The sequence below is a fragment of the Eptesicus fuscus genome, chromosome 19 (genome assembly GCF_027574615.1).
Source record: "Eptesicus fuscus isolate TK198812 chromosome 19, DD_ASM_mEF_20220401, whole genome shotgun sequence".
NCBI classification, from domain to species: domain Eukaryota; kingdom Metazoa; phylum Chordata; class Mammalia; order Chiroptera; family Vespertilionidae; genus Eptesicus; species Eptesicus fuscus.
Genome location: NC_072491.1, coordinates 8422266 through 8494354, shown reverse-complemented (window position 1 = coordinate 8494354; position 72089 = coordinate 8422266).

Sequence of the window (72089 nt, the reverse complement as noted above, 5' to 3'; positions counted from 1 at the left end):
GGAATCTCCTTTGTGCTGTGGCCTTGGCACTGTCCCTCTGTTCCGTTTGCGTCCCTTACATGCTTTTCTGCCCTCGTGGGAGTCTGTGGGGGCCTGGAGGGCAATGCAACAGATTGCTTAGTGGTGGCCTCTGATACCTGGAATAGAGTCTTCAAGAGCTACAGCCCTTCAACACCTTTTTAAAGGTAAAACGTTGACATACTGGTTGTTAACAGGATGAATCTGTTTTATAGAAATAGTGTGGAATATGGGACGGAAACCTCGGTGGAATGATCAAATCAGGGCCATAGCGCCAAGACAGCCAAAGGCTAGATCTTCTTATGTCCTCATTCGCCCATCAGCCAGTGGCTCAGGCTCCCTGCCCAGCTGATGGTATTATAAAAACCTCTGAGTCACTTGGAGGAACGATGAGGTTTTTATGCTTTAGGAAACAGGGTGCATCGACAGCTCTTTAAAAACAACTGTGTGGCCCTCGCTGGTTTGGCTCAGTGGATAGAGCCTCGGCCTGCGGACCAAAGGGTCCCGGGTTAGATTCCGGTCAAGGGCATGTACCTCCTCCCCCGCCTGGGCCCTGGTCGGGGCTCGTGCAGGAGGCAACCCATCCATGTGTTTCTCCCATATCAATGTTTCTCTCTGTCTTTCCCTCTCTCTTTCACTGTCCCTAAAAATCAATGGGAAAATATCCTCCAGTGAGGATTAACAACAAAAAAAATAATAAAATGAATAAAAACCAGGTAATGGTTTTGTGGAGGAAATGTGCACAGGTAATGTGGAGGAGACCAAGACTTTGTTTCTGGGGCTGATCATCGTTTGGATCCACACAGATAAATGGGCACACGCATGAGGTCATCTTGTCCTTGGTTTGCTCCACTCTGCAGCAATGCCCGGCTCGTGAGAGCAAGCAGTGACCATCATCAGCACGTCCCCTCCTGGGCCGTCTCCCTTCTGCAGGGTCTTGACATTTAAAAAAAAATATATATTTTATTGATTTTTTACAGAGAGGAAGGGAGAGGGACAGAGAGCCAGAAACATTGATGAGAGAGAAACATCGATCAGCTGCCTCCTGCACAACTCCTACTGGGGATGTGCCCGCAACCAAGGTACATGCCCTTAGACCGGAATCAAACCTGGGACCTTTCAGTCCGCAGGCCGACTCTCTATCCACTGAGCCAAACCGGTTTTAGCAGGGTCTTGGCATTTTATGTGCTCGCTTTTGCCTCGTGTCCCTGAGCTCACCGGCGTGGCTTCTTCTCTGGTCCCGTCATCCCTGCGGCTGGCCCTGTGTCGAGGGGTGACTCTCTGTGCTTGGCCTGGCTCTTTGAACCTCTCTCTTCTTGCTCCTTGTGAGTCAGCATCCCTGGTTGCCTCACGGAACACTGGTTTCCCGGCCTTCACCACAGGCTCTGGCCGGATCACATCAACATTGTAAACATGTGTTTTCGTTTTCATGTGCCTCAGGGTAGTTTTTTATTTTCTCTGTCATTTCCTCTTTGATCCCTTGGTTGTTTAGTAGCACGTTGTTTAACCTCCACATGTTTTGTCCCGTGTTCGTCCTGCATTGGATTTCTAGTTTCACGTGATCATGGTCAGAAAATAGGCTGGACATAATGTCAACCTTTTTTAAACGGATCGAGGCTTGTATTGTGGCCCAGGGTGTGATCTATCCGGGAAAATGTCCCATATGCATTTGAGAAAAATGGGTCTCTACTGTTTTTGGATGAAATGTTCGAAAATATCTATGAAGTCAAACTGGTCTAATGTGGCACTCACGGCCATTATTTTCTTTCAATAGTTAGTTTGGTCATTAGAAAAATGAACCTAAGCATAACCGCTTCGTGGCCACATTGTCGGGTCAGAGACAATGTGTATAAGGTGCCCAACACTTAGTAGGCAGTCAGTGAGCAGTAGTTATTAAGATCAGTCTGGAAACACTCCCCAAGCCCCTTTAGTGCGGAAGTTTATAAGCACAGCACATTCTCACCCTTTCTCAGTCTGTCTCAAATAGTCAACGTGGCCTCCAACGCATTTACTGCTTCGAGAAGAAAAATTATATTCAAGTTGGGGCTATTTTCTTCATCCCACATGTGGTTTCCCAAAGTTCTACATGTGTGGCTTGGTTCTTGGATTCCACCCGGTTATTATGCAACATCCTGATGTTCCAAAGATGCTGTGTTGAAGAGAGAGAGAGAGACATGAAAACAGACATAAGTAACACAGAGTCAAACCTGCGGTGGTGGCGGGAGATGAACGCCACCAGATGTTCCCCCGCCGCCCACCGGCTGCGACTCACAGGTGGCCCGGGTGCCGTGCGCAGCGGCTGGGGGATAACCTGTTCTCCCAGCCGAGTGCTCCATCACGGTTGGGCCAGAACCCGGGTTTAGGAGCCGCCGGCGAGGTGGAATGCTCATGGGGAACCGGAGCTTTGATGAGAGGATCAGGGGGTACTTTTAGGAATTGTCCACTTGTTAGGGAGTTGATGCTTTTGCACCCTTTCTCCTGGGAAGCTCCCTCTGCTGCTGACTGTTTCCCATGCTGCCTCGCCACAATCTCTAATCATGCCCCTGGATCGAACCCCGCTTCTTGACATCCTTGGCTCTTGATCCTTGTCAGAAGCTTCTTCTTTTATCTCCCTTTCTGGATGGGTAGGAGATTCCACGTGGCCGAGCGTATTCCCGATTGATGGCAGAAGTATGAAAGCGCATGACTCAGAGAGCTTGCCAGTGGAAGTTGTCTAAGCTTTCTCTCCCTCGGGGGCCGTGACCATGGCCTTGTGCTAAGTGGATTGCACTTCTGGGTGTGCCTTTGAATGCTGAGGGAGTGTGCTGGTATTTCTGTCTTGCATACATTTCTGTTTTCTTTTTTTGTGTGACATGCATTGGGTCTGGAGGAGAAAGCGGGGGGGGGGGGAGGTATTTGTTTTAAAATGGGGAAAAAAGTATTCTAAATAATTTATAGGATGAAAAAGGGCTCAAACTGGGAAGTAGGACTCACTTTCCACAAAATTCTGACATAGCCTCTAGAAATGCTAGCTTCCTCAGCGCCTGACTCCCCAGCCTCTGTTCCAGCAGCTGGCGATTTTGCGACGAACCTCCCTTTAATTAATCCATTGGCGTCCACATGGAGGCGGTCCGTAGTTACTATGTCAAAATTGGACAGAAGCATGCGTGCAAAGGAATCAAGCATGTACAGAAAATCCAATTTATTTTTTACTGTTATCCAGATAACAATCAGAATACTGTATGTAAGACACATTCAATTGCCTTTGTATAGACAATGAATGTGTCACTTTTTTAAAGGGAGGCATGCTTTGGTTATTAGAATAAACACAGCAGCACTATAAGGTCAAGAATAGAATAATATGTTCAGGGAAGAAGAATAAAGTTCATAAATTCAAGGGGATGGGAATAACAGAGTTGTTAGAGACTAAGAATAAGCAGAAAGTAGGTCTTGTTCCGGAAGTGCTATTTACATGGGATGGCTTTGCTGACTGAGAGTGAAAGACGGGGCATGTGGAATGGAGGAGAATGAGCACACTCATCTAACAAGGCAACAGGGGATGGGATGGTCTCCAGTGAGAGCCAGATTTCAGTGAAGAGGGGTGTTCAGTGAGGAGGCTCAGGATAGAAGGGTGTTTGCTAACGTGGATAGGGCTCCCAGAGGAGACAGCTACACCATGGAATGCATTTTCCTTTATTATTTGCCACATGCCATATGCCAATATATATTGCAATATATGTGTGACTGTGTATGTTGCCAATCTGGGTATGTAAAAATACACACACACACACACACCAGATCCTTACTACTTTGTCAGTTTATTAAAATATAGTTTCCACAACCTCAAAACATTTGCAAAGGCCAGAAAATCTCTTTTACCAAGATACATTTGTGACCATAAAATAGTTAAATTAAAATGAACAAACTGAAAAAGAAAAATATAACTGAATATGGTACAAGATACTCTCTGGATAAATTATATACATACACACACACACATATATAATTATGTATAAATTATATTTATGCTATCACTAGAGGCCCGATGCACGAAGATTCGTGTAAGAATGGGCTTTCCTTCCCCTGGTTGCCAGCACCACCTTCACTCTGGCTGGAGCTGCCTTTTCACTCTGGCCCGGAGCCACTTGTCTGCCTTCCCACACTGCCCAGAGGCCTGGAGCGGCTGGGACGGTTCGGAATGCCTGCATTGTCCTGCCCCGCCCCCTGGCTGCTTGGTGCCTGCATATGCAAATTAACCTTCCATCTTTGTTGGGTTAATTTGCATACCCCATCCTGATTGGCTGGTGGGCATCGCGAAGGTATGGTCAATTTGCATCTTACTCTTTTATTAGTGTAGATTTATGTCTATAAATTTTCATATGTGTATGATAATTCTGGACCAAATTTTAAGAAGACAGTCAGAAAGTAGATGGAGTTGTGTAGCATCTATCTAGATTTTCTAGGTCGGACAATCACATGGTTTCTACTTTTTCTCATCCTTGGCCTCCAGGGTCCAGCGGTGCTGATATCAGGGCCTCTCTGGGACTCTTGCTGCTAGAGGGAGTCAGGAGGGAGGAAGGGTGCGGATGGCTGCCAGGATGTTTAGGGGATAGCCCAACTGGGTGTGTTTTTTGTCTTTTTCTTCTGCTTCGTATATTGTTTCCCCCTCGTTAGAAACGACACTGCTGACATTGTTCTTTCTCGGCTGTTTACATGCTACACAACATGCTGAAGTTGTCTGGAGGCGTCCATGATGAGGGTAATCATCCTCCCAGACAAAAGACTCCTGCACCCGCACTCGCTCCAAGGCGACAGCAGCACAAGCCGCGCTGACTCTGCACTCACACCACCCAGCAGCGTGCGAGTGTGCAAGCGAGGGGCTTGGGAAGAGGGTCTGCAGACGGAGTCTTTCCTTACCAATGTGATGTTGTCGCCTAATCTCCTGGCACCTGGCAGTCCATGAAGGCTTCTCAGATGAAGAGTAATGGGGCTATCTTACCGAGCAGGAGAAACAGCCACTTAGCTCTCTAGTGAGGCAGGAACAGAAACGAGTCAAAGCGACACGGGAGGGCACACCTGTTGTGTGCAGCACTAACTTCTGTTTCCTGTGGAAGGTCCTCCAAATGTTATTCCCAATAGGGAATAAGGCTGCTGCTCAGCATAGACGCAGGCCGTTAAACATCGCGGGTAGTTATTGAGTCTGTTGAGTGCTATCTCGTCTCAGACATACATGCCAGGGTAAAGACTAGCTCCTGCTTCAAGAAACTATCCTATATAATAAAGCTGTAATATGCAAATGGTCATTATGCCGTGAAGCGTAACGACCGACTGCGTAACGACCAGATCACAGATCAGCAGGAGGGTGAGGTAGCGAGCTACAAGCAGGCTGTGGAGAGCTATAGGAGGGGGCAAGGCAGCAAATTATGAAGGGGGTCTGGAGGGAAGGGAGGGTAAGGGGAGCTACAGGAGGGTGGGGCAGTGGGCAGAGAGCTACTGGAGGGCAGCAGCGAGCTACTAGCGCATGGATTTGTGCACAGGGCTACTAGTCCAAAATAAGAGACAAGCACTTATTTTCTACTGTTACAGAAAATATGTTCTCTAAGAATGAAGAGGAGGGTTCATTAGCTGATTGGATGCCAGATCTGGAAGGAAAATCAGGATGTACACAGGTTCAGAGAAGGAAGGATCATGGAACAGGCACAGATTTAACAATTGCCCAGCCCCTGCCGGATGTTGTTGCCGTTAGGAACCAATGCTGAGTCATGAGTGTCTTTCCTCAAAATAGAATGGGCAGGGGCTGGAGCGAGGAACACAGCAGAGGCTTAGGGAAGTGTTGCTGTATAATACATCTCCTCTCATGTGAAGACAACTCAAATGGTCGGAACAAATATGAAATGAGAAAGGAAGAGGGGAGATAATGAGCTAGATGAGAGGGGGGGGCGGGGTAAGGAGAGGGGGCTAATTACGGTGAAAAGGAGAAATTCAGTCTTGTGATTTTGTGTTGTTTTTAGAAGGCTTGAGTAAATGTTACACCACGGTTGAACAGGTGTAATTTCACCTGCTTGAGCTGGAAAGGTTCCTGGAAAAGGAGTGCCTGTACTGGAAAGAAGGAAAGAAAAGAGAAAATGAGGAAATTGCTTTACTGTAAATGGCCTCCCTCTTCGGTTCTAAGGCTTTCTAAAAACTACTTGGATATTGCTTTGTATTGGCATTTTTAAAAGTTAATTGAGCATGGCGTTGTTTTGTTGTAGCCAAGAACACCTTTCCCTAGTTAAAAAAAGCTAGTGAGCAGGCTGTACGGTCTAAAGCCACTATTGTTCCGTTAAGGAAACTTAACATTTCCCGTCTCTGTGAAGGGAGTAGCAGGTACCTGAAATCACCTGCGGCCGATGGAAAAGCTTCCTCCCAGCGCCCCGTTGCCATGTTTTGCTTTTCCCTCGCATTGTCCTGCACCCAGCAGGTACCCTTTCTGTTGCCTCTCACACCTTTCTGCTTCTCTCCATGCCCTTGGCAGTGATGCAACCTGAAGTCCCCCTGCCTTTCACCGGGACATTGCATATTCGTTCCAAACACCGTCATTTGAGCATAAAAGTAGGAGCTGGGATTACAGCTATGCACGACACACTCCCTGCTTCCAGGTTTTCCCCAGTTTGGTTATAAAGCAGGACAAGTTGACAATGTAAGTGGTACTTTAGAGCAAAGAAGCGCAGACACTTCCAGCAGACAGGGATGCTGCCCCACCCAGGCAGAGGTTCAGGGGTGATTTTCTGGAGAAGGAAGGGATGCCAAACTAGTCAGAGAAAGCAGCGTGGGGAGGGAGTGACCCAGGAGATGGCGTGGAGCCCTGCGTGAGCATGACACATTTAGGCAAGTGGAAGGAGAATAACATATCCCCAGGAGAGGGGGGTCATGGCCAGGCAGTAGAGAGCAAGTAGACAAGATCAGGCTGTGAGGGGGTCTGTGTTTCATTCATTTGTCATGCAGTCATTCATCTGTTCGTGGTTTTGAGTGTTCTTCATGCACAAAGTGAGAGGCTACACACTGTCTGTGTAAGGAAGCTAAAATACTTTTGTCAGTTTGTTGATGAAAGAGATCCCAGGTGAGGTGGAGCTGGAGCTGGATGCAGAGAGGAGAAAGGGTTGATACCCGACGGATGTCCGCACCAGTGCTGTCCTTATGTCTCTGCTGTTCCCCAGGCCCCAGCTGCAGAACGCTGCTTCTGGATCTATATGTCTTGTTAACTTGGCTCTTCCCTTGACTAAAAACGTAAGTGTCGGAAGGATGATGGGGCATTTCGCCGTCAGAATGTGAGTCAGGGACTAAGTAGAAGCAAGCTAGTTTGGTTGAGCAATTTTCTTAAACGGTATATGAAAGGAGAATCCTGAATAGAGATAGGGTTTGACTTGACTTTATATTAAGAACTCAAAAGTGCCAGGCAGCGTGCACTCAGCAGAGCGTTCGTGCATCAGGAGTCAGAATCTGGTTGAGTTTCTGCAAAGTCACTCCAACCAAGAGATGGAACATGAGGGTGTTCAATTCCTGCTGCATCAACTTTTGGAAAAAAAAAAAGTAGTGAATAATGGGTGCAATAAAATGGACCAACTGAATACTAGAATGGGAAGGAATTAGGAGCCCAAAAAGGAAAAGGGAGTGCTCAAACATAATCTGATCCATGGCCAAGGGTTATAAACTACCATTTTCAGCAATAAAGGTACTTTTGGGCAAGGGAAAAGAATAAAAAAAAAAAAGTAACTTAATACGAAAAAGGGGAGAGTGTGAAATATTAAACACTTGGCCTGTGCAATATTGAAAACACAGAGCAAAATTAAAATAATATATAAATTTTGACAGTTTCTACTTTCGAAAAAGCCATGCTGCCACAGCCTGGCCCTCACACTTCCTGGTGGTCCTTGCTCAAAGCCTTTAGGCCACCCAACTTACCCTTTCTCTCTTCACCCGCCACGCCAGCCACTCCGTTGGCTACGTTCCTGTGACATTGCAGGTACTGCTCTGCTTTGGGGCATTCTGGGGTAAAAGAGAGTGCCTGCTCTTAAGAGAGGGAGGCCAGGGTTCTAGAGAGGAAGCGATGAAGTGCATTCGTGGAAAATGAACTCTAGAAAGAGATGTGACCCTCTTCGTCTGAGATGTGACCCTCTTCGTCTGGAACATACGTTCTGGTGTCAAAAATATCTCCCTGACTCCTTTGCATCTTTTCTCTCAGAGGCTTCCTCCACCTCAGAGGTCCTGTACTTCCCAGAGCAGCAGCAGCAGCAGCATTACCTGGGAACTTACTAGAAACGCACATTTTTCAAGCCCCATTCCAGACCTGCTGAATAGGAAACGGATTCTGAGTGAGGCCAGACATCTGTGTTTGGAGGATTAGATGTATATTCAAGTGTGAGGACTCCTGCTCTGTCTTTTGGTCCGGGTTATCCTGGTCACCCCTCCCCCCCACCCCCCACACACACCGTAGCCCAGGTCAGAGCTAGGCCTGTCATCCACATGCTCTTTCTTAATCCTCAAAACAACCTTCTAGAGTATTCCTTTGTTACTTGCCATTTCCACAAAAGAAACACCGAGGCTCAACTCGCTAAAGGTGCTGGGCCAAGGTCTCAGTGATAAGAAGTGGAAGAGCTGGGATTTGAATCCAGGTCTAGTCAATTCTAAAGTCCATGCTTTCTTCCCCACGGGTTGTTTTCTCGGAACATCACAACCTTTCCTATCCAGCTTTTCATACTTTGGATCAGTAGCTTTTCTCTCTTTTAGATCTACTGTGTCTTATCTCAAAATCTGTCTGTGCTTGTCTACTCTTCGTTGCCTCCTGCTTATAGGAAAGAGAAGGAGGCGTTTCTAAGGGTGACTCTTCCAATCCATGCTCTTCCTCTTCCCCCTCCTCCTCCTCCTTCTCCTCCTCCCTCCTCCTCCTCCTCTTTATGTTTTTTATCTTTTCCTCTCCTTGATTTTCTTCTCCTTAGCTCTTCTGATCCTGTTTATTTCTCCCCAGAATTGTTTAGTCGGCCCTTTTCTTCTTTCCCTTTTAACCAGCAGACTCCCTTGTCTTCCCTTCTTGTTTCATGTTCTCACACCGAGTATTTCATCCCCCGGATTTCCCTTTGGATGGAATTCAAATCTGAATCTCCATTCTTGGCCTCCTTCCCATGCTCTGAACCCGTGGACCAAGCTTCTTGTTGGATATCTTATTCAACCTCAGCTCAGTGTGCCTAAAACAGCGGACTTCTCTCCAAATCATTCTCCATCTAATCTGCCAGGAGAGAAAACCTTGCACTCTCCCCTCTCTTTCACTCTCTGAGTCAAATCAGTCCCTACGACTTAAAAATTCTTCCTTAAACTGGCGCTCAGGGCTGATCCTCTTAGATATATTCCCCACCTCGATGATGAACTCTTTGAGGATGGACAGGATCTTATTCCCTACCTCTTGTTCATTGCTTTGCATGTTATACATGCTCAGAAATACTAAGTGAATACGTAGAGAAACTATGCGGAATAAAAAAGTAATAACTGTTATTCTCTTAGGAAGAGGAGAGAAATAGAAAATACCCTAAAGGTAAATTAAAATAATTTATTGACAGCCAGGGTGACCGTTAAAATGCTTGCTGAATTATTAGTCCCAGAGGAGCAAGAGGATAGAGACCTGAAAAACTTATCAAATAATGAATCAAAAGATGGTCCCTGTAGCCTCCTGTTAAGAGGCAGAGATATTTCAACATCTCAAGAATCAAGTACTATGATCTTTTATGAGACCAGCAAATCATTGTAGGTCTCATAAATTTTCCTCTTCTCATTGTTCCAGAGGCTTAATTTAGGATGAGCCACTCCATAAATCTAGGCAAAGATAACTAATGATTATAATAACAATATCATAAATTATATAGTGCTTTTTCTCCAAAGGAAAACTGTGTGTAATTTATTCTCACCGTAATCCTCCTTGGTTACTAGGACCAGGGATCGTTATCTCTGTTTTCAGCTGCCCGGGCCTGGAAGTGTGCCTGCCCATTCATCCTCGCGGCCATACACCCTGTGGCTGCATCTCATGTTGACCCAGGCTTTCCTCCGAGTGGATTCCTACGCCCACCTCACCTTTCCCTCCCCTTCTATTGTCATAGCACACTGCCTACCTTTTATAAGTAAAAAAAAAATTAACTTATTTTCTAACTTATTGCCCCAGAAATTTAGAGAACCTAACCAAAAGGGAATAGAAAAGGTTAAAAAAAACTATGCAAAATTAACTTGAGGCCAGTTTTCTGGTAATAATTGCAATGCTACCTAACTCCTCTCCCATAAGAGATATTTAAAGTTACTGCAATTGCAGATTTCCTTTTTGGTATATTCATTGCATTTGGTCTATTCATAGACTAGCCTATTCTTTCTATTGGTTGTTAACTCCAATAAAACAGGAAATGGGCATGTTTTTAATATATCCTCCATCACTCTTTATCAGATTATACAAGGTAGAAGCTAAACACATAGTAGTTATTTACTAAGTGACTTGTTTAAGTTACAGGTTCAATAATGCTGTAATCATAGTGTTTGAGTCATCAGAATATGAATTCACATATTTTGATAGTAAGTTTATATAAGCAGAACTTTAGAATATTTTCCCCTGTAAAACCCTACTGATGAGTTAATCTATGAACAATTTCCTTGTGAATATAATGGCAAAAAATAATGCCCTGGATTAAAAAAAAATATTTCTTCAGGAATGCATATTGTTTTGTGTTTAAGTGACTTCATAAAATGGTAAGGAAAAGAGCTCTGGTATTCCTGTCTTCCCCTTCGTAGATGGAGTTGATCATACTTTTCACCCACCCATTCACTTATTCCACAAATATTGGTTGATTGCCCACTGTATGCCGGGAACTCTGCTGGATGCTGGGTACAGTATATCGTGATGAGCAAATCAAACTGTCCTATTCCTTGAGGAATGTAGTGACTAAAACAAGAAACAGACATAAACAAGGAGACACGTAAAGGGACGCATATTTTCAGATGATGACGTGTTACAGTGAGGAATCCAAGAAGCTTCTTTAAGGAGACACTGCTGTGGGATTGTGAGTTACAGGCTGGGGGGCATGCAGATGAATGAGCACCCGGGAATGACCAGAATGCAGCTGAGAACCTGCCAAGAAGAGGGCGTGGCCTGATGGTAGTAAGAGGGGAGAGTGTTACAAAGTGAGGGAGGGGAAGGAGGCAGGGAGAGCCCCTGCCGGATGGTGCATCGCATCGTGTTCTTGTCCACGTGAAGGATTTGAGATGTTATTTTACGTTCAAAGGGAAAGTATTGAAAGGCTTTACGCAGAGGAATAAATAGAGGCACATTTTTATTTTCGAAGAACCACTCTAGCTTTTTTGTGGAAGCATAGGCTGGAGAGGTGAGTAAAGTGCCAATTAGAAGTTCTTGAGTTGGTCCAGGTGAGCGCATATCAACGTGATCAACATAGAGGTGACAGATTTAACATGTATTTTAGAGGCAAATCAGTAGGACTGATGGATGAGTTGGATGGAGCCAGGGTAAAGGATTTAGGAGAATGAAATGCTCAAAGTCATTGAGTTTCTGTTAGAGACAGAAGGCATCTTAGATGCTACCTGATTCAACTACCTATTTGAGAGAAAACAGAATTGAGGTTCCAAGAGGTAAGGTGCTTTACCCACACAAATAGTTATTTTAGTACAGATAAAGAAAGGAATGTTGTGCCCTAGCCGGTTTGGCTCAGTGGATAGAGCGTTGGCCTGCGGACTGAAGGGTCCCAGGTTCGATTCCGGCCAAGGGCACATGCCTGGGTTGCGGGCTCGATCCCCAGTGGAGGGTGTGTAGGAGGCAGCCGATCAATGATTCTCCCTCATCATTGATGTTTCTATCTCTCTCTCCCTCTCCCTTCCTCTCTAAAATCAATAAAAGTATATTAAAAAAAAGAACGGAATATTGTTCAAGACCAAAAGGATGAGGCAATAGGCTTAGATAGAGTCTATTTATATTTAATTCTCACCCCTGAGAAAAAATACCTCGAATAACTATCCTGAGAAACTTGCCATTTATTTTATGAATATTCGCAATGATTCTGAGCAGGTAGGGAAAAGTTTCTAGCTCCCTTTCCTGTAGGTTTTAGTGACTCATCAGTTGGGAGAGTCACCTCATCTTCTGGTCAGTGTCAGAGTCTAATGACCCTGTCAACTGATTCCTTAATATTCAGCCCAAGTTTTCACTCATCTAATGTGAGACACTATATTTTATTTGAAAATGTAACAAAAACCAATATTTTTTTACCTGCCCCTAAAAAGAAGATAGGGAGCTTTCTTCTTTAAGTGACATATGTCCATGCATGCAATTTTTAATGTTTTTGTTTATTTTTTACTGATGCAGAAAGAATTGGCTGCTAAGAAATGAGTCACAGTCCTTACCCCTGTTTTTGTTGGTGCGAAATATTCTTTAAAAGTCTGATTATTTGTTCAAATAAATGATAATTTAATCATTCTCTTGAAAGAATGAGGCTGACATTTAATGATAATGATAATTATGTTTTACTAGTAATAATGACAGCTAATACCTACGAAGCCATTTCCTATAGGCTGGGCGCTGTCCCAGGACACATGCACTATTTTCCTAGAGTCAGACGGCTAATGGTGACAAAGCTGAGATTCAAACCCAGTTTATCTGATTACAGAGCCCATGTTCAGAGCCATCCTCCTGTATACCCATTCTTCCATTCCATAAATGCCAAGCATTTGTGTGCCAGCACTGTTCCAAGAACTGGAAATATAGCAGTGAACAGAATGGACAGAATTCCTGCTTCCACGAACTTATTATATTTTGGGGTAGGAAAGGGTGAGCGAATGAAGCTTAGTCAATAGCTACAGTATACAGTGTGCTAGAAAAGGGTAAGTACAGCCCTGACTGGTTTGGCTCAGTGGACAGAGCGTCGGCCTGCAGACTCAAGGGTCCCAGGTTCGATTCCGGTCAAGGGTATGTACCTTGGTTGCGGGCACGTCCCCAGTAGGAGGTGTGCAGGAGGCAGCTGATCGATGTTTCTCTCTCATCGATGTTTCTCTCTCTCCCTCTCCCTTCCTATCTGTAAAAAAATCAATAAAGTATATTTTAAAAAAAGAAAAGGATAAGTACCATGGAGAAAAATACATGTGAGTAAAAGGAGGCGTTGCCATTGGAAATAGGAAGGCATCCTCCACAAGGTGACATTTGAGTGGAGACCGGGGACTAAGCTCGGTGGCGATTGAGGGGAAGAGCATTGGAAGCAGAGGGAATAGCAATGCAAAGCCTCCTTTCCAGAAGCTGCCTGGCATATCTGAGGACCAGCAGGGAGGCCAGTGAGGCAGTTGCGGAAGGTGGGGGCGGGCAGTAGATGCCGTCAGTGTTGGCAGGCCAGATCGTCTGGTAGGATTTCTCAAGCCTGCGCATCTTTGTTTTTGTTTTCAAATATGTTTTTATTGATTTCAGAGAGGAGAAGGGAGAGGAAGAGAGAGATAGAAACAGCAATGATGAGAGAGAATCATCCATCAGCTGCCTCCTGCACGTCCCCTACTGGGGATGGAGCCCACAACCCAGGCATGTGCCCTGACCGGGAATGGAACCGGGACCTCCCGGTTCATGGGTCGAAGCTCAACCACTGAGCCTTGCCGGGGAGGGGGGGGGAGGGGTGGTTGTTGCTGTTTTTAACGTATAAGTCACACAGTCACAAATCTTGCATCAGAATTCTGTTTGTCATAGTATTAGGAGGTAAGCCTTATTCATACTGTGTTGGGTGTCCCCAAGAATTGACACAGGGTTGCTGATCCCTGGGAATGTCAGCTTCCCCGAGGAAGCAGGGCTGGGCGGGAAGTCAGCTGTGTGACTGGAAGTTTGGTAGCCAGGAGTCAGATGGGTTTTATTCAACCTTGCAACGAGTCCGTAAGTCCCTTTCTATAGAGCTTTGGAGCTGTGTTTCTCCAACTCGAATGCGCCTCTTACTGACCTGGGGGCCGGTGTTAACATGCGGGTTCTGATCCAGCGGGTTCTGATCCAGCGGGTTCAAGGTGGGGCCGGGAAAGGGGCACCTGTAGCGAGTGCGCAGGTCCAGTCGGTGCTGCTGCTCTGTGGTCCGCGCCTCGAAAAGCAGGGCTTTGGGGTTTGAGGAACGCGTCCCTCTGGTCCTCTCATGGCAAGTTGGCTCTACATCAGAACCCCGAGCTAATTGGTTTAGATGGTATCATCTCCGTTTACAAATGACGGAACCGAAGCTCCGAGGGGTACGACGACTTGGCAGAGGTCCTGTGGCCAAATGACAGCGCCGCGCCGTGAATTTAGTTTACTGGCTTCTAGACAACAGCTGCCCTGTTGGCTTTTAAGCTCTAATACCTAAAAGCATGCTAATTACTGTTTTTGGCTGGTGCATGCATGGACACACACATACAGACACACACACACATGCACGCACACAAGCACACACACACACACACACACACACACACACACACACAGGAGGCTGCAGGGCTGGGCGGGAGGGAGGGGGCGGTCATAAACCTGCAGCTGCCCAGAGGCCCGCCTTGGCACGGGTCTCTGGAACCGATCCAGCCCTCACCACAGGCCCTGGCAATGCCTCCCTCCGTGCGGTTCACCAGCGCCACGCCGGCCCCACCGCGGGTGGGAGCCTTTTCTGCCCAGGCGCTGGCACATGAGCTCAGCGGCGTCTCCTCTCCCCCCACCGGGTCATCTGGTCCCGCGCTTTTGCCCGAGTCAGAAAGTTATTTACTGTCACCGCGCTCCTCGCCCAAGGAGAACGCTGCTCTGCGAGATGAAACACATCACTTCCTACTGAGCTCCAGCTTGCTGGGGCAAGCAGAAACCTTTGAAGCATTTCCAACCAAATCCTCGGAGAGGGAAACATATTTTTTAGCTGCAGGATTCCAGGTTAAAGAAGTGTGTCCCCGACTTGTTTACAAAGCAGCCCAGCAGCTGTTCAGACCCCCCCTCCCCCCCGCCCGCCCCTCCGGACAGACAGGCGTGTGGAAGATAACCGCGCCTCCCAGACAGTCTGCTCCGGGTCCCCGCGGGGAGACCTCGCCACCCTCGGTCACCAGCAGCTGCGGCTCGGTGCAGGGATGGCGCTGAAGACAAGCCTGGCTTTTCTTTTATTGATTTTTTACAGAGAGGAAGGGAGAGGGATAGAGAGCTAGAAACATCGATGAGAGAGAAACATCAACCAGCTGCCTCCTGCACACTCCCCACTGGGGATGTGCCCGCAACCAAGGTACATGCCCTTGACCGGAATCGAACCTGGGACCCTTGAGTCCGCAGGCTGACGCTCTATCCACTGAGCCAAACCGGTCAGGGCAAGCCTGGCTTTTCTGATTCGGCTTGTGGTGCTCTTTATATTAACGCTAACGTATGGATTGCACGCCTCCTACTTTCCAGACACTGTGCTGGCCACTGAGACTCGGAGGTGGAAAAAAAGAGTCTACAGCCACCTTTAAGGAGCTTTGAGGTCTACACATGTTGCCTGGTGACTGAGCCCCGGGGATGTCATGTGCCCGGGTTTCAGGACGTTGGTCGCCTCCCAGAAATCCTTTTCTCTTCAGGGCAGCACCTGAGGAAGCCCACAGGCGTGGAAAAAACGGGTTGAGTTGAGAGAACTTTCTTTGATTAGATGCTGAAGCTTCTTTTTATTTTTTTTTTATTCTCACGCGAAAGGAACTTTTCTGTGTTCACTTAAAATAACTTAATGGCGGGTTGCATGTGTCATGGCATAATTTCATCCCTTAGGGGAACGAGGAGCCTTGTAAGGTCATATTGTCACATATTTGGGTCCCACAAACGGTCAGCTCATTTTATCCAGACTTTTCTGTTGAGCTTGCTTCAAAATAGAAAGCATTTCGGCCTCTAAAGATGGGAAATCACCTTCACCGGCATCGTCATCGATGATCGGAACAGCCGGAGTATCCATTTAAAGTGTCCATGACACAAATACGGTTGCAGTGCCCATGTTGTGCCAGGCCCTGGAAGGATTTTGGAAGCATAGGGTCTGCTCAGTTCTCCAGGAAGAGACTCAGCTGCTTGAGAGCAGTGCTGTTTAGTGAATTTACATGATTGCAAAAAAAAAAAAAAAAAAAATCCTTTAATGGGACTCTGTTCCTCATTTCCAAAAAATGCTGCGTCGAGATTGCAGTAAAACACCAAGGAATTGAAGGGCTTACAAATCCAGGCTTCCGTGTCTCCGGATCTGTTCTGACTTAATTCCATCATAGATGACCGGAATATGCAACGGCAATAAGTCAACAGGAGCAAACACACAGACTTCTCCATTCACCTTAGTTCCTTTCACTTCCGTAGACATTTATTGAGTCCCACGTCCCATGCAGTACCGTGAGCGATAGTGTACATTTACACGAATTATTTTATGTCCTTCTCACAACGTTGCTCTCTATGGGTAGGTACTCTATTTATTGCCATTTTGCGGGTGAGGTTTTAGGAGTCAAAGAGTTAAAATGACCAGCCCCAGAGGAGGCTGTAAGAAGACGATGGAGCTGAACTGCATGTGGGTGTGTTTGACCCCAAAGCCCACTCTTTAAACCACTCTACCCGAGGGCACGATGACACTTTGAACCACTTTATAGTCCCTTCAGTGTTTTGTCCACGGTTCTCAATAAGCACTGGTCAATGTTATGTTTGAGGCTCAATGGCAGAATGGGGTGTGGAATGGGAGAGGTGAGCTTTAATTCAAATTAAAAAATATATACCCTAGATGCCTAATGCATGAAATTTGTGCAAGGGGCTTGACCCTCGCAGCCCCGGCTTCGTCTGGAAGGTCGTCAGGAAGGTTGTTTGGCTGTCAGGTCTAATTAGCATATTACACTATATATACTAGAGGCCCAGTGCACGAAATTCGTGTACGAGGGTGTGTGTATCCCTCAGCCCAACCTGCACCCTCTCCAATCTGGGACCCCTCAAGGGATGTCTGACTGCTGGTAGGATTGGGCCTAAATGGGCAGTCGGACATCCCTCTCACAATCCAGGACTGCTAGCTTCCAACTGCTCGCCTGCCTGCCTTCCTGATTGCCCCTAACCGCTTCTGCCTGCCAGCCTGATCACCCCATAACCACTCCCATGCCAGCCTGATTGATGCCTAACTGCTCCCCTGCCAGCCTGTTTGCCCCTAACTGCCCTCCCTTGCAGCTTGGTCACCCCTAATTGTCCTCCCCTGCAGGCCTGGTCACCCCTAACTGCCCTCCCCTGCAGGCCTGGTCCCCCCCAACTGCTCTCCCCTGCAGGCCCGGTTGCCCCCAACTTCCCTCCTCTGCCAGCCTGGTCACCCCTAACTGCCCTCCCCTGCAGGCCTGGTTCCTCCCAACTGCCCTCCCCTGCTGGCCATTTTGTGGTGGCCATCTTGTGTCCACATGGGGGCAGCCAACTTTGACCACATGGGGGCAGCCATCTTTTGTGTTGGAGTGATGGCCAATTTGCATATTACTCTTTTATTAGATAGTATAGAGGCCTGGTGCACGGGTGGGGGCCAGCTGGTTTGCCCTGAAGGGTGTCCTAGATCAGGGTGGGGGTTCCCTTGGGGCATGGGGCAGCCTGGGCGAGGGGCCTGTGGTGGTTTGCAGGCCGGCCACACCCCCTAGCGACCCAAGCGGAGGCCCTGGTATCTGGGATTTATTTATCTTCTATAATTGAAACTTTGTAGCCTTGAGTGGAGGCCAAGGCAGGCCAGGGCTGCGGGAGCTTGGCTTCCTCCATCGCTGGGGGCAACTCAAGCCTCCTGTTCTCTCCAGCTCCGTGGCTGCTGCCATTTTTGTTGGGATTTATTTATCATTTATTATTGAAACACTGTAGCCTTGAGTGGAGGCCTGGACCTGCCAGGGTGTGCAGAAAGCTTGGCTTCCTCCATTGACTGGGGAAACCCAAGCCTCCTCCTTGCTCCGTAGCCACAGCCATCTTGGTTGGGTTAATTTGCATATTCCTTCCTGATTGGCTGGTGGGTGTGGCTTGTGGGTGTAGTGGAGTGATGGTTAATTTGCTTATTACTCTTTTATTAGATAGGATATATATATATATAGTACCTACCTGATCCCACTGTGACCTGCCATTTCTCTATACCTTCGAAATTCAGATAAACCAGGTTGGAGTCACCAGCTTTGTGTTAACATCTCTTCTGATTCCAAGCTTTTTCTTTCTGCCTTCGCACGGGTTCTGTTTCTGAGGTGACTTGGATTTACTCCTTGAAAGTTTCTTTCTTTTTTTTAAATGGTTAAAATTATTTTCCTTTTTTAAAAAATTGTTGACCTGCAGGTGTCCATAAGACATGTGACCTCACAAGATCATGTTTTTCAGTACTTTTCCAGAAGGTTTGGGGCCACATTGGCAGTTAACAATGTTTTGCTAGTATCCTGCTGGCAGTGGGCCCTCAAGCTCACTGTCTCCTTCCACGGCTCCCTAGCCTCAGACACCACAATTGCACACACACTTCCTGCGTCTTCTACAAGGCCAAGTTTGAGTCCCAATGGGATATCCTCTTCTTGCCGCTTCCCCAGGAAGCAGTGTCCATTCTCCTTCTCTGTCTTTCTTTCTTTGGAAATCTGGTGAACAAAATCCTCTCCATTTCTACACTCAGAGGTACTCAACAATTTTATAGACATTGCCATTTAATCCTTAGCCATCACTTGTCATTTAACCCTTAGCCATCACTCTATGAATTAGATGATTTGTTGTCATTTTATGATGAAAAAAAAAAAAAAAGCCTGGGAAACACTGTGATTTGTCTAAGTCCAGTTGCCACTGAAGGAGCTGTGTAGGAAAGCAGAGAGGAGGAAGGGCTTCTGAGTGGAGTGCTGTTGACATTTTGGGTGGGAGGATTTGCTGCAGGGAACTGTCCTGGGTATCGCTGGGTGTCTGGCATCCCTGGTCCTCCTTATGAAATGCTGTTCGTATGTGCTCTGGTCATTGTTGCAAACAATGAAATACCCCCATGCATACCCGAAGGTCACCATTGGGGAGGAGAGTCCATGGAGATGAGCAGATAAGATCAGTGAACTGATAAATCCTCTTTTTTTTCCTAATCAATTAGTTTGAAGGCTGGTATGAATAGAGCAGCCCCTACTAATGCTAAGATGGCATTCTGAAGCAAATAGGTCAGGGAAGAAGAGAAGACAGCAGGAAAACAGCAACCCCCCCACCCCGCCATGGAGCACATAAATCCCATGGAAGGCCCAGCTTACAAGGTCATTCTGGAATTAGGCTCTGAGTAGAAACCCAGACAACATGGAAAACAAGGCTAGAAAGTGGTGCTTTGGAAAGCAGCGGAAAGGGAAGAAGCAGCGTTTAGTGGTAGAGAAATCATTGGGCCAGGGGAGAGGTCATCTGGATCTAGTCTTTGCTGGGCCACAGGTAACTGTAATCTTAGCACTGTCTCCTGACCTGCAGAATGAAAGGACTGGATCGGAGATGGCTGTTTTCTTAGCCACATTTCTCAGCTTGAGCACCTTGGAGGTGGAGTGTGTGTGTGAGTGTGTGTGTGTGTGTGTGTGTGTGTGTGTGTGTGTGTGTGTGTGTGTGTGAAATGCTGGTCACTTTGTTTACGAGAGTTCTTAATACTTTGGTTGTTGTGTACAGCTGAGCTTGCTAATGATTTCCATGTTTCTCAGCTGCTTCATCCTGAATCATCGTTATCCCTTGGGAGGAAGAAAAGTCCAAGTCCATGATTTGATTCTGTACATAAACCATAACCCTCAGGGCCAGACTCAGGGACTGCGCCGGCCTATTGGCTCCTGCTGGCGAGTCAAAGGTTCTACGTTAGGGAGTGCCTGCTCTTAAATGTTAGCAGTCAGATGTGCTCAGTGGAAACAGTCTGGCTAACTCGCAACAGATTCTCAGCCCTCTTGGCTGTCCTCCAGAAATCACGTCTGCTAGGATTTCTGCAACAGATCTGATAGTTGCTGACTTGGAGAACTTGTAAGCTGTTTGTGAATTCGTGGTGAATGGTCTTAATTTCAGACACAAACTCTCATTGACAGTAATAGACTAGAATTTTACCAAAAATGCATTGAAGGTGTGGACAAAAAAATAAGGGGTTCTATTGAAGGTAACCTCTCAGGGTGATCTGATCAGAAATTCCTAACTGGGCAGGTCATGGTGGGAAGCCAACTCCCAGACATACTACTTTTTTATCTTTGCCTTAAACAAATCCTGTCCGTTGGTTAGTAGTGAACACGTTTATGTAGACTAAGTTAATAACACCTAAATGAAAATTTAATGGCCTGAAGGAGTTAAAATCACTCCTTCTATTGTTCAATCAATGGACCTGTTACACACAGTCTGGCTACTCTTGAGTCAGTAGAAAAAATAATCTAGTAAATAAAAACAAGAATAACAAATCAGGAGTGTTTTAATGCTTGTTCTGGTTACCTAATGTCATGTGCTAACCATCCCTAAATGTAGTGGGTTAGGATAATCTATTATTCTTTTTCAAGTTCTGTGGGTTGACTGGGGTCAGCTGGAAGATTTGCTCTTGAGTTTCTCCCATCTGGAGACTTGAGCAGGATGACTCACCAATGTTGATGATGGCCCTGGACGGGGAGTGCAGCTTGGATTGCTGACTGGAGCACCTCCAGTTGTTGTAGCAGCCTCTCCATGTGTGGTGAGTTGCTCACAGCCATGGGAGTTGAGCTCCCAAAAGCCAGCATTTCAAGACACAACAGCTGCAAGTCCCTTCTGGTCTTTCCTCTTTAGGCTCAGGATGTCACTTTAGCTGCTTCATATCGGCCAAAGGCAAGCCAGGAAGGCCAGCCTGAGTGTAAGGCGAGGAAAATCCAGACCTCCTTTCCCCTGGCCCAATGATTTCTCCACCACTAAACGCTGTTTCTTCCCTTTCCAAAGCACCACTTTCTAGCCTTGTTTTCCATGTTGTCGTGGTTTCTACTCAGAACCTAGTTCCAGGGATGAGAATCCAGCTTGCATCATCTATAAGGTACCCCTGGTCATGGGGCCCAACCCCTCTGAGCCTCAAATTGAAAATAATAGTATCTGCCATATAGTATGTTTATTAAAAAAAATAACTGGAAACTATGTTATGTGACAGGGCTTGTTAAACCCATCAATATGCTTACCAAGCTTATTAAGGTCACGTGAGGTACTTAATAAATAACAGTATTAAAAGGTAATAGTAGTAAGTTGAATTAATACATAAATGTGACCGAAACCGGTTTGGCTCAGTGGATAGAGCGTCGGTCTGTGGACTGAAGGGTCCCAGGTTCGATTCCGGTCAAGGGCATGTACATTGGTTGCGGGCACATCCCCAGTAGGGGGTGTGCAGGAGGCAGCTGGTCGATGTTTCTCTCTCATCGATGTTTCTAGCTCTCTATCCCTCTCCCTTCCTCTCTGTAAAAAAATCAATAAAATATATTTAAAAAAATACAAATTAATACATAAATGTGAATTTATTTAAGGGACTTACATCAAGATTTTTTGTTGTTGTTGGGGGGAACTATTTTAACTATCTTACTTTTGCTCTTGATTTTTAAAAAATTGATATTAGTCTCTTGTTCAATGAAATAAGAGCTTGGTTGCAGGTCAGTGTGTGCCATAAATATCTGTCTGGATAAAAAGAGATGAAATTCAGAGAAATGCTTCACTTACATACTCAGTCATTGATTGTATAGTACTTGTAATGATAAAAATGTTCACTCAGATACTTTCAAACTTGAGTAGAATTTCTTTTACACTGAGTACTATGGACAAGAAAGTTTCCACGTTTCAAATTTAGATACTTTAGTTACTTGCATTATTAAAAAGAATATTTTATACCAAAAGCAGAAATTGAATATTTCTCTTTAATATTTAATAGCTGAAATGATTTAAGCTCAGATCTCATCGTTAAACCCCCAAAACACCTTGGCAAGAAATAAAAACTTTTCATTCTAAAGGACATTTCAAAAAGTTATGAGTTAATTAAAACAGTACCAGTTATATTCTGAAGACAATTCCTTTAACATGTTTTCCTTCTCTGAAAAACAGTTGTTGAGAAGTCATAGTTTGAAGGGGAGATATCTGTTATATTTCCATTTTCCTAGTGCGCTATCAAGACAATGTTTCAGACCAAATCACTGAAAATCTACTATTTTTACTCAAATGTAATGATTAGCAATGGAAGGGGATAAATCCTATGAAGTGATCGTATTTTCTTCCCTTTCATGGCAAAGTTGTTCTCTCCGTCCCCCTCTCCTCCCCTACCACTGGCCTCATAATTTAGGGTTTCCAATGATCTCCAGAGTGAGAGTGTCAAATGTTTCTATGGTAATGTCACCTCTTAGTCATAATGGGGCTTTCAAAAACTGGTCAAGAATCCACATACCAGTTTTCTGCCCTCTGCCCAGGAAGGCCCAGAAGACAAATACCTCCATGAAATGAATTGTGAGGATTTTAAAGGAACCTCCTACCTCGTTCATGGAGGATCAAATCCTCCTAGTGAAAATGCCCAACCCCCAGAGACACAAACCCTATGGACTCTGGGTAGATAAGCATGAGCTTATCTGGCCTGTGTAACCAACCCTACCCTATAAGGGGTTGACTAAAAAACATCTAAGCCAGGGAAAACGGAAGTCTATTAAAATTCACCATCTTCATTAAAAAGACTCCTGGGTCTTTCTGTACCACATCAGAGCTTAGCTCTAGGTTGTCCACTGATACTGCCTGGGACCCCAAGTCTGTCTTTCCAGTTGGTAACCGCTCCTTCTGTTGCCTGCTTCCACTTGAGCTCTGCCAGTGGTTCTCGCCCTCTCAGGCCTGGCCTTGCCTGTGGCCCTTACACCCACACCTGTGCCACATACCTGGCCATCTTTGCCTCACCCCAGATCCTACTGACCTGAGCCCCCTTCACTGGAACAAAACCTGGCCATTTCCCCTCAGACTAGTGAGAACTTTTTATTCCCAATGCTCTGGCCAGGCGGGTTCCTCAAAGGGCCTGGTATGAGTCGCAGCCCAAATTCATATGCCCAAGTCCTCATCCCTGGTGCCTTAGAATGTGACCTTATCTGGAGATGGGGGTGATCATAGGGATCATCAAGTTATAATGAGATCATCAGGGTGGACTCTAATTTTTTTAATATATTTTATTGATTTTTTACAGAGAGGAAGGGAGAGGGATAGAGTTAGAAACATCGATGAGAGAGAAACAGCGATCAGCTGCCTCCTGCACACACCCTACTGGGGATGTGCCTGCAAGCAAGGTACATGCCCTTGACCGGAATTGAACCCGGGACCCCCTCAGTCCACAGGCCGACGCTCTATCCACTGAGCCAAACTAGTTAGGGCATCAGGGTGTACTCTTATCCAATATGACCAATGTCCTTAAAAGAGGGGGACATTTGGCGATAGACTCATATACAAGGAGAACGCCAGGTGTCCATGAAGATGGCCATCTGCAAGCTGAGGAGAGAGCTTTTAGAAGGACCAAAGCCGTGAACTCCTTGATTTCAGACCTCTAGCCTCCAGGACTGTGAGACCATACATTTCTGGTACATTGTTAGGGCGGCTCCAGCAAATGAAACAGGGGCCCCTTCCAAGCCAACTCTCAGCTCCTTTGCTTGGTGCTTCATCAGGACTCCAAGGCCCACAGCCCGTGTGGTGACGCTCACTCTTTCTGCGCCCGAGAGCACGTTGCCTTCCACGTGGGCAGGCTGACGTCCACGTCCACAGCGAACAGCTTTCTGAAACGTTTGGCCTGTGCCTTGCACACGTCTTTGCTTTCTTGAAACCCACATCTCGGAAAGGGGCTCTGGGACTGATGTCCACATCTCTAGTTGTTTGTCCGACCTGGTCTTCACTGAGTATAGAGCAGTGGTCGGCAAACTGCGGCTCGTGAGCCACATGTGGCTCTTTGGCCCCTTGAGTGTGGCTCTTCCACAAAATACCACGGCCTGGGCGAGTCTATTTTGAAGAAGTGGCGTTAGAAAGAAGTTTAAGTTTAAAAAATTTGGCTCTCAAAAGAAATGTCAATCCGTTGTACTGTTGATATTTGGCTCTGTTGACTAATGAGTTTGCCGACCACTGGTATAGAGTATTCGGTTAATGTCTCCAGACTATCTTTCCCTCTCTCTACTTACTTCCTCCTAACGGGAGTGAGTGAAAGCAAGTCAGCCATACGTGCCCTCCAGCGAGGACAGTTGCCAGCGTCTGGCTCCGCTGCTTTATCACGAAGGGCGACAGTTGGACCAGCCATGTCATCAGGGCCACAAATCAAATGGCGCCGATTCCTTGCAGTCAGATACAATATTGTTTCCTCTGCCCCCCCTCTGAGCCAGTGGCCAGAGCCATAATTACTCCTGATGGCAGGTGGCAGGTCTACATTACATCTTGACATTAGCTTTCAGCTATTTTTTTTTTTTATAGCTGCCCGTGTGCTCCGTCAAATACCTGTCTGTCATCGCAATCAGACCGGTCTCAATGCCTCTGCATTACCGAAGAGGACCTCGGCTCCCGTCCATTACATTTATTACGGTCCCAGCGAAGCATTTTATCACACACGCCTTACGCTCAGCCTCCTCTCCTCCACCACCAAAATCTTCCAAGTTGGCAGCTTTAGTGTCTCCTGCCATTAATCTTCACTAGGCTGGCATCACAGGGCAAGGGATGATTTATTGCAATTACCTGCTCCAGAGCAGAGGCAGGTGAGCCGGGCTCACATGCATTTCCTGGGCTCCCTCCCATTCTCCCACAGCCAAGGAGTTCAGCACGCCTGCTTTGTTTCTTTGTCTGTATCTCCTTACATTACCCCATCCGATGCTAGTTGATGAATAAAGAAGTAGAAACATAGATTGGATCGTCTCCGGGTTTTGTACAGACACGGTGAAGCCCGGCTGGCTGTTCAAAGCCGGAACGGACACGGGCGTTGGACAGTCCATTGGATTTCTTGATGGTTTCTGCGTTTTCAGGAACATCCGGAGGAAATTCCAAATGGCACTCACCTGCCGCTTGCTGCATCGTGTGTTCCAGGTGCTTAACCCCCATCTGCGTGTAACCCGTTTCATTTCCAGTGTCGGGCCCCCTGGGATGGCAGGGCCCAGCCCAGGACGTGGCGAGAATGGGAGCGCGGGTTCCACCAGGAATGGAGAAAGAAGGGGTGGGGTGGAAGAAAAAGGGAAAAGCAAGTTCCATGGTAAGCTCTTTTTTTTTTTTTTTTAAAGCAGAAACAAACGTGTTCCTCACACTAGCCCGTTGCGTTTCCACCACCAGCTGTGATGGCAGCTTCTTGTCTGCGCTAAACGAAAAAGGCCCAATAGCTCATGTCCCTGGCCTGGTGGGAAAGTGACAATTTTCAGGCTGGATTAATGGAATGAAAAAGGCTTTGTGTGTGTGTGTGTGTGTGTGTGTGTGCGCGATTATACCTGGGATCTGATTCATTCACAAGTTGGATATCATCTGTAGGAGATATCATGTGATGTCTCTGTTATGAACAATAAGTTGGGTGTTTCACAATGCAGTGGGTGGGGGAGTAGGTTTGATCTAAATGACTCCTCTCCATCTCCCTCTCGCCCTCCTTTTCCTCTTCCTCTCCCCCTCTCTCTTTCCCCCTCTTACCCTTTTTTTCTTCACCCCCAGCCCCCACTCACTCTCTGATGAAGCCAGCTGCCATGCTGTGAGCCACCCTACGGCGAGGTCCACATGGCGAGGAGCTGAGGGTGTCCTCTGGCCAGTAGCCAGGGAGGAGCGGAGGCCCTCTGACCAAAACACTGCGAGAAACCGAATCCTGCCAACAATGTGAGAACAGATTCTTCTGCAGCCGAGTTTTGCGATGCCTACAGCCCCGGGGGATGGGGCAGGAGGAGGGGCGGGGGCTGGGACCGTGATGCTGAGCTATGAAAGACCCTCGGCCAGAGCATCCAGCTGAGCCACACCCAGATGCCCAACGCCCAGAGCCTGTGAAAGAAGTGTAGTTCTAACCCACTATATCTTAGGGCAGTGGTCGGCAAACCATGGCTCACGAGCCACATGCGGCTCTTTGGCCCCTTGAGTGTGGCTCTTCCACAAAATACCACATGTGGGCGCCCACGTACAGTGCGATTGAAACTTCGTGGCCCATGCGCAGAAGTCGGTTTTCGGCTCTCAAAAGAAATTTCAATCGTTGTACTGTTGATATTTGGCTCTGTCGACTAATGAGTTTGCCAACCACTGTCTTAGGGCATAGACTACGGATATAACCTGGAAAACCGAAACACACGGGAATCTTTCTATAATTCTGCTTGCTAGAGAGAGGAATTTGGGGAAACGCTCCATGTGTGTTGCGATCCTGTAAGGAGTACTAAATGAGGCCAACGAAGAGGGAATGATAAAAAATATCTCAGGAATCTGGCCGGCACAGACACCAACCACCCAGAGGCATGCAGCGGTGCCAGGGCCACGGTGGCCCGCGCTGCTGAATTGTGGAGGGCTCAGGTTGTTCTGGGAGAAAAGGTGGGGCAACATCCTGATGCTAGGGGAGCTCAGGGACGAGGGACTCATCAGCTGTGTACGTCCATCTTTTCACAGTCAGCAGGCCCATTCGTGCCTCCCACCTCAATGCCAGCCCCAGGCCAGATCAGAGGAGCTGTTTTCGGGAAGTAGCAGCCGAATGACAAGGCACAGACCCTGGTGTGGGAGTAGGGAGGTAGAAATCCCTCCTTGTTCTTCCCTTTGACTTACGGAAGAGCCAGCCAGGAGTCTAAGGCTCCCCAGGCCCGCAGTCAGCTGCCTTCCCATTTACTGATCAGTCAGTAGTCCATGACCAGCCCAGAGGTTTTCGTCACCAGACCCTCTTGAAGCCAAAAGCCCAGGTTTGCTTTGGCATCCATTCTTCACTGTTCATGTGTGCGTGAATGCGTTTCTACACTACGCAGGGGCCTGGGCAAAGGCAGGCCTTTTAAACACTCCGCTGTGTGCTTGAACGAGGGAGATCACAGCTGCTCCTCGCTTTTGATAATGCCAGGGAAATTGGCAAATAAATAAATAACCGGGGCCCAGCGTTCATTTACTAACTACCCCGATAGATGCAAGCAAGCCACATCAGGCATATCAAAGGAAAATAAAAGCATAATTTAGTAATAACATGGTCTCCTGCAGCCTCCTGCTTAACTCAAGTGTTAAGTTAAAAGAGGTAAATCAGGGATTTTGAAGCACAATTTTAGACTTAGTCTTCTTTTTCCTCTTAAAAGAACAGGATCTGGGACCATTTCCTATGTCAGCAGGGTCTGGCAGATTTTCCTTCCTGTGAAAGGGAAGACGTTAACAATTACTATTATTATTCCTTTTAATCCTCACTCGAGGATACTTTTTTCCCCCATTGATTTTTAGGGAGAGTGGAAGAGAGGGGGAGAGAGAGAGAGAAACATCGATGTGAGAGAAACACATCGATTGGTTGCCTCCTGCACATGCCCCGACCAGGGCCGGGTTGGGGAGGAGCCTGCAACCAAGGTACGTGCCCTTGGCTGGAATCGAACTGGGGACCCTTTGGTCCTCAGGCTGATGCTCTATTAATTATTATTTTTTATTTATCCTTCAACTAGAGAATCTCTCCTCATGGAAGAAGCATGCCCATGTTTAGAGTGTTTGTAAGTATTTGAGAGACTTCACATCCCCCATGGTAGGCCTGGGTTTTCAGTTTGGGTGTGGAAGACAGTGCCGAGCTCCTGCCCTGACCAGGGAGACTAACCTGAGACATGTGCTGGGGAAGCAAGAGAGATGCAGTGTCCCCAGGGACTCCCTCCAACTTGTCTGAGTATTCCCAGGGACGTCTTGGTCTTTGTCCACCTGATATCAGGAAACAGACATCATAGAGATGGTAGTGGGCATGCCCATGGTCAGCCTTTATTTCCTCACTAGAGGCCCGGTGCACAAAATTCGTGCACGGGTAGGGTCCCTAGGCCTGGCTGGCGATCAGGGCCTATCTGTGGGGCAACCTGCAGGGTGATCGGGGCGGGGAAGGGGGTGCCCGCTGTCACCTGCCTTGGCTGGCCTGGCGCCACCTGCTTGCCGGCCCCATCCCCCACTGCCGCTGCTGGTCAGGGCCTGCAGGCTGGGGGCAACTCCTGCATTGAGCATCTGCCCCCTCGTGGTCAGTGTGTGTCATAGTGACTGGTTGTTCCACTGTTTGGTCAATTTGCATATTAGGCTTTTATTATATAGGATAATCAGCCATGGTTGGTGCACTGTCCCTTCCATCACATTGGACAGCTCACTGTCCTCCAGCTTCTCATCTCAGTCACAGATTTTCCCCATCCTGGTGAGCATTCCTGGGTTCATGATACTTCAGCTTTGTGGCCTGATCCCTACCTTGGATCCTCTTTGCTTCACACTGATCGTCCCCCTGTGCGTCATCCTACCTGCCCTCCTCCTGGGTGCTGGCTCTTTTCACTTCTAGCATACTGCAGGGTTCGCTCCTTCTGCGCCTCCTCCCAACTAAGATGACATCTTCCTGTCTATCATGCGTTTCATCGAATGCCCCAGCCATATGGAGACACATGGGCTCTGGAGTTGGGCTGCCCGCATTGAAATGCTGATTTTCCTATGTATTAGCTGTGTGATTTCAGGCAAATCACTTGAATTTGCTAAGCCTTGGGTTCGCACGGTTAAACTGTAAATTTCTCCAAGCCTCCATTCTTTTCTTTAAGTAGGGAATCAGTAATTTCTAACTCACAGAGTTGTGAGGATTAAATGATAGAACACGTGTGAAATGTTTACATGCTGGTTAGCCATATAGGAAGCCCTCAATAATCGATACATACATGTGTGATTTACTACTACTCTGCTACTGCTGATTTTTTTTTAATATTAGATTTTTTAACCTCTTCACTGCCCCGACTAGTTGAGTACCATTCTTATCTCCTTTGCACAATAGGAGTTAAGTAACTTGAGAGGTCTGAATCTAGAACCTGCCTTCAGGTTCTCTTAAAATGATGAATAAGATTTTCTCTCTCTTTTGAAAACCACATTGGCCAAGAAGTGATGAGTTGTTTGAGCTTCCAAAGGTTTACCCATGCAAAGGAATAGAGAGAGTTGAGAAGTCAACACAGATATAATTAGGCACATCCCTGTTGATAGTGCTTCTCCCAGATGCCAGCAAAACAGGCCCTTAAAGCGAGTGAATGCTGGCAGTGAACTTGAAAGCAAGCCATGCCTTGGGAGACCAAAACTCACTGCTAGCGGGAGGGAGCAATAGCATAATTAATTCAACACGTGGATAAGTAGTCATTTAGACGTGGGTTTATAATCTACTTGATGCCCATATTGGTTCAGGTGGAAATGATTAACACTTCAACGAATTGGAAAGACCCTTCCCCCACTCCATTAAGATCACGTCTGTCAGGGGCTGGGAACCCATCGCTACGCCTCCCATGTTATTCCCACCCTCAGACCAGAGGCAGTGTTAACACTTTTACTTACTTTGTCTACCCAATCTGGGTTCCAGAAAAGTAACTTTAAATGCTATTTGGGTCTATCCAGCTTGTCTAGCTCTCCTGAACACCGGAGAGGGTTCCTTTAATTGAGGACTTTATAAGGACAAATGTATATATGAGTGGAGAATACTAAACATAGACTGGAATGGCTAGATAGTTCACTTGGATATTAATTTGTCTATAATGCCTAAGATTGCTCTACACACCTTCATGATCTCATCAATTCCTCATGATAGCCATGCAATAATATTGTGATACCTGATAATATCAATATTGGATATGACCCAATAATAACCAACATTTTATGGATGAGAAAACTGAGAAACTGGTAGCATTAGTGGTTGCCCACACCACACAGCTGGCAAGCAGCAGAACCAGGAATTCCAAACCAGCAGTCTGAGTGAAAAGCCCACTTTCCTGATCACTACCTACCCTGCCCCCCTGTTGGCCATGGTGCTTCAGGCAGTCTCTTCAGGAGAGGCATTTATGAAGAGCGAAATGCGTATCAAGTGTAATCACGATGAAAGGATGCTATGTTCAAGGTGAAAAACATCAGTACATATGCCTCCTCTGGTACATGAGCCCTGCGGACTCTGGCAATCATAGGTAGGGACATCCGCTGAGTTTTTAGCTGCTTCCTACATCAACACCTACAGGTAGACTCTGGAAAAGGTTGAAGCAGTAGATGCCCGAGTCCTTGTGGGACTCTTAACCCTCTGTTAACTGGTGTCTGGTTGTGTTGGGTGGAGTAACAGTTTGACCACCATGAAGTTTTCAGTAACCCTGGTGCTTGCAGCAGCCCTGGCATTGCTGAGTAGAGAGCAATTATGCTTCAGTGGAGGGTGTGCTACCTCTCCATGCTTTTCTTTCTTTGCTTTGGGCCATCATGCTGACCATGCTCATGGGTGTCTTATTAGACAGAAATTGAACCACTATTGCCCAGGGTCCTGCTGTGAGTGTGGAAGGCCTTGAACACTTAGCTGCTAGACTAGGAACCAGTGCATCACTGTGGTTAAGAACATGACCTCAGTGTTAGGTGGACCTGTGTTTGAATCCCGTCTTTGACATTGAATGGCTGTGTGACTTTGGGCTTGTTAATTAACCTTTCTGAGGGTCAGTTTCATCACTTATAAAACAAGGACTGACGTAGTAACCCACTCTGTAGTATTATCGTGATGATGATGATGATGATGATGAAATAATTTGCTTTAAAAACTTAGTATAATATTTGGGTATGTAGTAAATACTCTTAGTAATAATTTTTTTAAAATATGACTAGGAGCAGATGGAAAAAAACGTGTGGGTCTCTTTTACCTTGGAACTGTTAAAACTTTTTTGATTCCAAGTAACCTTTGATTGTAATATCCTCAAATTCATAACTCTTTGGGAGACAAAAACACACAAACACATCGGACCAGTCATAAAGCACATCTTGATTGCAGGTATAAAAGTATAAAAAATTTCTTAGAATCATGTAAATGTGACGTATCAAGTCTGAGAGGTACCTGACCAAAAAGACTTTGCTCAGATACATCCAGGATAATATCCAAAGGAACGGCGCCTAACTGAAGACTTTGTCCTTGTGTGATGTGCCCTCGCTCATTCTGTTTCACACACTGTGGTGTAGCAGAAGGAACCCGAGCCCTTCCTGTTTATGGATTCTTTCTCATGATGAGCCTCACTTTTTCCATCCACAAAATGGGATACTGCCCATTTCATAGGGTTGCTGTGAGAATTAATTAAATGAGACAATATAGACAAGTCTCACAGCCTAATTCCTTATACTGAAAAAGAACTCCATATAATCTTGTCTGCTTCTTCTTGCTTTCACACAACAGACTGTGTGCTACACGTATTAGAGGTAAATGACTTGTACCCAAGGGAAATGCATGGGATGACATGGAGCATAATTGAATTTTTAAAAATTTAGAATGTTGAGAATTTTTACTATGCGTTTGGCCAGAATTCACTGTGTCATGAACACCGATGGGATAAGTTGGCTGCAAAGCCCCCATATTAATGATGCTAGCTGACGGGAGATAGCCTAGCCTAGCAGGCGTCCTCAAACTATGGCCCGCGGGCCACATGCAGGTGTTTTTGCCGTTTTGTTTTTTCACTTCAAAATAAGATATGTGCAGTGTGCATAGGAATTTGTTCATAGTTTTTTTAAAACTATAGTCCAGCCCTCCAATGGTCTGAGGGACAGTGAACTGGTCCCCTGTTTAAAAAGTTTGAGGACCCCTGGCCTAGAGAATGGGTTTCTGGAAGGCTCTATCTGGGATCGCAGAAAAGAGGTCTCTCAGATGAAGTGATGATTTTATAAAGGCTCCGAGAGGCCAACACAAGCATGAGAAATGGCACTCTTGCTCTTCCCAGAGTCAGACTTTTTATTCATTTGTCCAACTCTCCTATATAATAAAAGCCTAATGTGCAAATCAACCGAACGGTGGAACGACCGGTTGCTATGACACACACTGACCACCAGGGGGCAGACACTCAATGCAGGAGCTTCCCCCAGCCCACAGGCCCCAGGCTGGCCAAGGCAGGTGCCAGCGAGGGCCCCTAATCACCCCACCGGTCACTCCACAGATCGGCTCTGATTGCCGGTCAGGCCTAGGGACCCTACCCGTGCATGAATTTCATGCACCAGGCCTCTAGTTATTTTATAAAGTGCTTCTTTTGGGCAAGGTATGCTGCTAGGTTTGGTATACACTAGTGGATAACTGAGACATGGGGCCCTTGTCCTATGGAGCTTGAGCCTAAAAGGGGTTACAGGCAAAGAACAAGAGACAAATCAATGTGCAATTGTAAATTGTGGAGAGTGCTGTGAAAGAAAAGAGCAAGACGCAAGGAATAATAGGAGAATGTGGGATGATTAAGGAAAGCCTCTCAATGAGGTTGATACTGAAACTGGAAGAAACCAGCAACAAAACCCACAGGTTCTAGGCTGAGGGAACAACACATGTGAAGTCTCTGAGGCAGGAAAGAGCTTGATGTGCTTTAGATCCGGAAGAAGGCCATTGAGAGAGTGTGGTGGCCAAAGGGGTAGTCTGCCCTCAAACAATTGATTTGCTTATTACTTCAGTAATATGTTGAGGTAATCTAAAAGAATATTTATCATCTGGCCAAAATACGTGAACTTCCAGGGAGAACATGCAGGAATGAGATATGTAAGGAACACACAGGGCGATGGGTCATCCTTTTCCCCCTTTCTCTCATGGCCCTGCATGTTAACACGTCCTGCCTGTGTCAGCTATGCTTCGACTCAAACAAACTTTGCCTTTCCAGAAGTGGGGGTCCAGAGAGTGATGCAAAGGCTCGTGGGGTTTGGTCTCTCCCAGCTGCTCATGGTGTACCAGGCCATCCTGGGAGCAGTGAGCTAAGAGCCCAGCAGAGCCCTAGCCGGTTTGTCTCAGTGGATAGAGCCTCAGCCTGCAGACTGAAGGGTCCCAGGTTCAATTCTGGTCAAGGGCACATGCCTGGGTTGCAGGCTTGAGATCCCCAGTAGGGGGCGTGCAGGAGGAGCCAATTGATGATTCTCTCTCATCATTGATGTTTCTATCTCTCTCTTCCTCTCCCTTTTTTTCCCCTTAAATCAGTAAAAATAAATAAAATAAAATAAAGAGCCCAGCAGAGTTTGAGAATCCCCCCCCACTAGCAGGGTGTTTAAAAATAGTTTCTTTAGATTTTCATTGAGGCATTTCTTAATAGGTCTGAATATTTGTGTCCCGTCCCCCGAAATTCATATGTGAAATCATAATGCACAATGTGATGGTATTGGAGGTGGGGCCTTTGGGAGGTACTTGGATCATAAGGGTGGAGTCCTCATAAATGGGATTAGTGCCCTTAAAAAAGAGGCCCCGGAGAACTTGTTAGCCACTCCCACCAGGTGAGGACACAGGCAGAAGGCACCAGGTAGGAATCGGGAAGAGGGTGCTCACTGAAACTTGACTGTGCTGGTGCATTGAGCCTGGATTTCTTGGCCTCTAAAACTCTGAGAAATAAATTTATGCTGTGTATAAGCTACCCAGTTGGTGGCATTTTGTTATAGCAATCCAAATAGATGAAGACAATAGGTATTAGATAAAAAAGGTCTATTAAAAAATAAGTTTGGGAAATCTTGGGGGATGAGGGGGGGTGGTAAATAATGTTAGCAATTTATTTCAGGGCTTCCTGGAGCCTTTCATAGACTTGAATTTCCTCGAATATTCTAATGTGTGTTTATATATCTGTTAGGGCAGATAGCAAGTAAAAGAAAGCGTTTAAAAATGACATTCAAGTTAAAAAAATAAGATATTGAGAAAAGACCCAATTTATTTAACATATGCCAGAATCAAAATCAACAGCCTTAGACAATTTGGAGTGCAAAGCAATTATATTTCACAATGTAAGAAATTAAATGGTATGAAATTGAAGCTGGGACATTAAAGGAAACTGCAGTTTTAAATTAATTCCCTTCAGAAATAAACTACACAAGCCATGGTCAGCAAGAAACATCTCAGTGAGTGTGCGAATGCAAAGAGATCGCTCGTGTAACTGGACCCCCGGATACCTTTGTAAAGATGGGTATTGTGTGTGTGTGTGTGTGTGGGGGAGCCTATACATCAATGCCCTCCAGGAAAATAGGATGAATTGGACAGCAAGGGAGATGGAATTATCGAGAGAGAGGGTGGAGTTGAGCCATATGGTTAGTGCCACAGCGGGGCGAGCCTGTCAGGGGTGGGCACAACTGGAATGCGGGCAAAGGGGGGCTGTCTCGGGGAACCGACGTGCACTCTGCCTACAGGGCCGTGGGCAAGAAGCTGCTCAGTGACTGACACTTGTGCTGATCGGAGGCAGCACTGGATGTAGCATCGTGTCCACAGAAGTTGATTAGGATGGATGGGAGCCTTCTCATGCCCTAAAAACGTTCATTCAACCCAGGGCCAAAGTGCCAGCCACCAGAGCAGCTTCTGTTTTGCAATGCACATGACTAAATTTACCCAACTGTGTAGAGGCCTAGAAATAGAACTCCTAAGAGATTCCTCTCCAAAGTCTCCCTAGAGCTACCATTAAAAAATAATGTTGGTTATATTAAAATGGCAAGCTTTCTGGATCAGAGGAGACACAATGTTAAATTTAGATATCTTTCTTTGTCTAGGCAGGCCCTGATTCTTGGCGCTATGACTAGGTTAGAGCTCGGTAATCATCTTGGTGAAAAGACATTGTTTGCCCTTAGCTTCCCATCCCATCCGCAGGATCTAAGCATGGTGTTGCGATAGACTTGGAAGTTGACCATCCCTCCCATCTCTATCATGCTTCCTGCACGCAATGCTGATGGAAATGCAGAGAGATATCTTTAGAAAACTACAAACAAGTGGCATAATTGGGTTTTCCAAACTAAGCCGCTTTGTCGGAGGCACATTGATTTTGATGCCATCCATTCAAACGTCTAACGTGAGAAGCAGAAAAAAGTTTCTATGTCCTTCAAGCTTGGCTTTGCTCCCTCTAGTCCCACCTCCACTCACTGTGCTACAGGTGGCCCGTTCGTGTCGAATCACCTACCCTCCAAGATTCTTGGGGTAACCTAATGGGCTTAGCATCGTTGGTGAATTAGTCTCTCGCTCACACATTACAATCTTTTAATGTTCTGCTGGGAGCATTACTTAAAGTTTTTGCACAAAAGAATAATTATCACAGTTATGGTTGTATTATAATACAAATGACCTTAATGTCATGTAAAAATGTATATGCCTAGGAAAAAAAATCTTGTTTCAAATCCTAATAGCAAAATTGATATTGTGAAACAAGGCATTTTATAACATAATAATAGATTAATTTCCTTACAACATCCTATAAACAGTTGCTAAAATTAAATCATCCTTTCACCAGCAACAGTGGTTTAAAATATCGTGCCTAAAATATTTTGTTATATTAAGAATATGTAATGTCTGGCATATTTTCCTAGGGACTTGAATAATTTCCTTTTATATAGAGGTAGCAATACATTGTTTTAACAGCAAAGTATAGCTCTTCTCCTTGGATTTAGGATTTTGACATATGTGGTGCTCAGAGGTGGATCATGTTATTATATTCCATTTTCCCTCCTCTAACATGTCTTCTTAACCAAAGACCCAATGAAGGGCATAGTTTAGTGTGATGTAAAGTACTCAAAGTGGCCTTAGGTAATGCTCTATGCTCATATAGTTTAAGATAATAAAGTGTGTCCTGGTGTTTGGACAGGATGGCAGAGCAGTCCTGGGTGGTGAAAATGTGTCTCTTCTGTCTTACTTGTCTATACCTTTCCCTTCTGGTCAGGAAACTGTCTCCCATACTCTCTTGCTTATAAAGTCCTTCTGGTTCTTAGCAGCACCTGGTTTTAGCAGGCTTTACCCAATTTACCCAACACTGATGCTACTTCAGTGTTAGGTGAATTCTACACTTGTGTATGAATAAAAATATGAAAAATTCACTTAAGCAGGTCATAGCCACACGTGGGTGTCTGGGATTCCTATTTGAGTCTAGGTAATTCCCCGACTCTAAAAGGTAAAAACAAAACAGAACAACAACAACAAAAAACCCACAACGTTCTGAGACTGGGACCTGGTTTGTATGTCACTGAACCCAGTAATTTGTCTACCTTGTGGAGGGCCCCAAAATTGTGGACTTCAATTACAGAATTGGTAAAACTTTTGAGAAGACACTCCAGAAATTTTGAGAAAAGTACAGCTCCCTTCTAAGTTATTAAAGCTGTATGTTCTCCATTTTGCATTTCCAATGTAGGCATCTAAGATTTTTGGTCTTGAATTCCCCATTGAGCATGCTTTTTTCTTTTTTTTTTTTTCTTCTGGCTATTCTATGTTTCTGGGGAGTGGTTTTATAAAAGTGCCTGACGGGAACAGTAATAAAGAGTTAATGCTGGGGTTCTCTACTTATTCTTTATTTCCAACCTGAAGTCTAGAAGTCATTGCTGTTTTACTTTGAACTATTCAAGTCCATTTGCGTTGGTAAAGCACCAGTTGTATATCCAGTCCGTAGTGATGTGAGTTCCCAAAGGCATTCCGACCAGGTCTCTGGGAATTGACAGTGAAGCTGGGAGGTAAGACACTTACATTAACCAGGAGATCGTCACTACACTGTGTTACCAACACATAACATAGTGACTTTAGTCCTCCAAGCGAGAAACGTGCACCGGCAGTATCCGCATCCCCCGGGGGATTTGCGAGAAATGCAATCTGCATTTTAAGAAGAGCTGCGCATTGAAGTTTAAGAAATTCACATATGAACAGTGAGCACCAGGGGAAACTACTCTGACTGGTCGGCGTCGACTGGAGTTGAGGGAAAGGTTTTACGGAGGACAGCAGAGGTGCTCAGAAGGAGGGTAGAATCTTGGTCATGTGGACCAGTAGGTCTTCAATTGTCACTTGCAGGAAAGCCACTCCCCGGGGGTACTTGCTTAAAATTCAGATTCCTGAACCTCTCTCCTCACTCCTGACGGAGTTAGAACCCACAGGGTGGGCCCTAGAAAAATGTATTTTTTTAACAAGCTTCATAGGAGACTTTCTAGACTGAATATGAGATGCAAAGCTGAAAGGGAATGCATTCAGGGTAGGAAAGTTTGCACATGGAAGCCTCCCCAGTTTTGTTGGCGAGGTCTTTTCCCTGCTGCCCTGGCCCACATCATTTCTCATCAGTCCCCGTTCAGGTTTATCTTCCTCACTGTGGCTGGAGGGAACCATCTGAGAACAAGCCAGCAGACATCTTGCAAAACCCCGCTGTTCCCTAATAGACTCTGAGTGTTGCATAGAGCACCATTTATTTATTCATAAAACGTCCATGTCTGATCTAACGATTTTCATAGAATTTGTTGAAATGTTCAGCATTTTATTTTATTTACTAGAGGCCTGGTGCACGAATTCGTGCACGGGTGGGGTCCTTCGGCCTGGCCAGCAATCAGGGCGATTGGGACCACTGGAGGTTGGTCAGGGAGAGGGGCCGCCCTGATTGGGGCCAATGGGGCCGTCCAGCCTGGAGGAGGGACTGTGGGAGGTTGGCTGTGAGAGCACACTGACCACCAGGGTACAGCTCCTGCAACCGGTCATAGCAACTGGTTGTTCTGTTGTTTGGTCACTTAGCCTTTTATATATATATATATATATATATATATATATATATATATATATATATATATATATATTTTGTTAATCCTCACCTGAGGATATTTCTCTGTTGATTTTTAGAGAGAGTGGAAGGGAAGGGGAGAGACACAGAGAGAGAAACATTAATGTGACACAGCGACTGATTGTCTCCTACACACGCCCTGACCTGGGTCAGAGATCAAGCCTGCAACTGAGGTACATGCCCTTGGCCAGAATCGAACCTGGGACCCCTCGGTCTATTCACTGAGCCAAAGCAGCCAGGGCTTGAGGACCCTTTAAATGCTGCTCCTGCCTTGTCCCTCCATCTCATCTCCTAGCACTGCACCCCTGTGAATCTAAAGTCAAGGCCAAATGAACTTCTCACCTTTCTGGAACACACTGGGCACTTACAGACATAGCTGAGGATAGTTCCAACTTCATCGGAGAGATCCCTCTGTAGCCACACCTACTTCTTTATTGCCTCCCTCTCCTGCTTCCCCCTTTGACCACATTCAACTTTACTGTCAGAAATTTGATTATCGTCTCCCCACCCCAATAGACTCTAATGTCCATGGTAACAGATCTATCCTTCCCTTCTCCCAACCCCCGCCCAAACACTGACATTTTCTCACTTAGAATCAAAGATATGTTGACATCTGCTCACCTAAAATCAAGGATACATTTATGATTATGTTCTTTTTTATTCTAAGTGTTTTATTATATGTGTTCTTTTTACTTAGTTCTTTTTTTTTAAATTATAATTCAAACACGTTGTCAACATAGCCATTTTCTTTCCACATTCCACACTCCACACTACGGACAGGTTCTCCAGGATGGGGCTCCCACTCAGCGGGAGGCCGTGCGTTATGGTGGCCACGGCACGGCTCTGCCTGTGATGAGCTGTGTGACCTCCCTCAGCCTCAGTGATGTTTCTGATTTGTAAAATGCAGACAATATCTATCTTGTGGGGGGTTTTGTGGCAATTACAGGAGAAATGCTTTCAGCAGAGGGCCTGTTACGACAGAGGAGTTCTATCAAAGGCAGCCAATAACATCTTTTAGGACATAAATCTTTCAGCAGAGGGAATTAGCGCACCAGATGCTTCACTTTCAGCAGAAGGAGAAGAAACTTCTCGGTCTCTGATGAGAAAGAAGATGAGGGTGGTGATGACTCCAGCTACCACTTCCTGGAGCATTCACTCTGCGCCACTGTTTACTTCTAACAGCAGCCCTGTCAAACAGGTGCCATTATTATTCCCAAAGGCTCAGCCACGTGCTCAGAGTGGCAGAGTCCAGACTCAAACCAATAAGTACTTGACTTTGAAGTCTGCGCTTTGGATGTTTGATAACCCCCAACACTTGTCCACACCAGGTCAGCCACCCCTCTTGGCAAGCCTGTCCACACGATCCAGCTGGAAGGTCTGTGTTACACCCACAGTGCTGCAGCTTCCACGCCTCCATCCCTTAGCCCAATCCAATTTTTTTTTTGGTGTCTTATCTCTCTGCCCCTTAGCTTCAGTTTTCTTTACTATGTAGTTGCTTTATGAGCATGCTAAGATAAATAGTTAAAAGATATTTAAATATCTCCTGATCCAATTCTGTTGCCTACTTCCTTCATTCTCTGATGCTATATAAGTGGAGGGAGGGGAGGATTCTGAGATGATTTCAAAGGTTTAATCCTGGGCAAATAGATGAGGTGCAATGTGGAAAGTTGAGAACTAAAGGATGGATGATATATTTTTTTTTGGCAAGTTAAGTCTAAGGTCAGAAGGCATTTAAGAAAAAACTGATTAGTACACACACACACACACACACACACACACACACGATACTTAAAGAGTTCCATTCTGAAGAACTCAAAAATTTGTAAATTCAAATTTCTATACATGGAAGTGTATTACCACCATATACTGAAGCAATGTACTATGTTCACCTTTTAGAATATATATTTTGAGAAGAAAGTCTCAGTCTCAAGGGGGTGGTGCCTAAAACATTGTAAATACCATGCCATTTTAATTGGACATTTTGCAATGAAAACACCTCATTTCCCCCCCCCAAAATGTTTTTTGTTGCTTGTTTATGAAGTTTACATACCTGATATTTATAAAGTACTCTCTCACTATAGGTGCTTGGACCCTTGTCAGCCCAGCATGGAGAAAAGACAGAGGACACGTGGGCAAATCCCCATCGCTCAGCTAACCTGGGAATGCTCCATGACCCTGCAAAACTGCAGCTTCCTATAAGGCAACTCTTTGAAGCTGAGATCAAGTCCTTGGTTCCTTTGGCCCAAGCATGTCAAACTCGCGGCCTGCCGGGCCGCATGCGGCCACAACGAATATTTTTTCTGCCCAGCCAATATAATGGTATGTAAGAAACGTTTTACTAAAAATTTCGTGACTTAGTTTTTACAATATCCGGTTACACATAATTATTATTAACAAACTACAATGTTCGCTAATGACTGATTACTATAATCGTGTTGCATTCATTTCCCTTACGCACCTTACGCGCAGGCGCACCATTTCTCTCCACTAATATTAGCAGCGAATATTTTAGCAGCCAATGGCCTCATCATTAGTCTTGGACTGACTTATTTGGTGTGCGCAACAGGAAATATTTCGCTTTCGGAGAACAAGAAAAACAGGTTTATTTGCATTACACTTATTAGTTTGTGCAGATTCAGTGTCTGGTAACTTAATGTTTAAGAAAAAATATTCATTTTTATTAAAATGTTCTATTATTTCATGTTGACGATGACTCACTTATTTCAGCCCTTTTTATTCAGTGTGTCTCTATCGAAATAAACCTACATTTCTATGAAAATTGAAGCTTTTTAAAAATATATATATCTTATTGATTTTTTACAGAGAGGAAGAGAGAGGGATAGAGAGTTAGAAACGTTGATGAGAGAGAAACATCGATCAGCTGCCTCCTGCACACTCCCTACCGGGGATGTGCCCGCAACCAAGGCACATGCCCTTGACCGGAATCGAACCCGGGACCCTTGAGTCCACAGGCCGACGCTCTATCCACTGAGCCAAACCCGGCTTCGGCGAAAATTGAAGCTTTTGTTTTTTTTGCGGCCCACATAAACTTAAAACCTGTTTATTTGGCCCGTGTTAGCCTTTGAGTTTGACATGCTTGCTTTGGCCTCTCTATGCTCCTTGCTGCTCCCCTGCCAAGACCTCTCCTTGCCACACATGTGTCCATTGATTGTTGAAGTGCTGGACAGCAAGCAAAGGAAAGTGAGTTTTGACTTAATCTGAGGTGAAGGTCTTTGGCCTCAGGAAAGTTAACTAGTCTGAGTTTATCTTACTCATTTAGCCTGGTCAGAATCTGCAAATGTCATACGGCAGCAACGAGTGGCCAATTCCTGGGTAAGCATGTCTGTACCATACGTCCCGAAAGTACTGGTTGTGCACGTCTAGTTCTCTAAAAGAAAAAAAGAAAACATCCAAGTCAACAGTAGTTCGAGGCAAAATATCTGATTACAGAGTCTAAAGCTGCTTTGTGCATGTAATTTTCGAAGAGAGAGAAAAAAAAATTAAAAGCCAGCAGCAATGAAGTGCTTAGTGCAAGATTTCAGTTTTCAACCTCGCAGCTCTTGCATTTCAATCGGAGCAGCAGGAAGATTCCGCTGATCCTAAAGCTAACGGATGGCAAGAGGGAAATGCTTGCTTGCTTCTTCAGGCAGGTGGTTATTGTTTTAGAAACACAGAGCCGCCAGCCTGGCTGGAATCCAAGACATGTCACCTAATCCTGATCTGGAGCTATGCAGTGAGAGTCCCCAGCCCCCAAATATTTGATTAGCACATATGTAAATTGTCCTGTGTTCTTGGCATAGGCCGAATCAGGAATGACAATGTGGATTGTGATGTTCTTATACAGTCAAAGAGTCTTATCACTGTATTTTTCCCTGTAAGGAAGTAAAACGTGTTTATTCAGGAGGTCTGAAGCTCGTGGTATGGCAGATAATCTGCTGATATTCAATAAGGAAACAAACAATGAATGTAACCGCTCATGCCATTGTCTAAATGTAACAGATTTCTTTAATAATGAAATAGCATAACGAACACTGAAATACGCAGTCACTCAAATGACTCTCAGCAATTTTCTTTATTGACCCCAGTTTCTGAGGCCTCTAGTCACTGACCCTGGGCCCCAAATTAGAAAATTAGATTTCAGAGCCTGAACTATGTATCACAATCATTCAGGAACAGCGTAGAAGCCAAAATATGAGACACATTTTCTTATTATATAATCAGTTGACAAGACATTTCAGCACTTTATCTGCTCTGTGTACAGAGTGGCATCTGGAGAAGTAAAAATTGCTGTAATAAATGCTTAACATCAAGGGTTTGCCATGCTCTCATTAACATCCCTGGTACGAAGCCATGGGTCTGGCTAACCCTAATCCAAATCTAGTTTAAATAATGCTAGGTAATTCTTACCACTCATATTGATAAAGACATACAGGAGACTGGAATTTGCCAAGAAATCATGTTGCTGTGATTTAACACACAGAAAAAGAATGGCATTTTATGTATTTTATATAACTTACATTCTACAGAGAATTACTTTTTATCTAGAGAGCAAACCCTGGGAGTATGGATTTCATGTATATGTCCTGTAGGATTTGAATAAAAACCACAAATATATTTATTTCCCAAGCTTGCCAGTTAAAAAAAAAAAAAAAGAAAAAGAATGCTGTTAAAATTTTTCTGAATTATCTCCAGAGGTAATTAAATTACCGAATTAAAAGGGTTTCTTACTTATAAGAATGAAAACGGGGAAGGGATAGAAGCAGAGGGCAGACAAGAGCCAGTCTTGCCTGGAGCTAGAAATGTATGCAATGCCTCAGAACAGACAATAGGAAACTAATGAGGTAAAAAGCCTGGCATGATTGTGATCTGATTTTCACAGATTAAACCAATGTCAGTGAGGAGAAGAGTGAATGAGCCTAAAATGGCTTTGAAACACCTGCAAATAATTGTATTTCCAGTGAAATAGTGTTTAGGCATTGTTTTCTATGGCCGTTTACCACAGAAGGAATGGAACAGGGATTTAGAAAGAGGGGGTACTGTGCTCTTCCTTCACAACCCCCCACTCTAAAGTGCACGCCCCCCCCCCCCGCCCCCCGCCACCACCACTTAAGTCCCTTTGGCAGCGATGTCCCAGGAAGGAGTTGCCTGCTGATTCCTCTGCCTGTTTAATCAGTGATAGAATTCTATTGATAAGAAAAGAATTGAAGCTGGAGGCTGAACCCCAATCTTTAAAAAGGAAGAACACTTTACAGCCCACTTGTGCAGTATATGGGTTGCAATTCTTGGCCGAAACCTAGGGGCTATTTTTGATTCATTTATTTTATATTCTCTTCTTTGGGACCTTGATCTGATATTTCTGGGTATATATTGTGCTCAGAATTCAATTGAAGTGACCTCTAGTAGCCAAAATGAAATTTTTTACTGACAGCTCCATATAATGGGACATATTCCCATACCTGTTGGGCAGCAACTATAAAACAAAGTTATACACCATCCTCTAGGGCAGTGGTCGGCAAACTCATTAGTCAGCAGAGCCAAATACCAACAGGACAACGATTGAAATTTCTTTTGAGAGCCAAATTTTTAAAACTTAAACTTCTTCTAATGCCACTTCTTCAAAATAGACTCGCCCGGGCCGTGCTATTTTGTGGAAGAGCCACACTCAAGGGGCCAAAGAGCCGCATGTGGCTAGCGAGCCGCAGTTTGCCGACCACAGCTTTAGGGGCTAGATGAGGATGGAGGAGACCTAAAAATCTATGTGACCATGCTTCACACTTGAAATCTTTTGCTACCATTTAGAAAACAATAAAAATGAAATGGTGATCATTGCAAGACAAATACAAAAATATCCGGACTTTCTGATAATTAATCATGAATGTGGTCAATGTGAAAAGTCAGTTAAGCTTAACCGGACTTCATCGTGTCAGAAAAGCTCGATTCCTCTGGAAATGCAATTTGACTTTAAAGAAAGAAGCACAATGGAAGCAAGAGAACAAACTCATTTTTATTTTTTATTTTTTATAAAATATATTTTACTGATTTTTTACAGAGAGGAAGGGAGAGGGACAGAGAGCCAGAAACATCGATGAGAGAGAAACATCGACCAGCCGCCTCCTGCACACCCCGCACCAGGGATGTGCCCGCAACCAAGGTACACGCCCTTGACCGGAACCGAACCCGGGACCCCCCAGTCCGCAGACCGACGCTCTATCCACTGAGCCAAACCGGTTTCGGCCATTTTTACTTTTTCATGGTTTGTCTTCTTTTAATGTCAGGTTCATGGAGCTATAATTTGCATAAAGTAAAATCCCCCCTTTTGAGTGAGAGCTTTGACCAACACATGGAGTCATGTAACTGCCACAGTCAAGATATAGCCCAGTTCCCTCGCCTGCAGAAGTTTCCTCCGGCCCCTCCGGACTCCATCCTCTCTCTTTCACCCCAGCCCCTGGCAACCGCCTTTCTGTTTTTCTGCTTTCTGTCCTCTGGTTCTATAGTTTTGCATTTTCTAGCACGTCTTACCGATGAAATGACCCAAGCCTTGTGAGTTTAGCTTCTTTTATTTAGTATGAATATACCGTATTTTCCAGCGTATAAGACGACTTTTTAACCCAGGAAAATCTTCTATACGCCCAGTTGTCTTATACGCCGGAAAATACGGTATTTGAGATTTATCTATGTTGTGGTGTGTATCAGTAATTTATTTCTTTTTATTGCTAAACTAGAGGCCCGGTGCACAAAATTCGTGCAAGGGGCTCTGCCCTGCTGCCGCAGCGGCTACCTTGGCCCCCCACCCACCACGGCAGCGGCCACCTCTGCCTTGGCCGCCCCCGCTGCCGCGGCTCTGTCTGGAAGGTCGTCTGGAAGGATGTCCAGTCTAATTAGCATATTACACTTTTATTATTATAGATAGTATTCCGTATGGTTGCACTTATATAATAGGAAAAAAACTTTGATGGCTGTTCCTTCCATTTTGCTTATGGTGGAGTCAAGGGCAGACAGAGCTTCTGTCTGGTGGCAATGGGACCCTCTCTGCAAATTATCCAGTGAAAAACCCTTGGACTACACCTTTAAGCCTAGGAAAACCCAAACCAAAGAAACGGAAGGAGCACGATGTTTTTATATATATGGACCATGTTCTCATACCACTGGGAGACAATTCTGATGAGAGAAGAGTGGCTGGGACTGATTCCAAACTAAATGTCCACTGGTACCAGGGATTGTATTTTGTTTGTTTTTTAGTGTTGTGTTTTTTTTTAAATAAATCTGTGGAGATAAAAAAACTCAACATTTATGGTTTCCTGAAGAAAAAAGAAAAGAAAAGAAAGAACCTTAGAGAAATCATTGGGAGAAAGTCTTAAAAGATGATTACACAGGTCATTAATTAAGGTATTATTTTTCAAAATAGTAGTGCATTTTCTAATGTTTTTCTAGCACTTTCTAATATTTAAAGCACTTACCACACATACTATCTCATTTGATTCCCACAGTGACCCATGGAGCCTGAAGGGAGATGTTAACCATCATTTACAGATGAAGAAGCCGAGTCCAAGGACACAGTGGCTGCTCAAGGTCAATAGTGGGTAGTTGTCAACACTGGCTTGAAAGCCTGAGATTTTTGAATTCCCACCTAGTGGAAACAGCAGTACCAAAGTCCGAGCAATGAATTTAAGTAGGAGTCAATATTGTCAGAGGTCAGTATTTAGGAAGGTTGTAGCTAAACTCATACGAAAATTCAGCTGTAAATACCTTGTTAATTCTTGAAAGGTTGGAATTTTCTTTAAAAAGTACAATCTCACCACATTATTAGGTTAAGCACTTCTAAAAAAAAACCCACACACACAACAACAAACAAAATACAATGTATTATAAATTAGACCATTTTTGGAATTTGTGCAATTTAAATGGTTGAGTTATTTTATGTTAGGAAAGCGACTGCACGATATTCATTAGCTAATTTTCATGATTTTTTTTTTTTTAAAACACATTGGGCCAAATTACACTCTCAGAGATGCCCGCAGAATTTTAATTAACTTAATAGGTCTAATTTCAGTTCTTTATATAGCGGCTTCCTGTTGATTCAGGGAGGTGTTAAGATTATAATTCCCCCTTTGTGAGGAAGAAAATCAGTCTTCAAAGGCTGAGTTATACACACACAGTTTCACAATGAATTGTAGAGGAGTTCATCATGGGTGAGGGTTTTATGAAAGTGACGTTTCTGGGCTAATAATTTGGCCAATGGTGGTAAAATTGGTGACATCTACATTTATGCCATTGAATGGCTTAGTGCTGCCTTCCCCATCCTGATACCCCAATCACCCCACCAATTTTCTTTTTGTCCGGTAGAGGGGTACGAATCATGGAAAGGACAAAGATCTGAGTATATTAAATGGACTTATTAAAATACCAACTAGAAAATACTGTAATAAAACAAAAAAGTATAGTTTATATTTATATGAATGTATGTGTGTCTCACTAAAGCCTTTCTTTTTTTAAAAAAAATATTTTTATTGATTTCAGAGAGGAAGGGAGAGGAAGATAGAAACATCAGTGATGGGAGAGAATCATCAGCTACCTCCTGCACGCCACCCGGGCATGTGCCCTTGACCTGGAATTGAACCCAGGACCCGTTAGTCCACAGGCCGATGCTCTCTCCACTGAACCAAACCAGCTAGGGCTCACTAAGGCTTTTCAAAGGCTTTAGTGTTAACCATCGCCATCCTCCTCAGAGGTAAGTAGTAGTATTTATGAGCCAATGGATTTATTCAAATTTAGTTTTCCATATGCACATGGTTTTTACTCAGAGGAGCTTGATGACAAAAAGTGACACTCCATAAAAAAAAAAAATAACCTATCCTGTGTTGTTTTGATGTCTGAGGGCTTCAGGGTTTGCATATAAACGTTTAGCATCTCACAAATTGCATTCAGGTTGAGAAACTCCCAGGGAAACAGGTCACCTTTGTCATCTTAGAGCCATTATCCGTGGTCTTGTGCATCCGTAGTTTAAGAAAAAAAAAAAAATATTAGCAGGAGCTAGGGAGAACTAGATGCTTAATGCCCACAGCAGTTACTTATAAAATGGCCATCATTTGCATTTTGCTAAAAATCTTGAGATGGCTTTCCAAGAATTTCTAGTAAAACATTAAACGCCTTTCATCTCTGCATCTGATTTCTACATTTGCTCCCTTCTTTCCCCTAAGGAATGCCTGTTCTTCCTTCTGAGCCCTATCAAGGCTCATAAAACCAATGAACGATCTTTTTGGAGGAAGCCAAAATGTATTTGAAGGAATTAAGGTTGATCTGGGAGATGCAATGCTGTTGTTATAGCAAATTAGTTCCGTTAACTATGAGTAGGATGAGTGTTCTGTTTATTGTTCTTCAACACAATACATGGGCATGTGTGTGCATGCGTACAACTGCGGGGCACTTCCATAGAAGGCTGCTGGCATGTCTTAGTAGGTGTTTAATCACAGCCGTGCTGCAGCAACAATAAAAGACTGGCCAAGGACAAGAGGTTTTTTTCCTGTAGACACCAGTACAGGAGAAGACGTTATTTCTCATATGTAAGCCAGTCTTATTTTGTTTACACAACAAAGTTATTATGCTAATTACATGATAATGTGCTGCCCCCGAGGACTTTCTATGTTGATAGCATCTACTTCAGGAAGCAGATTTGGAGCCAATATGTGATGATTACCATTCCAAAATGATATGATCAGGATGACAGTTTTGCCTTCTAAGGGAGACCTCACTAAGGCGGGGTGTGGGGTTTAACAATGAATGGGTGGAAAAATCCAGGAGAGTTTGGGGATTTTTCCCCCCCCATGTCTTTTTAGAAGAATGTGGGACTGCACATCATTTTGGACTAAAGAGGCAAGTCTAAGTGTGTGTGTGTGTGTGTGTGTGTGTGTGTGTGTGTGTGTGTGAGAGAGAGAGAGAGAATAGGTGGGAGTTCACACTAATATGCATGTAACCTCACTAGGGGGAGCTCTTGGCTGGCTGTTCAGAGGCTTGGCCATTGTCTGTAAAAGACAATTTTTCTTTGTTTGAAAATTTACAAATCATCAATGAAAATGCCACAGATATGACAGCAGCTTTGAGGCTAAGCCACTGGCTTCCAGTTTGCCTTCAGGTTGGGGGTAGTGGCGGGTAACGTGTCTGCCCTCCCTGTCCGTTGCCCAGCAATTATTCTTGTATGTTCCTATCAATTAACAGATTTCAGAACTACTGTACACATTTCTTTTCACCCAGAAATAGAGCTTCTTTGTAGCCCATTCCTTCTGAAAGACTCTCCACTAAAGCTTGATGGTAACCATATAAATGTATACATTTACCAAAGCCCTCTCCCCCCAATCTGAACTCAGGTCAATTACTAAAATGATGGTAGAAACAGGATTGCCATGAAGGACATCAAAATGCTGGTTTGAAAATTGGGGACTCTGTGACTACAAATGCACCTGCTTAAAAGAGTCACCGGGGGCAAAAGGACCAGCTGAAGAGAAAGAAAACTTGTTTGGAAATCTTTATAATCATCATCAATATGTCAGCCCTAAGATAATGATGAAACTGGCTTGCACAATTCTGGAATAATTTTATTGTCCTTATTCTTTTAGATGTTCTCCTCCTACCCCTCACCAGTCCTTTTTCTTTCTTTCTAAATTGGAGGGGAAAAAATAATAAAGCAAAGCATGCCCCCCCCCCGACCATATTCCTTTCCTTTTTTTCTTTAAATTGGAGGGGGAAATAAAGCAAGTGCTTCTTTCCCGACCATGTTCCTTTCCTCTTTTCTCCATTCTAATGACATTTGGCAGGCTCTGCTGTGTAATGCTCGACTGGTTTTATTGTTGTCTGTTCCCAGTGGGGAATAGTTGACACTGCTCTCTGTTTTCAATTGATATCCATTTTCAACAATATTGCTTTCTATTAGATTCCTGCACAGTTTGTGCCAAGCAAACTGAATATTTACTGGGCTGACCGCAAAGCGCTCAAATCAACAAACACAGGAATAAGCAAAATAATGCGTTCTTAAGATCCCAATGTTTTCAACTGTTCCTTTCAAAATCATTATTTCTAAGTGCACCGGGAACTGCAGATGAAAGGATATTATATTGCCACCTTTGTTAGCTCATTTTATTTATTTATTTCCACACATTAAATAATGGATTAAACATTGAAAGAGTCCTTGTTGCACACACTACCTAGGCAAGGTTAAAAGCAATTCAATTTTCCTTATTTAGCAATCCATCCCTTTAAGCAATAAAGCATGTTTGTGCATTGCTTTTTTAATGTCTGGGTAGCTGTAGTATCATACTGAGCAGAGTAACTGAGTCTGACAAACCAGAAGACAGACAACCATTTTAAGGCTTCCTCAGTGGTCAGGGGGCTCTGCATTAGAATAAAGGGGTACAAGATGGACGTTAGCCATAAAGAAAGTCAAATGGCTAGTGAAGCACATGAATTTTTCTAACATCTTCCCTCCAATTTGCGAAGCAAAGTTTTCATCATCTCAATCATAGACCCTACATACATCAGAGTGAATCTGCCAGTAGTTGGCATTAAAAAAAAAAAGATGTTTGATTTTGGGAGATAGTCGAGAAAAGAATAAAAAAAAAAAAATAGAAAAAGTACCTGGGGGTCTATTGCAATATAGTGAAACGTATTTAGTTAATTTTTAAAATGCCTGTAATTCTTTTACACTAAAGTTGAAACCAACCATGATAGATAGAATATGTCTGCATAACGTTTATTGGTTAGGTTGAGGTAACTATTGGCAATTCAAACAAAGAAGTCTGTGCATTGAGGTGGAGTTGACTTACATTAAAGGCACCGTTAAAAAATGTTACAGCCAAAATATACATTTTAAAATGATATTTAGATCACCAAACCCCCATATTACAGAAAATAAAAAAACCATTTTACAAGACTAACAAGCCACAGGAAAAGGACAGTGAGCCGGATTTTCCATTTAAAAAGTTTCCTTTCTTTCTCACTTTTCTTTTTTCCTTTCTTTTCTCCCATAAATATTTAAGTATCTACATCAGCAGCCTCATTTTTTTTTTTTTTTAGGCAGAGACTAATTTCTGTTACCATTTCTTATGTCCATGCTACCCGTTAGCTACTCTTGCCAAGCACTTTGCGTACATACTGTTCACCCCTCACAACATTCCCACCCTCGGAACTCTTTATTTTACTACTCCTTAAAGAATGTGTGCATTGCAAATTAAAACAGAGCTTTTAATGATGATCTGCCATTGGAAGTATCTGAACTTAAAAAATGTGGTCAAATGGAGAGGCCTGGAAAACAGTGGCCCGGGTCTGCGCTGTCGAGTGGTTCTGGGAAATCTCTTCCTCAGCTTCACTTTTCACCATCTGTGTTTCGGTTTTTCTATTTGTGTGCCAGGCGTAATGCAAACTGCCCACTGGGCCTTTCCCAGGCATGTCGGGAGGATTAGCAAGTGGCTGTGGACTTTCCTTAGCTCTTTGAAAGAGAGGTGCTACAAGAAATTCAAGGCAGGAGCCTTTCATGCAAGACATTGCATCTATTTACATTTAAACGCCCGTTTTATTGAAATTATAGTTTTGTTTTGTTTTGTTTTGCTCATACGCAGAGCACAATTAAGCAGCAGGATCTCAATTAAAAATATAATTTTTAGCCTAACCGGTTTGGCTCAGTGGATAGAGCGTCCGCCAGCGGACTCAAGGGTCCCAGGTTCAATTCCGGTCAAAGGCATGTACCTTGGTTGCGGGCACATCCCCAGTGGGGGTGTGCAGGAGGCAGCTGATGGATGTTTCTCTCTCATTGATGTTTCTAACTCTCTCCCTCCCTCTCCCTTCCTCTCTGTAAAAAATCAATAAAATATATATTTAAAAAATATATATAATTTTTATCGATTCTGAGGAATGCTTGGAAGATGATGACGAGTATGGAAGTAGCATAAAAGGCTGATGTGCATCTGGGTGTTCTGGACGAATGTTCAGCAAATTCGGGTTTCCATCCAATGCTGTCACTAACCAGCTATGTCAAACTTGGCAAAAGAGTTTTCTCTCTCAGCTTACTCACTTGCAAAAATAATGTGCTATCCAACTGCCTGGTCCCAGGGTTGTGGAGAGAATAATACTAAGAATGTATAAAAATATTTAGAATAATATAAAACATTATTTTTATGAATTCTGTGCTATTGGTGATTTTTGAAAGTGGGATGAGATAGTCCCAAACGTTGGTTTTTGGCTAATTGGGATTGGGGTTCAGTGAAACAATGCAATGCGGATTATTTAAAGCATCAAGAACCCTATCCTCCTAATTATTCCCTACCCAGCTTTTTTAAAATTAAAATTTTATTGTCTTCCTGGTTGAGTATTGAGGCAGCAATGAGACAGCTATTTTTCCCCAATGCTTTGCTGCTGTAAAGTACCCTCAGATGGAGGATGTGTTTTACTCTTAATGGAAAATGTGCATGACTTCTGACCCAAGAGTGGTTTCTCTCGTGAACCTTGTCCAGATAAAATATACAATGTGCTTGCTACACAAATGATTTTCTTAGCGTTCCTTGCACCACCGCAGCCCTCTCACAGCTATGACTATATTTCCCAAGTGGCTTCAGAATTCAATTAGGCTTTACTTGATTCTTCCCCTTTCCAAACGTGAAGGATTGTTTTATCAAAGCAATGAGCTACAAATGACAAAAGAGAGATCAATTTAATGGAGATTGATTACTTTTGAAGAATATTTCGTTTCAATTGGATTAGTAAGATGAAACTTCCATGTTCTTCCCAGGAGGTGAAGGCCGTCCTTGGGAAATAGACTTGAAGCTAGGTCACTTGGGAAGGTCGGTGGCTCAAGGTATCTGAGATGGTCTCGGTTGATGGATATTGTAGGTGTAGGTGCAGGGGTGTAAGTATTGAAAAGATAGGAGAGATGCATTAGGCAAGAAGATAGACAGTGGAAGAAATCACAGTGTGTTCTGGAGTATACCACCATGTAAGAGGATGCGCCGTAGCCCAGAGAATAGGAAGCACAATGGGAGGCGCAGCAAGAGATAAAGGCCGTGGTTGTGGAGATGGCATTGTGGGGGCTTGCAATGGAGATCTGCACGGTGGCGGCGGCAGGGATCAGAGCAGAATCAGGAGGTTGAGGAACTGGCCCAGGAGGAAGAATCATGAAGCTGGCCTGAACCCGCCCCTCACTTGTTTGTCATGCTAACTAAGGCAAGTAACTGAGCCTGTCAAAAGTTCAGGCTAGACAGCTACCAAAGGAGAGTGTAAAGAAAAGGGGGACCTCCAGGAAAGTCTGAAATAACAAGTTACATAAAAGTGTATGTAGAAGCATTCTGTCCAAATCATCCAACAGTGTGCGAACATGAAGTCCTTTTAAGGCTGAGTGTGAAGCTGGTACGACCACAGACGTAGGAAAGGCAGGCTGAAAGGGTCCTAGGTTTGCGGTCATGGCGACCCTCCCCATCCTTAGGCCTGGGGCCCCTCTGCGGGCAGCGTGCAGTTGGTGTGCAGGCGGCCCACCCCAGCATTCCCTCGGTGGGTGCTGACCCAGCGGAGCCCGTTCAGGAGAAAGAGACCGTGGATGCCTAATTCATGAAAAAGCAAACACACACAAAACTGCTTGGGAACAGAGCTTCTGAGATCTAACCTCAGAACCTTAGCCTCAGGAAAGCAATCCAGCACAGTACACCACCCAGGAAGCAACTGGAGGAGAAAGAGGCAGACTCGAGAATGTTTTCACAAAGGAAGAAAATATTACCAGCCCCGAGACAGATTCTGTAAAGCCATAGTTGAGTTTCCGCAGTGGGCTGGATTTCATAAAATGAAGAAAATCAAACCAGAGGCCTGTTTGTGGAGTTGAGGCGTGACTGCATTTTTAGTTCTCTTAACTAAATAAATCCATCAGTTGACAAAGAGGAGAGGGTAGTGGATTAGACAGAGAAGGTATGATTGAAGACTTGAAGACAGGGTCAGTTCGAGATACATTGATCATAGTCTCATTAGGCTTGGAACAGAAAGAAAAATGAATTTTAAATGTAGGAATGGGAGGGGAAAGATAGAAAGGGGACCAAAGAGAAATATTGGTACATTTTCCAACAGGGTGATGCATAACATACAGATGAAATCAGACATTGAGATACAATTCATTGGTTAAATTCCTGACAAATACTGAGCCAGGGTAAAATGTTTCTATCACACTGTCTGCCTCTTTCCTTTATCCTCCTTATTAAAGCACCATGAACTAATTTTTTTATCGTATAGAAAAGGGGTTCTACTCCTGATAAGTATTTTTAATATTGTAAGGCAGCTTAATATATTCTAAGTAAAGTCAAATAAAGTAAGGTTGCTGGAAGGGACCCTTACTAATCAGAGTATGTGACCATTATTACATTGATAGTTTATTTCTCTGATTTAGTTATTAAGAAGCATATATACGCAATAAAAGAGCCAATTGCACATTTCATTAAATTGGAATGAAAGATGATCATGAAATTTAATTTTAGGAGAAAGCATAATGATTAACACAAAATTAAAATAACCATTGCTAAAAACTTATATTTAGTCTTTAAGGTCCAGCAGGTGCCTCACTGTTCTGTTCCTTGTCAAATTCCATCCCTCATTATTTCTCATTTACATACTTAAAAACTCAGTTCCATTCCTCGAACGCATCTTCCTTCTCCTGCCTACGGAATCTTTTCTTTGCTCATACTGTTTTCCTTGTCTGCCTTCTCATTTCTCTTTTATTCTGTTCCCATTGCATCTTTCAAGAGCTGGTGGACAGCTTCCTTAGGCAGCTCTCCTTGAGTAATCTGTTCTGGGGTGCCAGGGAGCCCCTAATTAAACACTTCTCTCCACCGGCTGATTTCCGAACCAGTTGAGAAATAGACAGAAATAGGGCAGGCGAAGCCCCCAAATATAGTCTTTATTCTGAGAAGCCTGGAGAAGGTGTCAGGCGGATCTCCTCACCCAGGATTGGAAGAACTACCCACTCTGTCACAGGCGGAGCTAGCCCACTGCAGAGAGCGCCCCGTCAGAGTGGCAGAATGCACGCTCTGTGGGCAGGCTCGCTCCCAGGAGGAGGAGGAGAAGACAGCGCTGTACAGTCCCACTGCCTTATCCCAAGCTCATCAATTGGGAGAGAGCCTGGGGGTGGAGAGGGGCCAGGAGAGTTTCGTTGATGGAGCGCCCCCCCCCCCATGAAAAGAAACATCAGGAGTGGGGATACGTAGTACTCCTCAATAGCAAGCCCATTTAGAAGATTCTCTTCAGGAGCTTATCCTGTGATGTCATATTCTGACATACTTTGATTCTGTTGGGGTTCGGCCAGGGAAGCAGAGCCATTGTAAGTATTAGGGGATAAGAGATTTATTATAGAAACTAGGCCGTACGCAGTTGTGGGGGTTACAGTATCCATGGGCAAGCTGGACAATCTACGAATCAGTAATTATTCATCCTGAAGCACTGGGCTGGGTGGACAACCTGAGAAGCCAACCCTTTACATGTCTATTCCCTTAATCAATATAAATAAACAAATAAATACATAAGGCCAAAAGTTCTCTGTGGCTTGTCCCATAAAGAGATGGAGTTGGCTCTCCACCTCTTGAATTAGGGCCAGTTCATGACTTGATTTGACTGTCAGAATGTGGTTGTACGATGTGCAAGTTGTAATTTTAAGCCTCCAGAGGCCTTGCAGCCTCTCTCTGCCTTTCCACTCTTGCAATGTGTCCACTCTGTGAACATGCCAGCCCTCTTTCTCCTGTGGAGCGAAAGGTGTATCCAATATAGATTTGCCAGCTAGCTGTCCTGGCTGAGGCCCTAGATATTAGAGTGCAACTTACATCATCAAACCACAGAATAGTAAGCAAATAAATGATTCATTTAAGCCATGAAGTTTTGCTGTGGTTTGGTACCTAGTAAAATCCAGTTGAAACATACCTGCATTTACAGCTTCATCCATAAATTTCCTGTGTTTCTACTGAGATTGTAAAAGCCTTTAGGGCAGTGACTGTATTTTGCAACTTTCCTGACTTCTACAACACTTAGCTCAGGGCTGAATTCAGATTGATGCTGTATGAATGCTTTTTATGTACTAGAAGCTCGTAGTCCTCTGTTTGGAAACACAGGGCTTGAAAATCCTATATAATACAGAGGTAATATGCAAATTGACCATCATGCCCTCACAAGATGGCTGCCTATGACCATGCTGGCGGGAGGGTTAGTGAGGGATGACCAAATGACTGAACAGCAGGCTGCGTGGGGTGACCAGGCTGGCAGGGGGAGCAGTTGGGGGCGACCAGGCCAGCAGGGGAGGCAGTAAGATATGACCAGGCTGGGAGGGGGGGCAGTTGGGGATGACCAGGCCAGCAAGGGTGGCAGTGAGGGGTGACTAGGCCAGTGGGTGGGGCAGTTGGGGGCAACCAGGCCAGCAGGGGGGGGCAGTAAGGGGTGACAGGCTGGCGGGCGGGGGCAGTTAGGAGAGACCAGGCCAGCAGGAAGGGGGCAGTTGCGGGTGACCAGGCTGGCAGCAGGGGTCAATCAGGCAGCACGCAGAGGCAGTGAGGGGTGATCAAGCTGGTGGGGGGGGGCGGCAGTTAGGGGTGACCAGGCAGGCAGGCAGGTGAGCGATTAGGAGCCAGTGGTCCAGGATTATGAGAGGGATGTCTGACTGCCAGTTTAGGCCTGATCCCCAGGCCTAAACCAGCAGTCAGACATCCCCCGAGGGGTCCCAGATTGGAGAGGGTGCAGGCTGGGCTGAGGAGACCCCCCCGCTTCCCCATGCATGAATTTCGTGCACTGGGCCTCTAGTAAAAGAATAACAGGAGAAAAGCTTTCGGGTAGCTTAGACATATCATAGTGTCCACTGCTCCCCTCTTACCTTTTTTTTCCCCAATAGGGGAAAGATTTTTTTGGTCTTTAACCACTGGCCTTCAGGATCAGAGAGAATCAAATTTTTCATCTGTTTCGCTGTTAGACTCTCAATGGGTAGTAAAGAAGTACCTATAACTTAAAGAGGTGACCATTTAAAAAATAAATAATTAAGAGTTTCGAAAGCAGTCAACATTGGCCCCAATTCTGTACCTTTAAGCCAGTGCCCTTGTCCATCAATGGGCCTAATGACCCAAGTGGATGAGTCACCGAGGCCAGTGAGACATGGGACCATTGCCCGGAATCACCTTGCTTACTTCTTGATCGGATTCCGCTCTGCTCCCGTGTCCTCCTGGATCTTGACCTCTGATTTTATTTCCCCTCTGCAGCCTACTTTTCCCTTTGAACTTGGCATTAGCAATTTGGACCCTTAGCAGTTTGGACATAAGTTGGTTTAGACTCACCTTTCAGATATTTTTCTTCAGAGTTTTCTTAGATAGGATACCCTGACCTAATTTTAGCTCCTCATGGACTTGCCACGTGGTCAGGATTTCCCCCAGTGAGAGGAATTCAGAATATCAGTAATTTTTGCCCACAAAAATGGTGGGCAGTGGTGGTGGGCTGAAGAGGAAATGAGACAGAACAGGGAGGGATGAGGAAGGTCCTGACAGGGCACTGTTTATGTACCAAGGACTCCAGGGAAAGCACCTCCAGGGAAAATTCTTGGAGCTGGAATTGGATGTAACCAGAAGAGCTTTCTTTCATTTCAATCCACATTCTAATTCTCCTTCCCAAGGGCTATTCAGACTCTGATGGGAGGGATATCCCTTCCAGGTCTGTGTTGTTCTGTTCTGTGAGAAGACCCTCAGGATATAATGTAAGAATGAGCTGATGGGAGGGCGATCACCTAAGGGAATTGACTTCATGCCAACTGCGGTATTCTCCAGGTTGTCGCCTCGTGGAGGTAGTTGGCTCAAGTCAACGCTGGCTGACAAGACAAAGGCAAAGAAATAAGACATGCTGCTAACATCCAAAAGCTAGAAATGTAACATTTCCCTCATGAAATTATTGTGTAACCTGTATCACAATAATTTCGCCTCCCATTCTGTTTTTGCTGTATCAGGATTTTTCTCTTGCTGGGGGTTCAGAGAGGTGGGTCCCAGGCTCTGCACACAGTCTGAGCGGCAGGGGTTTACAGAGCTGTTCTGAGGGTTCCTGCCCCCCATCACAACCAGGCAGCTTTGGTGCAATCTGCTTTAAATGTGGGTGATGCATAAAAAGACCCTGTGAAAGGATTTCCTGGCTCGGAGAATCCAGTGTAAGGTAAGGCATAGGTATGAGTTCACATCATCTTGATCTTAATTTTAATCCTTACCAGAGGATATGTTTTTATTGGAGAGAGAGAGAGAGAGAGAGAGAGAGAGAGAGAGAGAGAGACAGAGAGAGAGAGAGAGAGACAGAGAGAGAGAAACATTGATCAGTTGCCTCCCATATGCACCCTGACTGGGGATCGAACTTGAAACCTAGGTGTAGGCCCTGGCCAGGAATCGAACCTGTAACCTTTTGGTGTACATGACAACACTCCAACCAATTGGGCTGCCCAGTCAGGGTATCATCTTTATTTTTGAAGCCCAGTACAAGAGGTCATCGTAAGAAACTTGCTCAGTGAATGTTTGTTGACCAATTGACTGAATGTCCCCTCACTACAAGACAACACAGTTATTTTAAATGTCATGGTATAACTTTTAGTTTTGCAGTGAGGTGAGAGTGTGGCTTGTTCCCTTTATACTGGGCAAAGTCAGCAAAGGACAATGCTGCCTTTTTGTGCGTGAGGTCTTCTTAACACTTCAACATTCAGCTAAAGAGGGAGGGATGTGTGTTTCCCAATCCCCTTGCCTCCCATTCTGTTTTTGCTGGATTACTGCAGGTGTGCGAAAAGCCTCTTCCATGCGAAACCCCGTGTCTCTGCAGAGAAGCTTGGGGTTTGGTAGTGCATTTATCAGATGCATGCCAACTCCTGCAAAACTCTCTAAGAACATTGTAGCACACCTGCACACTAATGGTTTTTACTGTTGGAATTATTTTATTGCATAATCAAAACCCTACAATTATATCATAGAAACATGCTACATGGTTCCAAGTACAGAAATTGGCTGTGAACGTCACTGCTGACACTTTATTTCTTCTGATTAAACTTTTATTTCACCTATTTTATCCCATAAAATAGGGAAAAAAAAAAACCCATGGAGGAAACTACAGGATGTTGTGCTTTATTCCATCTTTGGGTATTTTTTTTAACTTTTCCAATGAACCTAAAGATCTGAAATTTGTAGCTGAAGTGTCTAAAACATAAATTCATTAATTAAGAACTATTGAAGAGCTGGCTACATATTTAGATTCGAATCTTTTCTATTTCCTTAGCTTGCAGAAATTAACAACCCACAATTGTCTTGTGTTTTCTTTCCCCTTTGAAACCACTTCTGCTCCAAAAACCAGGAACCTGAACTGAAGAAACGAGTCTTTCCTGCTGGCGTGAGATAATTTAGCCTCTATGACGTCTTAATCCTGGGCCTCCCTTAATTGACTTCTAACTGTGCTAGGAGTTGCAGTGTGGATTGCAATTTACAAGGCACTGGGATTGTTTCTCGTCCTCCAATTAGTCCTGAGCTATACTTTAAAACGATAGGAAAAAAAAAAAAGTCTTTATCTTCCTGGCTGTGTCTTACCACCTCAAGTGAGACTTTCTTCCCATCTCAGAATGGATGGTTGCCTTTGAACGATCTCATTAGGTAAAGAAAGTAAAACACATTAGGGCTGTTGATGCTTTGTTAATTTTGTCTTAATAGAGTTGCCTCCCATGGCCTACCTTGTCCAGGGGAAATGGAAAACGATTTGCTTTTCGATTTTCATGAGGGGTGGTGGTTGCTTTAAAACCCTCTTCTGTGGGGAATCCAAGGTGGAGCGAGAATCACCTCCTTCTTTCCCGTGACTTTCTGTGGAATTTCTTTATCCATTAAGCGTTCTAGATCTGAGCAGCAGGGAAAAACAACAGGAAGTTATTTCCTCTCTGGTCCCTTATGGTCATGTAACACTTATTTCTACCTGTCTTCCCTAGCTTCTTCCTTTCCATCCTGGGACCCGAATTGAGAAAGCCATGATATGCCCACACATGCACATCAGAGGGCATAGGCACTCTGATATGGTTAGAGTCCTATAGAATTCACGGTCCAAAAGGGAAGTGGATCTATAAGTGATAGTGATGATGAGTGATGGTGCAATTCGGGAAGATATATATGAAGAGTATTTACAGGATCCTAGAGGAGAGACACCTGTCACTGGGGCTGGGAGAGTAAAAGGTAGTTTTCTGGAGGAGATGCTGACTAAATCAACTCTTTGAGAGTGAGTCAGAATCAGCCAGGAAAATAATGTCCAGTGAATTGTAGGTAGAGGGAATCAACGAGAAAAGCATGGGAAGGTGAAACATGTGTATGCATGAATTACAAGCAGTTTTATGTCACTGAGGAATGCAGACAGAGAGGTAAGGCAGGAGCTAGTTATGAGTGGACTTACATGCCATGTCAATGAACTTGGGCTTCATCAAGTAGAGGATGAAGATCTTAGCAGGAAATAGAACTGGTCAGATTCATGCTTTGTGTGTGTTATTCCGGCAGCTGGGCACAGGGTGAATTCCAGCACAGGAGAACAAAAGCTGGAGGTCAGATGGGAGGTCATATGCTTATTCAGGACAAATCCCTACCTGACAGGTAGGGATAACAAGATATGGAGGGGGTAAGGTTGAGAAATAACGAATGGGTTAAATGGGAAGGACTTAGATTAAGTGCATAAAAGGTGACTTAGAAGAGGTTCGTTAAGCCTACAGAATTGCCACAAAGGGCACTCTGGATTTGAAGATACTGGATCCTCCAAGACCTGAAGATCCTTCATCACACAGGTCTGATTGTATGCCCATAGTTCCATGATGAAGCTGGTTGGGCTGGCATTACAAAAGCTGAAGTTATGAGGGGTATTTGGGCATGCAATAAATTCTTATAAGACTTCCATGAAGCACAGTTCTTCTCATTCTCAGGATCCTTGGGCCATTTGTGAGATAAGGATTATGGAGAACCGAGATGAATACACCTGGGAAGATTGGGGCCAGGTTTTAGCTATGAAGCCTCGGATTTCCATTTCTAAGTGTCTTCTTATCAAGAGCCATGTCTTTTGCCATTTGGCTCTTAGAATGATTCCTTAAAGCTTTTAGGAGTGAAGCCAGCATCCTAGGCTTCGTACTCAAGGTCCCTTGACGGTCTGCGCCCTCTCTGCCTTCACTGCACATATGCATGCTTTCCCCGGGGCTGGCATTTAATAGACCTTTGCAATTTTTGTTCCTACTTCTGAAGTTTTCTTCCACAGTTTTTCATCTGAATACCTTTTACTCACCTTTGAAGAGAATCTTGCTCTTTGAAAACCTCCTCAAAGTCTTCAGTCGGATTTATTTCTGTTTCTGTGCTGAGCCTGGCCATACCCTGTTGTTGTGCTTATTACACGGCTGTGTTTTTCTCTGGTTTTCATGGCAGTTCTAATAGACGGTAAGGCCTTTAGGGGAAAAGGTGTGTACATATGTGTGCACTTATTTCCAGTGGCTAGCACAGTGCTTAGCAAAGACTTTAAATGAATGTGGCTGGACATTTCTTTTGTCCTCTCTCAGGCTCAGATTGCCAGGGACTTAGAAATCAAAAGAATAACCTAAAACTCCCAACAATAACAACCACTGAAAAATAAGGCAATGCTTTAAAAAACATTAAAGTGAATTACCAAAGTATATGACTAGTTTAATGAGTGCTATGTTTATCTACTTATTTATTTAGCTAATATTCTGTGCAAAAACCATGAGGTAGGGCATGGTTAAGAGTCTTATCTGACTGAAGGAGGACTAAAAATTCAAGTACAATATTAATTGTTTCACTGGCCTCCGTATTTTGTGGAGAGGCTGTGTGTGGCTGGGGTGGTGAGAAGCACTAAGCCTATTGGGAGGAGCTTTGAGCTCTAACAAGCTACTGACCTCAGTAAAACTCTCAACTTCAATGGCCATCTATAAAGCCTAGCTAATGGTACACAACTCCTGGGCTATTGTACAGTTCAGTCAGAGAATGGGAGCTAATATGACTGTGAATATGCCTGGCATCAGGCTCAACTTCATGAGCCTGTGGCCTGTACAGTTGCACAGGGTCCCGCCCTCGGTTTAATGCTCTGCTGTTGTCATCTTGAAACTCTTCGTAATTATTGAACCAGGCGCCTTGCAATTTCATTTTGCTCTGGACCCCTTAAAATATGTAGCCAGTTGTGTCTGACAAATAATAGGCACATATTAGTGCTCTTAAAGGAACCCTAAATTCTCAACTTGAGATTACAAATGAAAATGAGGGGCCACTTCTAATGAATGTCTTTGAGAATATCTGCACGTGGTCCTTCCACTGAAGGGGACTATTGCTCCTTCTTCTGCTCCCATACCTGCTTCCTGTGAAGTACATAGATTTTTAATTCTGCCATCCACTTTATCTCATTTATTTTAAACTTTCATACACAGATCATTCTTCTATCTTTTTTTATTCCCTACCCTCTGCTCTCTTTCCATACCATGCTTTAAAAACAAAACAAAACAAAAAAAAAATCCACAAATTTTAAAAAATACATATTTTTATTGATTTCAGAGCAGAAGGGAGAGAGAGAGAGAGAGAGAAGAAATATCAATGATGAGAGAGAATCATTGATTGGCTGCCTCCTGCATGCCCCACAGTGGGGATCGAGCCTGCAACCTGTGCATATTGGATAGGGAATCTAACTATGACCTCCTGGCTCATAGGTCTACGCTCAACCACGGAGCCATGCTGGCTGGGCACAAATTTTTTTTTTATTCCATCAAAATTTTAGTTGTTTTTTTATGCTGTTAAAATACTTTAAAAAATGTAAATTATTTTTAAAAAGAAAACTAAGTCACTGAGATCACTTCACTTTGCCACTCATCATACAACATACAACTTTAATAATCTGTTATTTGGTGGGCCATCATTGACTCTGAGTTTTTTCTGATGAAAATTGTGCCAGAAAGCTACTGGTTTGAAATCTTATGCCACAGCAATCCCTATGGAGGAGAGTATACTGAAGCACAACCATGGGAAATAGAATGCTTCTTTTAAACCACTGAGTCAACAAATGAGGTCATTTGATGCTGAGTGATTTCTGACCATCCGCAAAGGCGCCCGCTCACCAGTTACATTAAACTGGTTTGGACTGATCCATTCCTTAGTTGGTGGCAGAAATAGTAGGGTTTATTTTTCCATCAACCCCTCTTTGCTTTGATATTCTTCCAACTTACAAGTTTTCAGATAACTAATTCAAAGGTCGTTGAATCTCTACATGTCTAAAACAAAGTCAACTTTTGTACAGACTCTATTTCCTTTTACATTTTCTGTCTAAATGACTTTAAAAATGGCAATGTGTTAGGCATCGTAAATGAGGATTTCAGGTGCCATTTCTTAATGACAGTTCAGAAACATGTCCTTTGCGTCCCTGCAAATACTCTGAGGTGGAAAACTGAATGAAAAGTAAAAATGGGAAAACAAATTGGAGTCATGCCTGGCTTGTTTACTTTAGGAAATCTCTTACCACTCATTTTAATCAATTGGAAAGAGATGGTTCATCAGATCACAGAATTTTAGCGCTGAAAGGAGTCTCAGAGATCATCTTATCCAACTCTCTCGTTTTATGGATGAGGGAACGGGGCCCCAGCGAGGTGAAGATGCCTTCCTAGACTCCCATTGCTAATTAGCAGCTGGGCAGAGAACCAGGTCTCCAAAGGGCCAACCTGGTATTTTTTCTAGTCTGGATGGCTGCTTCATCTTCATACCGATTTAAAGTCTTTATATTGTTCCAAATTTAAAAAGGCTTATAAAATTAACTTAGCAGAGGAAGAATATATTTTTTGAATCCAATGAGAGCTCTCAAGTATTGAAAGGATTTAGAGAAAAGAAGAGGCAGTTAGGGAAGGGTCCATTGGAAAGGAATGCATACGTGATGGGCAGAGACAGCTCCAAACCACTAGAATGTTTATTTTTCAGGCACAGAAAAAAGCAGAGTCTTACAAGAGGAGGGGGCAGCACCCAGGGAGCTTTGAAACTTTGAAATTGATACCAGCTAGGGAAGGGGAAAACCAGCCAATTCGGAAAAAAACATGGGGGACATAAAATGAGGAAGGATCCAATTAGAAAGCAGCACGTATAGACAAAGAAGCTGCCAGCATTTACAAACACTTAGACAAAGAGACTCACTGGATTTTTTCCATTTTGGGGACCCCTCCTCAGGGCGGGGGTATTCCTGTTTGGGGATCCTTTCCCAGGGGTGAATTTGTATAAGCTTGCAATAAATTTCCACACTTTCACTTAAAATCCTTTTGCCCGCGAATTTTTATTCTTCAGACTTCATAGGGCAAGAACCCGGAATCCAGCTTGCCATTTGGGGTATCAGTATGTTTCTTTCTTTCTTTCTTTTCTTTTTTTTTTAAATACATTTTTGATTGATTTTAGAGAGGCAGGGAGTGGAAGAGAGAGATAGAAATATCAATGATGAGAAAGAATTAAGCCTGCAACCCGGGCATGTGCCCTTGACTGGAATCGAACCTGGAACCCTTCAGTCTGTAGGCTGACGCTCTATTCACTGAGCCAAACCAGCTAGGGCAGTATGTTTCTGAATATTGACTGGTACTGGATGTAAAGGTATTTTGCACATAGTAGCATAGTAGACAGTAAATATTTGCAGAGCAGATTGATAGAACGTCTCAGTAATGGTAATTCAAAAAAATCCCTAAATACACATCTAATATCCCATAAGGGAAAATGCTTATGTCTAATATCAAAGGAAATTATTCCCCAAAGAAAAGAAAATCCTAAATACAATTTCAGGTATCCTTTCCAAAAATAAAAAGAAACCTAAGTGGTGAGATATTCACAGACATTTCTGAGGTTGCTTACCACTAGGGGTAGGCCATATGCTTTATTATCCAAACTGGGTCATTTTTGAAAGTGGAAGCAAACATCTATCTAATAAAAGAGTAATATGCTAATTGATCGTACCTTCGTGATGTCCAACAGCCAATCAGGAGTGAGTATGCAAATTAACCCAACAAAGATGGTGGATTAATTTGCATACACAAGCACCAAGTGGCTGGGGGCTGCTCTGGGCCTCTAGGAAGCATGGGAAGGCAGGAAGGCGGCTCCAGGCCAGAGCAAAGGCACTGCCGGCAGCCAAGGGAAGGAAGGCCCATTCTTGCACGAATCTTTGTGCATCGGGCCTCTAGTTATAAATATTTTTCTTGAGGCAACAAATGTAAACTTGGACTTTCCAGGACAACTAGGACATAGGAATCACCTTACATAGGAAATGATAACATGTTTACATTAACTGAGTATTTATTATGTGCTAAGCAAGACCTTAGGGCAGTGGTTCTCAACCTTTTTAATGCCGCGACTCTTTAATACAGTTCCTCATGTTGTGGTGATCCCCCAACCATAAAATTATTTTCGTTGCTACTTCATAACTGTAATTTTGCTACTGTTAATGAATTGTAATGTAAATATCTGTGTTTTCCGATGGTCTTAGGCTCTACAGCAGCGGTTCTCAACCTGTGGGTCGCGACCCACAGGTTGAGAACTGCTAGCAGGGTCACCTAAGACCATCGGAAAACACATATTTACATTACGATTCATTAACAGTAGCAAAATTACAGTTATGAAGTAGCAACGAAAATAATTTTATGGTTGGGGGTAACCACAACATGAGGAACTGTATTAAAGGGTCTCGGCATTAAAAAGGTTGAGAACCACTGCCTTAGGGATTTCCATACGGTAGTATCTCTTTACTAGTTGGGCAGGTAAAGTCTTCAGTGATATTTTATTATAAGAGGGTTAAATATTTTATTAAAAGTCAGAGGTGTGGGGTCTCCCATAATTTTCATTACAATGAAAACTCCAGAAATATTTTCTGTGTATCTAGGTAGGTAGCAATGAAGGCTATCTGCTTGTCTCCCTTCCACTCTCCATCACCCGTCCTGGCTCAATTCCTTTCACAAGTCCCTCTTTCTAAGACTTGTAGGAGTGGCAAAATCCAAATAGGGTTATTCCGGATTGAATATTTCTCTGAAAACAGCTTCCTGGCGAGGAAGGTGTATTTGTCCTGACATGATAAGTTGCTGCTGAATTTGCTTTTTCTCACTTTTAGTTCATTTTACAATGGGGTTATTGAAAACAACCAATGGTTTAGAAAAATACCTTAGGTGTTGTGAAATAAGGAACCATTTCCAAAGCTTGTTCAAATCTCATTACATTAGCAATTTCTCTGATCCATTGTATTAGCTCTGTAATTTGTTTCCATAACCTTCTAATCTATTGACTCATACAGTGACTTTTTTTTTTTAATTAAAGGAGTGTATACCTTTGGAAAATAGAAATGTGGAAGGACTTGGAACCAATAGATCTTTAGATTGCCTGGGAGGTAAGATCCAACTCTACCCAGTTGCTTGCCATTGTTTGCAGTGCCTCTGCAGGGAGCTGAGAAGGATGCCTAGATAATTCTTGTGGGTTTTAGATAATGCTTTAAGTAATACCTGCAGGTCGTTCTCCTAGAAGGTCTTTCCTTCTATAGGGAGGGTAACACCTTTATGTTTGAAAAGAGCCAATCTGCCCTAGAATGTGGGCCCAGACCTTTATACCAAAGCTTTACTTATATTTTCTCACTTCAACTTTACTACAACAACAGTTCTATGAAAAATGTAAACCATAATCCACCCCAGTGTGCAGTGTGTTGGGTATTCTGTGAATGTATACCTTTGGGTATACTGAGGCTGGGAGAGGTGAGCTCACCAGGAACTGACAGACCTGTGATTTGCAGACAGTTTTGTTTGGTTCCCAGGGCCTACACTTGGCTCTTAACTAACCACTCTGCTAGGCGATCTTTGAAAATTCTCTTGGATTTATCTCAGTATTGAATGGATTTTCTCCATGGAAAACCAACTACCCAATTATGAGAACCGGAACATTTGTGTACTGCTGTGGGATGAATGATGTTCCCCCTCAAACAATATGTGGAAAGTCTTAACCCCCAATACCTAAGAATGTGACCTTATATGGAAATAGGGTTTTATAAGGGGTAATCAAGCTAAATGAGGTCATTAGTGCGGGTCCTATGCTAATATGACTGGTGTTCTTATTAATGAACTGCGAAAATGGAACTGGAACACATGGTGTTCTCCTGGGCAGGATGCAATGATGGCTGTTCAGGTTCTTGTTCAGGTGGAGTTGAAGAATGAAAGCACGGATGAAAGGTGGTACAGGAAAAGGTGGACATTTATTGAGAAACAAGCACAGACTCCCACGTGGGGAGCGGGAGAGAGTCCCACTAAGTCCCCCTTTTCTAAGGTTGATAAAGGCTGCAGGTCTTTGTGTCCTGATATCCCCTCTGATTGGTCACTATAGCAACTTCAGAGCTCAAACCTCATGTGAGGTTCCCCTCTTCTCCCTTTTATTTTTCTATTCCCTTTGGCCTTCCCCTTCCCTCTCTGAATGAGCGGCTTCCTTTCCTTTATTCTGTAAATGTTACCTTCTGGCAGCTCCCTTATTCTGTGAATGTATTTGGGCATCTCCCAGCTTTGCAGCCTGGTAGTTCTCTCCCATGGACCCTCAATTCCTAAAACTTCCTAAACCTGCCTATTTTACCCCTAAAAATGCCTTTCATTAAGAGGGAAAATTTGGACACAGAAAGAAAGAAGATGACTATCTATGATGGGACAGAAATAGAATATTGGGGATCAGCTATAATTATAAGAAATATTAATCACACTCTGTTAACTCTGATTGTTTTGTTCTGATTAAAGAAGGCACATTCTAACCTGGCTGGGAGTTGCACACAGGACCTAGGGACTCACCTGGAAATGTGACCCATCTTCCCCATCTAGGAGCTGCCTATTATCATGGAAATATTAGCAACCTTGTTGTAGAAACCAGAGCTGTCAGCCCTTTGAAGATGCCCAACCCTTTGCATACCCACAGGCCTTTGCAAATCCCCAGCCCGCATTAACTGTAAACCACCCATTTGGCATACCCTTTTGCCTGCTTCCCCATGTAATCTTTGTCCCAATATAAGCAGCTGGCTTATGGTGGGGAGCAGAGCAGATTTTTGTGGATGACCTGCTGCTCTCCCATACCACCAGCAGTATTGGAAAAATAAAAAATGCTTATATAGGATGCAACCCTGTCTCTGCTTAATTGGCTCAAGTAGTAACAGGCAGCCTGGACCCATTGATTGTCCAATTACATTGATAAGCCAAAGCTACAAATCATCCACAAGGAGAGAGGCCTGGAACAGACTCTCACTGGTGCCTTCAGAAGGTTCATGGCCCTGCCTTCTTCTTGATTTTAGACTCTTGGCCTCCAGAACTGTAAGACAATACATTTCTGCTATTCTAGGCCACCCAATTTGTGAGACCTTGTGACAGCAACCCTAGAAAACTAATATCCATGCTCTCCCACATTTCAGCAGGTGGGAACTTACTCCTGGGTGACCAGCTATACCTTCTACCATCTTCTGTAACTGTTGCTCGTGCAAGGAGCAGGTAGGGACAATCCAGGCCCGAAGTGGCTGAGATGGAGCACCAGCCAGTTGAACCCATCTCCAGGCTTCATGACTGAGGTAGACCCCTGGATGTCCTACTGTTAGCAGGGAAATATGTGGATGGTCTTTCTCTGTTGCTAGTGGGAGTGGGGTTCTTGGGGTACCGCTGGAATAAGAATGTCTGGAGGCCCTCAAAGAAGGATGAGCTGTGGTAGAAAGCTTTATTGTTATAGGATTATATCCCTCCGTTTCCAAAGGCCCATTTCCCTTCATCCAGTCCTGGAAGGTGCACAGCTGGGGACTCAGCAGAGCTGGACGCAAAACCAGAGTTTCCCAGGGCCTACCCTTGGCTCTTCACGAACCACTCTGCGAGGCAATCTTTGAAGATTCTCTTGGATTTATTTCAATTTTGAATGGATCCGGCTCTCCCAATTTGCTTGTCAGTGTTTGCAGTGCCTCTGCAGAGAGCTGGGAAGGGTGCCGAGATAACGCTTTCGGGTTTTAGACAATGCTTTAAGTAATACCTGCAGGCTGCATCCAGTAGAGCATCAGGCTAGTTGCAGTCCATTAGTCCATTGTGTGTGGGGTGCAGCATGGCCACGATCCCTGTGGGCAAATGCAGGAGCATGAGAGCCCCGAAAGCCAGGAGTTAAGGGCGATGTGCCAAGAGGCAAGAGCCCTCACTCCTTTGTTTAGGAACTTCAGTCTCTCAAATCTTCCTGCTCATGCAGTGGCCACACCTACCCTGGCCAATGGCCTGTTCCCAGGTGTGACTGACAGACAAGTACCTTCCCTTTGTCACCCAGGGTAATAACAATGCTATCACTACCAGGGACCCTGGCGGGAGGGAGGGGAGATGGCCTGTGTGGAGGCTCTCATCTGTCACTTCTCAGATGCAGACAACAACGGTTCCAAGAAAACTCCCCTTCCTCTCTCTCCTATCCTCCGTGGTTTCTAACACTCATTCTAGTGGCACTAATTGGTGGGAGAGTGATCTGTCACAGCTCTTGAATAATGCACATGTTGACGATTTCTTAATAACTTCAAAAGCTATTATGATGGGGTGAGGAGAAGGAATAAAATATGCCTCACCTCTTGCAAAAGGGGGGAAAAAGCCCTTATTAAATTCTTTTATAGGAGGCTCTGTAGAACTGCTAGCTGAGACCTGATCACCAGTTTCTAGGGGAAGTAACCTGTGTTTTTGTTGTTGTTTTTTTTTTTAAATAAAACTCACTATTACCTCTAAGTGCAACCAGAAACAACTCTAATATTAGCTAGAAATAATAAAATACTCAGTAAGCCAAAAATTATAAAGACCAGACCAGGAAACCCCCAAACACTCATATGTACAGCACACCCGGCAAGTATTTTTACAGTCAGTATACCATCTGCCCTTTTAAATAGCACCGGATTGGCGGACCAGCAGATTTATGCCCTTTAAGCTAGATGCCAGAGTTTGCAACTCTTTGTTATCATATGAAAGTTTAGAATAAAAAGAATAGTCTGACAGGTTGTAAAGGTCAAAACAAAGAGCTTCTATTTCATCTGAAGAAGAGAAAGCAGAAAGGGGACTAAGTATTGTTTAAAAATTCTTAGGCCCGGGGGAAAAAAAGAGAACTCAGACAAATTTCATTGTCTCTTTGATTTGTTCTACGGAATGGAGGAAACACTTCTAAAGAAGAAACGTGTCGTTAAATCATGTGTCTGAATCGTGGTAGCTAGGTGAGTTGGCATTTCATCACGGGTAGGGCCATGCCGGGTGGAGGTGACTCTGGCCTCTCTCTCTCTCTCAGTTTGCATTTCTGACATAGACTTGTACTATTTGGTGGGACTTCCTTGGTTCTGAGATCTTTCCACACTCAGGCCAAGCCACTATGCATTCCATCCTTGGCCACTCTCCTCTTGGCCCACTTCCAACCCCTTCACACAGTTTTCAGTCGTATTCAGTGACTCCTGGCCACCCACCGCTCCCGCAGATCTCCTCACTTTCCCTCTGGAGTCCTGGCAGTCTCTCTCCAGTGACCATCTTTGTTTTTCTGAAACCCAAGGATATTATTTTCATTGATTTTTAGAGACAGTGGAAAAGAGGAAGAAGCAAGGGAGAGAGAGAGAGAGAGAGAGAGAGAGAGAGAGAGAGAGAGAGAGAAACATTGATGTGAGAGAGAACCAGGTATTGGTTGCCTCCTCTACCTGCAACCAGGTGCATGCCCTTGACCAGGAATCGAAGTTGATACCTTTCCATGTATAGGCAGACACTCTAATCACTGGGCAACACCGGCCAGGGCTGAAATAATGTTTTATTGAGTTGCACACTTGAAACCTGTGTGGTTTTATTAACCAATGTCACCCCAACAAATTCGATTTAAAAAAAAAAGGAAAAGGGATCCCTCTTTAAAATGATTATCCCACACTGTATGTGAGTGTTATATAAACTGAGAAGGACCGTACGTGTAGGTAGGTGTTGTGTATAGACTCTTGCGCTCTCCTTTATCTGAGTCTCTTCATCTAATTTCCGGGAGGGTGCTGTTTTCTTGCCCTCTTCCAGTTAGTTGGGATCATGTGACTAGTTTGGCTGTTGAGCTGTGCCATGTCTGTCTTGCTGGATGAAGCATTGAATGACTTGTGAGACTAACGCTTTCTTCCCCGCTGGACAGAACAAGGGGACAATAGTCCCAATGAGACATTGACAAGAGAGTGGCACCTGTGTCAGCCTAGAGTCCGATCACTCTCTGGGGGCAAGTGGCTCCGGATTGTTGCCTGGACCTACAGTGGATGCTGTGACTGTGAGAAATGAACTTTCGCAGGATTCAATCACAGAGATTTAGGAGTTGTTTGCTTTTGGGCAACACCTAGCCTGCCTTGGATTATTATTATATAAGAGAATAATGCCTTTCCTTCCGCTCCTGTTCTTAAAACAGTAGAATTAGGCGGATGCCCTGGGTGGATAGAAGGGGCTTCCCAGCGCTAAGCCTCACGGAGCGCTGCAAGGAGCTGGTCTACTGTTCTGCGCCCACAGGAAGCGACGCCCCATTGTGATCACTCGGGGTTGTTCCCCCTCTTTTAATGAGCAGTTTTTGTTATTGTACTCGAGAGGCAAAGCTGTAGGAGCAAAGGCCACGGCTTTAATGATAAATGCCTCCTCAAACATTTCTAACCTGAGAATAAAATAACCTAAAACCTTGTAAATGAATGTGGCAGCGAGCTGCAAATGTCAATTCTGCTATTGTTAAAATCAAATACAAACAGTGTTGGAGGAAACACTGACCTGAGCCGAGTCTCTTTTTTCCGCACATTAGTAATTAGTTCTCAGCAGCAAGCTCGGGGTCAGGAGGGTCAGGGCCCCGCTCCCCCAGAAAGCAGACAAAACCCTCCCTGTGGCCAGACCACAAGACAAGATCCCTGGGGACACTGGCTGCGGCGGTCGCCACCCTGCCCACTGGTGGTGAAAGGCAGCTTTGCTGGCGGATGGATGCCCCTTTACCCTGATGTTTAGGGAGCGGGTAGAAATCTTCTTTCTCTTCGGTGGGATCAGTAACTGGAGTGGAGAGGCGGAAGTAAGGAAGATGGAGGCTAAGATTTCAGAAATCAGATGGCAGATTTAACCAATGTTGGGAGTATCAAAACCAAAAAGATAGTTTAATTTTTTTTATAAAAGGGCAACAAATGGTCCTAGCTGGGAGGCTCAGTTGATTGGAGCATCTCCCATACACTGAAAGGCTTGGGGTTTGATCCCAGTCAGGGCACATACCTAGGTTTCAGGTTTGATCCCAGTTAGGACACGTATGGGAGGCAGCTGATCCATGTTTCTCTCTCACATTGAGATCTCTCTCCCTCTCTCAAAAATCAATAAACAAATCCTCCTGTGAGGACAGAAGAAAAAGGTAAATGGACATAATATATGTACTTTTTTGGGAGGCAGCTGATCCATGTTTCTCTCTCACATTGAGATCTCTCTCCCTCTCTCAAAAATCAATAAACAAATCCTCCTGTGAGGACAGAAGAAAAAGGTAAATGGACATAATGTATGTACCTTTTTCATATTCTGGAGCACAGCACTGACTAATGAAGTCAATTTATTTGAGGGTTTCTTAATTTGATTATTCTGCAACTTGAGGGTGGCAGTTCCCCTTTGATCTGCCTTGGATTTTATTTTTTATAACATCTATTTCTTTTTTTCCTTCTTCTTCTTTTTTTTTTTTTATCCCAGTGGCAGAAAAAGAGGATTAATGATTTCTATGAAGCCAACACTTCTTTTTTTGTGTCAAAGTGCTGGCAAACAACACATTTATCTCAAGAAAGAGCATTTCTCTGTCCATTGTGATTTGGGGCTCTATAACTTGGACACTGGGATCTCTGAGGGCAGGGTCCCCGCTAATTTTCTCAGCAGAGCCAGTTTAACAGTGACAGATATCTGCAGGTCCAATTCCTGAACAAACCTTCTGGACTCTAACCTCATGCCTTCAAACTCTTCCCAGAATAACCTTTCTGAAACACAGATGAAATCTGTTACTTCTCAGCCTCATACTTTTATTTTCTTTTAAAATATATTTTATTGATTTTTTTACAGAGAGGAAGGGAGAGGGATAGAGAGTAGAAACATCAATGAGAGAGAAACATCGATCAGCTGCCTCCTGCACACCCCCTACTGGGGATGTGCCCACAACCAAGATACATGCTCTTGACCTGAATAGAACCTGGGACCCTTCAATCTGCAGGCCGACGGTCTAACCACTGAGCCAAACAGGTTAGGGCTCATACTTTTCATGGTCTCTCCATTGTCTTCAGGAGAACCCCAAACCCTTTAGCATAAAAAACCACCTTGTTTTTCCCCCACTGACTTTATTTTTTCCATTTCCCTCCATCTAGTCCCCTACATTTTAGTTATACTGAAACGGATGGGTTCCTAGAGGGGGTGCATTCTCTTCCATCTCTGGGCTTTTGAACCTGCCATTCTCTCTCTCGGGAACACCCTTCTCTTCTGTCTACTC